Raw genomic sequence first — 62,035 nt, forward strand, 5'->3', positions numbered from 1 at the left:
CCATATTTTCTTTATCCAGTTGATGGACACCTAGATTGATTTTATAACTTAGTTATTGTGAAGTATGCTACCAAAAACATGAATATGCATAGTATTTTGATTAATTCTGTTGGATAAATATGGGGGATGATATAGCTCGGTCATATATTGATTTAATTTCTCATCTCTTGTCACATCAACCACCTATGTCAAACACTGCTGGGAAGTTCAACAAATTTTCTTTTATTTTGTAATAAAATTTGTAATTTAATATTATTTATGTATTTATTTGATTAGCATTGCTCTCCCTTAAGGTTAAATTTCACAAGGGCAAGGATTCTGACTGGCTTATAGGTAGAATTTGGCACAAGTCCTGAACACAGTAGCCAGACAGTCCTGCCAATCTACAGTGATACCGATGTTAGGCACACATTGGAATAGGCCAATAATGAGAGGAACTGTCTCTTTCACCTGACATGCTCCTCAACCTTCCCATCCATTAGCCCAGAAGAGTTGGTTATTTCCTCTTGTAGCCACCAAAGCTTAGATACCACCTGATTCCCCAAATTAGCAAGATCAAGTTTTACCCGACTGAGAAGAATGGGCACTTAACTAAGTTAGATAAATTATCTTGCTTGCATTTTTTCATAATTGTAATTATAAATTGTGGAATTTGAACCTTATACACAAATCATTCCAGAGCACTTCTGTGTCTCTCTACACCAAGAGAAATTTAGTCAGACAATTCCAGTCAAGACAGGCTTTCCATGGGAATAACAACTTGGGCTACCATTATGAAAGGATGGAAGTATCATAATGATTGGGACTCTTACATCACTAAGTTTGTGGATCACCTGTTCATTTACACTTATATCAGCCTGATGTTTTCCTGAATGTAATCTGAGATTGGACTTTTATCTGTTGCATATGAAAACAAGAAAGAAGATAAACCGTTCATATTGATAAGGACTGTATGTGTCTCATACTTGTATGATTAATTTTATGTGGCTGAACCATCCTTATTTATACTATGTCCTTATTTTTTGCTATCACTATCTGCAACCAGAATAATAACTGGGAATTAAACATCTGAATACTTAAATATATAGAACATATCTTTAAAGTATGTGGTGAGTGCTTCACTAAACATGTAGAGGAGATGCCAGAGTCATGAGGGCAGTCTTCTGGCACATAATGCTTTCCTGGACATGCACAGCAAAAATTTATTATGCAAATATCTTTGTGTTTGGTGATATTACCTTCTATGGAATTAAGTTCATGAGGAACATGCCTCTCTCTCTCTCTCTCTCTCTCTCTCTCTCTCTCTCTGTGTGTGTGTGTGTGTGTGTGTGTGTGTGTGTGTGTGTGATGACTTCTCCCTGTGTTATCTGACCTGGGCTCAAGTGATTCTCTAGCCTCATCCTCTTGAACAACCAGGACTACAGATGTTTGCCACCCTGCCTGACTAGAGCTTGGCTTCTTTGATTGCCCTTTGCAGAAAAAGAACTTTTGCATAGATTGGGGTCCAGCACTGGATGCGTTTTTCATCTCAAGGAATGTCTAACCCATCTTTGTTGGTACAAATCCCAACCAGTCCAACCAGGTTCAGAGCTATGAAAGACGGGGAAAATAATAATAGCCCTGGCTATTTCATTATAGTAGTCAAATACATGATTTGAAGGAAGATGAAATTATATTAGTTCTATAGAGGTTTTTTATACAGAAAGTATAAAAAAGATTTTGGGTTATAGTAAGATTGTTACTGACAACCTAACCCTGGGACCTGCCTTGATCCTGGCTGGCTGGATTTGGATGCCTATCCACATAATAAATAGACAAAATATGGTAAAATGAGTATTGAACTTGATGCAGTTCGATCAGCCCAGGAGGAAGTGGTTAGATTACTTCTCCTTACCTATCCCACAGACACAATTATAATTTACAGAAACAAAAGCCAGGTGATATACATGTGTATATTTGGTTGATCTGAAGAGGGAGCAATCTGGAAAAAAAAGGCAGGAAATACACAGATGCAGATTTAGTCTGTGTTGTCCCAGATGGAATGAAATCCCCATTTACATCCTCTTTGGTGCCTGTCAGGGTGGGAGGTGGAAGCCCCATGGCTCCCAGCTTCTACTCTCAACATAAGGAAGTCATTCCCAATTTCGGATGGGGTGCCTCTGAATTCAGTCTGTTTCAAGATTGTTAATTGTCAGTAGTTATCAAATGACACCGTAATCTCTCCTTGTTTGAATGCATGCCAGAGATGTAGGAAAGGTTGGTGAAGGGTGAGTACCAGTTGGCACAGAGTCAGAAGAAAGAGAGAAGGAAGCACACAAGCACAGCTTGAATGTCTTCTCATTCTGTTATGTTTTGAAAACTTGGAGGCTTTGTTACCTAAACCTCTCTTTCTCAGGCTAGTCAGACAAAGAATTTGACTCAGACTTGAGATAATGAACTGGTATAATTTCCAAACACTCAGAAATGGCATCACTCGCATCAGGAATCTGTTGAGAGTCTCACAAGTGACAATTGTTCTTACAAGACTCCTCTTAAACTAGCTCCCAGGGTCTGCTCTCCATCCACAACCACCCATTTACCAAAAAGCAGGGAGCCACCTGCTCAGATACTTCTTGGCCTAATGAAAAATCTGGGATCATCTTTTTGGAGTTCTGGTGCTGGATGTGCTCTCTGTGGTGACATCTGCCATGAGATGGGTGGGTAGAGATTTATGGTTCACCTGGCCATGCAGGATGCTGTTCTCTTCTTGTTCCTTTCACACCCATTGGTCATGGACATGCATTATTTTCAGAGACAGAGGTTATTCTTTGCTCTAAAATCTGTCTAACTTGCTGGCTACTGTAGGGATCTCTTAATGGTGGCACAGGAAGTAGCTTGGATTGACATTACTCAGAGCATCCATCAGTGTCATCTTGTTCATCCCGGTATTTTTAGGGGACTTCTGGCCACAGGGTACTGGCACACAGCCTGAATGTGCTGGGAAGGTGGCTGTGGCCCAAACAAGCCAAATCATCTTTCTGTATTAATAAACCAGAAAGATGAAGCGGTCAGCAAAGACACACAGGGAAAGAACCTGCAGAGGCCCAGCAATCTCACCTGACTCAATGACCAAACGTCCCAGATACCAGCTCTTTGTAAAGAACTCTGCTAGGGACTAGGGGCATAATAGTGGATAGTACAGAGATCCCGCTCCAGAGAATTTCACATTCTGGAAAGTTAAACAAAGGTGGAATCCAACAATGTTGTAGGACATAAAGAGAACAACAAAAAGAGAAATGTGTTCCAGGGAAAATAGATGTTGTCCAGGGGAGGAAGTGGCTCCGTGTGAAGAGGTGGTGTTGAAGGCTTTACCAGATGAAGTTTTTTCTGAGCTGCGTTTTGAAGGATGATTAAGAGTCTTCTGGGCTGGGGCTGTGACTCAGTGGTAGAGGGCTTGCCTAGGGTGTGTGAGGCCCTGGGTTTGATTCTCAGCACTGCATAGAAATAAATAAGGAAAGAAAGAAAGAAGGAAAAACGGTCCATCAACAACAACAAAAATATTTAAAAAAGTCTTCTCTGAGCAAGAGGGCATTGCAAGCAGAGGAAAGTGCACGAGTAGTTATTTAGATATAACTTTTTTTTGGTGGAATTCAAGGATTTTGTAATGAGAAAACCCAAGGAGACAAAAACTGATTAGAGGACATTTAATTCCAATGTTTCACTTGAGTTTCTGATAAGAAGCAATAACCTTTGGGAGTAATGATAACTCTGATCGAGTTTTTTATTAATAATTTTTACAAACCTGAGCTCAAAGATAAAAATGGACATGTCTCATGACTCACTGCCAATTGCCAAGGTGGAGGGGGCATCTGGCTTCTGCAATAGGGGGTGGGGCACAGGTGGTTTTTTTCTACTGGCTGTACATCCAGCTCCACCTCCTTTCCAAGCATACAAATATGCCAGACTGACTTCATTGACTCACAGCTGCTCACAGAAGGCAAGCTTGGCACCTTCGCCAGTGAAAAGATAGCTCACATAGCTGGAAGTCAAACTCAGAGGAGAAAATTTTGGAAGGAAAATAGTGATGGGTCTGATCCCAAACTTTTCCATGGAAACCTGGGCTCTCCTGGGAATCAGCCTGGTGCTCCTCTACCTGTGAGTAACTGTCCCAGTTCCTCTCCTCTTGAAACTTCCCATTTCTGTGACTAGGAGTTTTAGTGATATCATTTGATTTGGAGGATGAACTTCTGATTGAGTCTCAGTTTGTACCTAGATTAATCAGCCGGAGTTCTGTAGAGGCAGATTACAAACAACTTGCCACCTTCTGAAAAGTGATGCACCCTCTGCAAACTTTCAGAATTCTGGGAGTAAAGAGGAGTCTTCATAAGTTTCTGTGTCATTGTTTATCTTTTGTGTTCTATGTGCAGTACAAGAGATGTGTAGAAGGCTTGTATCCTGTGGAACAGGTGGTTCCTGCTTCTCCTCCCACGTCCCAGCACCATTTGTAAAATGCACCAAATGCACCCCAGGTGCTACCACAGGCTCAGACGAGTTCTTCCCTCTGTTCTCTTCCCTTTCACAGGAACAGCCCTCCCTCCAAAAACTCAATTCCTTAGCCCTGAAATATGCAACTACTGCTGAATGATGAAACTACTGAGCAAAGACTTGGGACAAATTTTGAACTTTTTTCTTTAGGTTATCATCAGTGTAGAGATTTGTTTCTTTCTTGATTTGAAATCTAATGGCAGCTTCAAGAGACAGAAGTTAACAAGCCAATTTTGTATTTTAAACATTTTCCCATGATATTCCAGTACAGGAGCATGAATAAAATAATGTAGTAGAAGAATTCCTTTAAATAGTGGGATTCCTGGGCTGGGGTTGTGGCTCAGTGGGAGAGAGCTCATCTGGCATGTGTGAGGCACTGGGTTTGATCTTCAGCACCACATAAAAATAAATAAATAAAATAAAGGTATTGTGTCTGCCAACAACTAAAAAAATATTAAAAAAATAGTGGGATTCCTGTTTTCATGGATCAGGTAAAAAGAGCAGTTATTTCCGCCTGAGGGTAGAAGACATTGCCCCAAGGAGACCTTTGACTTCTATCTTAAATCCACTTTTATGAGAGTTGGCATTAATAATGATGTGAAAATAGAAAATATAAACCTGGTTGTAACAATTGAAGTAAAGGGTGGTATTCAGGCTTTTGTTGCATCTATTTTCCCTCCAGTGGCATTTTAAAATTAATGGAAATGTTTTAATTTCATTCTGTTCAATAGTACAATTTTTTTTGAGGTAAGTTCCTCACGTTCCTTCTGAAGGTCAAAATAGGACTCTAGGATTTTGTATTTGTAAAAACCAATCTGTTTAAAAATGACCCATCTTTTTTGAACAATTGAAGGAATATTAATCTAATACATACATCCATGACGTAGATTGCACATGTCTTTAAATATACCTTCCCAGCTGGTTATTCTTATTCAACAGTTTCCCCATATGCCAGTGTTCTTAATCTCTTACAGCAGATGAGTAAAAGAGAATATGGATGAGGGATGCAATAAAAGGCATCCAGATGGGAGTTATGAAAAAGTGGGAGAATATTCCTCTCTGCTGAGGGAAGAAGGCCCAGAGTGGGGACAGCCCCCACTGGAGGCCACTAGAGAGGCCAACATGATGGTATCAAGTCATCTTCCTGAACTGACACCAGTGAGTGAAATTACCTAGAAGAAATTTAGGCTGAATTGCTCAGGAATTTTTAAGTTCATGTTTGGGGACTTATATCAGATATTCATGTAGCATTGGGAGCCTAATGATGGAATTAGCTGCTCTGAGCTAAGTATTGTGACTTTTGGAGTCTCTCAGGGAATGTGAGAGAGGAGATGATGAGCAGATGTGATTAGGGCCATTGGAGTTTTTGTTGTTATTTAGGGAGGGCCTACCTGTTACCTGCCTGGCTTCATGGCTCCCATTCTTGATCAGTGACTCATGAGCCACTATATACACACAGTCACAATCCCTTGATCTGGATTTCTCTTCCACTTTATAGATATGGGACATATTCACATGGATATTTTAAGAAGCTGGGAATTCCTGGGCCAACACCTCTGCCTTTTTTGGGAACTATTCTTTTTTTAAATTGGTTGTTCAAAACATTACAAAGCTCTTGACATATCATGTTTCATACATTAGATTCAAGTTGGTTATGAACTCCCATTTTTACCCCAAATACAGATTGCAGAATCACATCTGTTACACGTCCACATTTTTACACAATGCCCTATTAGTAACTGTTGTATTCTGCTTCCTTTCCTATCCTCTACTATCCCCCCTCCCCTCCCCTCCCATCTTCTCTCTCTACCCCATCTACTGTATTTCATTTCTCTCCTTGTTTATTTTCCCGTTCCCCTCACTACCTCTTATGTGTAATTTTGTATTACAATGAGGGTATCCCTCCATTACCATGCAATTTTCCTTTTCTCTCCCTTTCCCTCCCACCTAGTGTATCTGTTTAATGTTGATCTTTTCTTCCTGCTCTTCCTCCCTGCTCTGTTCTTAGTTGTTCTCATTATATCAAAGAAGACATTTGGCATTTGTTTTTTAGGGATTGGCTAGCTTCACTAAGCATAATCTGCTCTAGTGCCATCCATTTCCCTGCAAATTCCATGATTTTGTCATTTTTTAGTGCTGCATAATATTCCATGGTGTATAGATGCCACATTTTTTTTTATCCATTCATCTATTGAAGGGCATCTGGGTTGGTTCCACAGTCTAGCAATTGTGAATTGTGCTGCTATGAACATCGATGTGGCAGTATCCCTGTAGTAAGCTCTTTTAAGGTCTTCAGGGAATAGTCCTAGAAGGGCAATAGCTGGGTCAAATGGTGGTTCCATTCCCAGCTTTCCCAGGAATCTCCATACTGCTTTCCAAATTGGCCTCACCAGTTTGCAGTCCCACCAGCAATGTACAAGAGTACCCTTTTCCCCACATCCTCGCCAGCACTTGTTGTTGTTTGACTTCATAATGGCTGCCAATCTTACTGGAGTGAGATGGTATCTTAGGGTGGTTTTGATTTGCATTTCTCTGACTGCTAGAGATGGTGAGCATTTTTTCATGTACTTGTTGATTGATTGTATGTCCTCCTCTGAGAAGTGTCTGTTCAGGTCTTTGGCCCATTTGTAGATTGGGTTATTTGTTTTCTTATTGTTTAATTTTTTGAGTTCTTTGTATACTCTGGATATTAGGGCTCTATCTGAAGTGTGAGGAGTAAAAATTTGTTCCCATGATGTAGGCTCCCTATTTACCTCTCTTATTGTTTCTCTTGCTGAGAAAAAACTTTTCAGTTTAAGTAAGTCCCATTTGTTGATTCTTGTTATTAACTCTTGTGCTATGGGTGTCCTATTAAGGAATTTGGAACCTGACCCCACAATATGTAGATCGGAGCCAACTTTTTCTTCTATCAGACGCAGACTCTCTGATTTGATATCTATCTCCTTGATCCACTTTGAGTTAACTTTTGTGCATGGCGAGAGGAGGGGATTCAGTTTCATTTTGTTGCAAATGGATTTCCAGTTTTCCCAGCACCATTTGTTGAAGATGCTATCCTTCCTCCATTGCATGCTTTTAGCTCCTTTATCAAATATAAGATAGTTGTAGCTTTGTGGATTAGTCTCTGTGTCCTCTATTCTGTACCATTGGTCCACCCGCCTGTTTTGGTACCAGTACCATGCTGTCTTTGTTACTATTGCTCTGTAATATAGTTTGAAATCTGGTATCGCTGTACTGCCTGATTCACGCTTCCTGCTTAGAATTGCTTTTGCTATTCTGGGTCTTTTATTTTTCCATATGAATTTCATGATTGCTTTATCTATTTCTATAAGAAATGCTGTTGGGATTTTGATTGGGATTGCATTCAACCTATGGAGAACTTTTGGTAATATCGCCATTTTGATGATGTTAGTTCTGCCTATCCATTGAACAGTTTATATTTTTCCATCTTCTAAGATCTTCTTCTACTTCTCTTTTTAGGGTTTTGTAGTTTTCTTTGTATAAATCTTTCACATCTTTTGTTAGGTTGATTCCCAAGTATTTTATTTTTTTTTGAGGATATTGTGAATGGAGTGGTTTTCCTCATTTCCATTTCAGAAGTTTTGTTGCTGATATACAGAAATGCCTTTGATTTATGCGTGTTGATTTTATATCCTGCCACTTTGCTGAATTCATTTATTAGTTCTAGTAGTTTCTTTGTAGACCCTTTTGGGTCTTCTGGGTATAGAATCATGTCATATGCAAATAGTGATAATTTAAGTTCTTCTTTTCCTATTTTTATGCCTTTAATTTATTTTGTCTGTCTAATTGCTCTGGCCAGTGTTTCGAGAACTATATTGAACAGAAGTGGTGATAGAGGGCATCCCTGTCTTGTTCCAGGTTTTAGGGGGAATGCCTTCAATTTTTCTCCATTGAGAATGATGCTAGCCTGAGGCTTGGCATAAATAGCTTTTACAATGTCGAGGTAAGTTCCTGTTATCCCTAGTTTTTCTAGTGTTTTGAACATAAAGGGATGCTGTACTTTGTCGAATGCTTTTTCTGTGTCTATCGAGATGATCATATGGTTCTTATCTTTAAGTCTATTGATGTGGTGAATAACATTTATTGATTTCCATATATTGAACCATCCTTGCATCCCAGGGATGAATCCTACTTGGTCATGGTGTACAATTTTTTTGATGTGCCTTTGTATCCGATTCGCCAGAATTTTATTGAGGATTTTTGCATCTAGGTTCATCAGAATATTGGTCTGTAGTTTTCTTTCTTTGAGGTGTCTTTGTCTGGTTTCGGAATCAGGGTGATGTTGGCCTCATAGAATGAATTTGGCTGAGCTCTCTCTTTTTCTATTTCCTGAAATAACTTGAAAAGTATTGGTATTAATTCTTCTTTAAAGGTTTTGTAAAACTCCGCTGTATACCCATCCGGTCCTGGGCTTTTCTTGGTTGGAAGTCTTTTGATTGCTTCTTCTATTTCATCTATTGATATTGGTCTGTTTAAGTTGTGGGTATCCTCCTGACTCAGTCTGGGCAAATCATATGACTTAAGGAATTTATCGATGTCTTCACTATCCTCTATTTTATTGGAATATAGGTTTTCAAAATAATTTCTAATTGTCTTCTGTATTTCTGTAGTGTCTGTTGTAATATTGCCTTTTTCATCCCATATGTTAGTAATTTGAGTTCTCTCTCTTCTTCTCTTCGTTAGCATGGCTAGGGGTCTGTCGATCTTATTTATTTTTTAAAGAACCAACTTTTAGTTTTGTTAATTTTTTCAATAGTTTCTTTTGTTTCAATTTCTTTGATTTCCGCTCTGATTTTAATTATTTCTTGCCTTCTGCTACATTTGCTGTTATTTTGCTCTTCCTTTTCTAGGTCTTTGAGATGGAGTGTGAGCTCATTTATTTGTTGGTTTTTCCTTTTATTGAGGTATAACCTCCAAGCTATGAATTTCCCTCTTAAAACTGCTTTCATTTTGTCCCATAGATTCCGATATGTTGTGTCTGTATTTTCATTTATCTCTAGGAATTTTTTGATTTCCTCCTTTATGTCTTCTGTAACCCATTGATCATTCAGTAACATATTGTTCATTTTCCATGTGATGTAGGATTTTTCCTTCCTTCTTTTATCATTGATTTCCATTTTGATTGCATTATGATCAGATAAAATGCATGGTATTATCTCCACCCCTGTATATTTACTGAGGGATGCCCTATGGCATAATATATGGTCTATTTTTGAGAAGGATCCATGTGCTGTTGAAAAAAAAGTATAGCCACTTGATGTTGGATGATATATTCTATATATGTCAGTTAAGTCTAGGTTGTTGATTGTGATATTGAGTTCTATAGTTTCTTTATTCAACTTTTGTTTGGAAGATCTGTCCAATGGTGAGAGAGGTGTGTTGAAGTCACCCATAATTATTGTGTTGTGGTCTATTTGATTCTTGAACTTGAGGAGAATTTGTTTCATGAATGTCGCAGCACCATTATTTGGTGCATAAATATTGATAATTGTTATGTCTTGTTGGTGAATGGTTCCTTTTAACAGTATATAATGTCCTTCCTTATCCCTTCGATTTTATTCGATATGAGGATGGCCACTCCTGCCTGCTTACGAGGACCGTGTGCTTGGTATATTTTTTCCCAACCTTTTACCTTCAGCCTGTGTATGTCTTTTCCAATCAGATGTGTCTCCTGGAGGCAGCATATTGTTGGGTTTGTTTTCTTAATCCATATTTCCAGCCTATGTCACTTTATTGGAGAGTTTAAGCCATTAACGTTTAGAGTTACTATTGATGTATGGTTTGTACTTCCAGCCATGTTTGATTATTTATCTTCTTTTAGTTTGTTTCTCCAAGATTAGCTTTCCCCCCGCCCTCTGACTTTATAGAGGCACTTCCCACTGATGGTTTTGGTCATTGTTTTTCATTTCTTCCTCATGTAATGTTTTGCTCAAGATGCTTTGCAATGCTGGTTTTCTGGCTACGAATTCTTTTAGCTTTTGTTTATCCTGGAAGATTTTTATTTTGCTGTCATACCTGAAGCTTAATTTTGCTGGATACAAAATTCTTGGTTGGCATCCATTGTCTTTCAGTGTTTGAAATACATTGTTCCAGGATCTTCTCACTTTCAGCATCTGTGATAAAAAATCCGTTGTTAACCTTATTGGTTTACCCCTAAATGTAATCTGCCTCTTTTCTCTTGTAGCTTTTAATATTTTCTCTTTGTTCTGTATGTTGGATATCTTCATAACAATGTGTCTTGGGGTTGGTCTACTGTGATTTTGTGTGCTCGGTGTCCTGTATGCATCTACAATTTGTATATCTGTTTCCTTTTTTATTTCTGGAAAGTTTTCTGTAAGTATTTCATTCAGCAGGTTACTCATTCCCTTGGTATGAATCTCTGTGCCTTCTTCTATCCCGATGACTTGTAAGTTTGGGTTTTTTATGTTATCCCAAATCTCTTGGATGTTTTTCTCGTGATTTTTTACCAGCCTGAGTTGGCTAGACTCCTTTCAAGATGATATATTTTGTCTTCATTATCTGACGTTCTGGCTTCTACGTGCTCCACTCTGTTGGTGATACTCTCGATTGAGTTTTTAATTTGGTTTATCATTTCCTTCATTTCTAGAATTATTGTTTGATTTTTTAAAATAATCTCTATCTCCTGATAAAGATGCTTAACTTCTTCTTTTATCTGTTTATGTAATTCATTTTCAATGTGATCTTTAGGGTTCTTTTCCATCTGTCTAAGGTGTTCCTTGAGTTCTTTATATGGCCATTTTTCTGATGACTCTAGGTCCTCCTGAATATTTAGGCTGTCCTTCATTGTTTGTACTCCTTTTCTTCCTTGCTTTTTTATGCTCATGTTACTTCTTGTTCTGTTTGACTGTTGAGTTACTGTTTACTCTTATAGATTTATTTGATGCTTGGGAGGAGAGATATTAGAAGAGAAGGGAAGAAGTCACTAAAGAGAATGAGTGTAGGCAGGTAGAATTCAGGAAAGTGGAAGTAAGAAAATTGAAAAGAAATGAAAAGACAGAAGAAAAAAAGTGAAAAGAAAGACAGAGAAAACGAAAAAATAAAAATTTAAAACAAAAAACAACAACAACAAAAAATTATAGTGATAATAAAAAATGGAAGTTAAAGTTTAAAAAATAATAGTAACCATAATAGAATAAAAAGAATTAAAAAATTGAAACCATTAATAAGAAAGTTAAAGAACAACAACTACGTCAACAACACAAAGTAAAAATAAAATAAAAAAGTACTAATAATGATCATTAAAAAAATAATAATAAATGCAGTCATAGAGCTCGATTAACTTCTCTTCCAGTAGGTGGAGCTATGCCCACTGGGCCAGGCTTCTCTTCTTGATAGGTGGGAACCAATCACTGTGTCTCAGCTCTTCTTTCCAGACTGTGCAGGTCTCCAATCCTGAGTGCCTAGGGCCTTCTCTTGTGGTTCCTCAATCCAGGCCCCGCTCACCTGTGACGCTTACCACAATACTGGCTACATGCTGGGTCTGCTGCTCCTGGGAGCTCTGTTTTCATGGATGCCTGGCCACACCCTTTCTGTTTGTCTCCCTCAGACCATAAGTTTGTATGGCTTGGGGCTGAGGGCCCCCAGTGAACTTGTTTGCCCTCAGGTAGCAACTCCCCTGGTAGCTGGTGCAAGCAATAGCCAGGAGTTCTGTGCTGCAGGTCCCACATCCCTCCTGATTCCCTGGGTCCGGCTATGGTGCTCAGTTGGCTTTTACCTCTGTGAGTTCAGGTGGGCCGACTAGTTATTTCAGTGGGATTGTTAGTGCTGAGACATGAGAAGCATGCGAACCAGAGAGAATATTAAAAAAAAAAAGAGGGGGTGTACTGAGCTTTCTTTGTCTCAGGTACTTACAATCCGCTGCTGATTACGCATTCAGCTTCTCTGCTGGGAGCGAAGTGAAAGAGGCAGCAGATGGGAGCAAAGCACCCACGGCTCTGAGCAGAAAAGTGTCTTTCTTTCAATCTCTTTGTTTTTTCTGCTGCTTGGCAAGGTGGTCCGCTACAGATTAAAGGTGATAGGAGCTCTAACAAGCTGCGTGAAATCTCAATTAAAGCCGCTGCTCAGAGCCCCACACTCAGCACTTCAGCAACCCCCGTACGCAGCGGCCATCTTCTACCAGACTCAAGTTTTTTACCTAATCATTGTGCCTCTTGTGGCAGGAAGTTATCTCTAAGTGGTGTTGGAAAACAGAATGTGCCATTGGAGTTTTTGTTGTTATGTATCACCTACATGTTACCTCCCTCATTGCCTGGTCCAGTTTCTGAGTCAGAGACTGGTCAGGCCCTTATCTATAGAATGACAATCAGGGTGCCCTGGCTTTCTATTTCACTTTATAGATATGGAACCTATTCTCATGGGCTATTTAAGAAGCTGGGAATACCTGGGCCAACACCTCTGCCTTTATTTGGAACTCTTCTGCACTACCGCAAGGTGAGTGTGCTTGAGCTCCCTCTATTTTTTCTCCTGAGTACAAATGCCAGTTTAGTGCCATCAGTAAAAATGTCCATCTTCAGGAGAAATTTAGTAGTTTTTATCCTTTGAGAAACAATGTTCAGGCCCCTCCTGGAGCATGGCCAGGTTTTCCCTGGAGCTCTGATGTCAGCTCTTCAAGAGCCTCAGTGGAACAGCTCGTATCTCTGGTACATCTGCATTTGATCTTCACGATGTTGTTCAGACTTTGAATTCATCATAAAAAAGATGTTTAACTTGCTGGGTGCACATTTCCAGGACGATTAGTATTTGAGCAAAAAGTCTGTGAAAGAGGGCATGGTAAACACCTTCAAACACTCCTATTCTTTGCAAGATCTCATGAGTCCCTTTGTAAATAAAAAATCCTCATTAATGTCATTGAAACTACAGTTTCTGAAGTAACCCAAGCATTCATAAGTCAATAATTTGCACATACTTAATTTCTGAATGTGCAAATACCCTGTGGTTATTTCCATGGCTTCACCCAAGTTTTACTTCCTGTGACATATTTGGAGGATTTACCAGATGAAATGACAGCATTCTGCATTTCTTCTTATCATTCAAAGATAGCACCCTAGCAGTGAGTCTTAGCAATGAATAAGTATGAATGGGATGAGGTAGCCCTTGTCTATGGATTTCACATAATTAAACACAAGCTGTGTATTGTTTTTCAACAAAGGCAGTATCACATATAAAATGAGCAGTAATCACATGATTTACAAAAATTAAAATTTAAGTTAACTGAATGGAATGTAACATGTTCCACAAGAAATGTGAATTTTCATCAAGCCTTTGTCATTAACCCATTTAGATATCTGACTCAGGGCCTGACTACTGACAGAAATTCATGAGCTCAAAACCAGAGGCCAGAAAAATAGGCTACACTCTGCTCAGATTATCTCTTCCAAACACTGAGGCTTATTTATCACACTCTAATTCTATAATTCTGAGCAGAATTATAGACCCCCCTGAGAATTATAGACCCCCTGACCCCCTGAGAATTCCATTCTGCTATTCCTGCTGAAAAGGCATTATTTCCTATTCACGCTTTCCAGATCAACAGTATACTAGACAGGCTGTAAGATCCACATAATTGGGGGTCTCCCTGTGCATCATGAAAACATCATCCCTGAAACATAGCAATAGGAAGATTTCTTTTTAAGTGTTAGAAGAAAAAACTTAGAGCAAGTACTTAATTTGTTGACTCCCATGGGTAGGAGTGGCATCTCTCCATCTTTTCCACGTTGAGCTGGAAAAACGGAAGATGACTCCATTTTGACAATCCTTACTTATTCTTTCTCACTCCACAACATGCATGAGAATCACTGTTATGGTGGTGGTATCCCTCAGAAGCTCATGTGTGAGGCAATGTAAAAAAGTTCAGAAATAAAGTGATTGAATTATGAAAGCCTTAATCTACTCTACACTATTTCCTCAGTAAGGATTAACTGGGGGCAACTGTAAGCAGGTAGGGTGTTGGTGGAAGAGGTGGGTCACTGAGGGCCTGGCTTCAGGGCATACATTTTGTCCCTGGTTAGTGGAGTTTCTGTCTGCTTCCTGATGCCACGTCCTGAGCTGCTTTATTCCTTCACACTCTTCTGCCATGTTATTCTGCCTCACCACAGACCACAGCAACAGAGGAAGCGATGTATGAACTGAGACCTCTGAAAATGTGAGCCCAGTAAATCTTAGTTTTCTACATGGTTCTTGTCAGGGTCACAGTAGTGAAATATCCAGCTAAACTACTCACATCAATAAGGTCAACTTAGAGGTGACTGGTGCCTTGAACTTCCTCATTTCCCCAGTATTCTAGGGAGATTCATGAGAGAAATGAAAAAAGATCTGGGGAAAAATGAGTGAAGTGGCCTTGAGAATGTCCCTGGGAAACTCACTCACTTTCTCTCAGCTTTGATTTTTTTCACATTCAGGTGGAGGGAATGATTCAAAGTTGGCAGGATTTCAAAACAGTCCATGCACATGAGAAAATGATACAGAAAACTAGACTTGCTTCATATTCATACTCAAGGATAACTAGTGAAACTGTGGCACACAGCTGTAGTCCCAACCACTCTGGAGGCTGAGGCAGGAGAATCACAAATTCAAGGTCATTGTAGGAAACATGGCAATACCTTGTCTAAAAAAAAAAAAAAAAGAGGATAATTTCTTCAATATGTACAATGCTTCAAGAAAATTCAAGATGGACTCTAAATTCCCTTTTCTAATATGCCTCAGTCTGGCTGGGCACAAATTAACCGAGCCGCCACAAAGTCTTGTAGGTTCAAACAGCAACTCTTTATGCCCGAACTCTCACCCGCACTCTACACACACTTCCTGGAAACACACTCCCTCCACTGGCCTGAACTCCAAAGAAGTGAGTGCCTAAAGCAACAGGATCCGCCCTAATCCCAGCAGGATCCGCCCTAATCCTGGAGCCACCCTAATCCCAGAGCAGGGTCACCTTTCAACCATTCCCTCTAGCAAAATGCCAGGCCTCATTCCGACTAAACTGTGGCTCTCAACACTAATATCCCATTTATTTTCTCTTCTTTGCCTTTGGATGTCTTAGAATAAGAGCTTCCCTCTAACTGCCAGTGATGGACCATATTCCAGTCTGATTTCAAGGGATTGGAATCATTGGTTCCTGAATTAGAAGCAGGGTTCAATATTTTCAAAATAACAATATAAATTCTCTTGTTTCTCCACCCAGGGTTTTTGGCAGTATGATGTCCAATGTCATGAAAAGTATGGGAAAATGTGGGGGTGAGTATTTTGGAAACTTCCCTTTGGTCGACTTGTTGGATGAGGCACTCCAGGGCAAGAGGACAATGCCTGTCTAGAGCTATTACTGGGAATTAATTATCATAAAGCTTTTAGAGGCTCCTCCTCCTGCCAAGGGTCCCATATTTCACCAGGTGTCAAGGTTCAAAGCCAAGAATGTCATACTTCTGACTTTTCTCAGTCTCTGATGACCCAAAAACTCTTGGCCTCACCTTCTCTCCAGTGCCCAGCCTCTACCCCCTTTTCCATTTTTTTCTTCATTAGGAGCCTTTAATACTGCATAGGAGGCATTAAGTCAGACCTTCCTAAAATGTTCACCATGCATGGCTTAATCTCCTTTCAAGATTGCCACATTGAATAAAAGTGACCTTTATATAAATTTTGGGGTTATTATGTACTTTTGAAAGAAAAGCTGAGAGAGAGTTGAATAGATTGGGAAATGATTTGACCTCTGCTTTCTTTTATTTTAACTTTCTCTGCAAGTGTAAAGTCTTGGGGATTTCATTTGTTTTTCCCTGTCAATTAGGAGTTTTCAATAGAAGTGTACACAGGGATTTCTCTGCCTACCTCATTTTACTGACTTTGAAGAATGGATGGTCAGTACATTTTAAACCACTGTGTTTCCATGACCTTGTGTACTTCATAATCTGCTAGGGTAACATCAGCTAATTTCAACAGCCATTTTCTTAATAATGCTTGGTGAAAGCAGCTCCAGAGGTATTATTGTAGTTCTTGTGTTCTATAAGCAAGTGGGAGATGGCTTTGCCTCTTCCTCCCTCTTCATCTTCTCTCATCAAGTCCTAAAAACTGCAGAGCTGGCCCTATAATCCTGCCTAACTGGCATGGCTCATAAAAGCCATTTTTTGAGTGGAAAGAGCATACAGGACTGAGTCCCACTGATACAACCCCAGCTGTCTCTTGCATCTTAAGCACTTGTAAGAACTTAATAATTTACTTGTCTACTTTTCTCTAATTTAATATCCTTTCACATCAGAAGAAACAATTAAAGCATAAAAAGAGAACCTTCAGAAGTGGATAAAATCTTTGCCTCCTGCACTTAATTTATGGTGTTAATATTCACAATATACAAACAACCCAATAAGCTTAACACCAAAAAATCAAATAACCCAATCAATAAATGGGCAAAAGAACTGAGCAGACCCTTCTCAAAAGAAGAAATACAAACGATCAATTAATATATAAAAAACGTTCAACATATCTAGCAATTAGAGAAGTGCAGATTAAAACTGCACTGATTATGAAATATTTTTAAATACAAAAATTATTGGAGAATGAGATAGAAAACATGTACGCACCATTTAGACATCTCCGACCAGGCTCTTCTTATAAAGATTTTTTTTCATCTTTAAATATCTCTTCCCTGCTTCAGTTACATGACCTTTATTTTATATGGCCAGAATCTTGTTGTGTGTCATCACCTACCTTGAACTTGTATCTAGTGTCACTGTGCATTCTAGAGTCAGGCATATGGATTATGGAATATCAGTTTGGATTCCTGGGTGTTGCTCCAACTGAAAAATATGGCTTAGTAGGTTTAATGAGCTCTTCTTTCCCACCACAGATTGTATGATGGTCCACAGCCTGTGTTGGTTATTACGGATCCAGAGATGATCAAAACAGTTCTGGTGAAAGAACATTATTCTGTTTTTACAAATCATCCGGTAAGCATTCATTTTTTTAAATTTCTTTTTTCTTTTTTTATTGATTTTTTAAAAAATAAATGACAGCAGAATGCATTATTACACATATGTAACACAATTTTTCATATCTATGTTTGTATATGGTTGTATGTTGACACCAATTCATGTCTTCATACATGTACTTTGGATAATGATGTGTATCACATTACATCATTTTTGCTAACCCCGCCCCTTTCCTTTCCCTGCAACCCCTCTGCCCTATCTAGAGTTCATCCATTCCTCCCATGCTCCCCTTCCCCAACCCACTATGAATCAGCTTCCTTATATCAGAGAAAACATTCGAGCATTTGTTTTTTTTTTGGGATTGGTTAACTTCACTTAGCATTATCTTCTCCAGTGCTATCCATTTACCTTCAAATGCCATGATTTCATTCTCTTTTATTGTGGAGTAAAATTCCATTGTGTATATATTCCCACCCTTTTTTTTATCCTTTCATCCACTGAAGAGCATCTAGGTTGGTTCTACAGTTTAGCTATTGTGAATTGTGCTGCTATAAACACTGATGTGGCTGTGTCCTGTAGTATGCTGATTTTAAGTCCTTTGGGTATAGACCAAGGAGAGGGATAGCTGGGTCAAATGATGGTTCCATTTCAAGATTTCCAAGGAATCTCCATACTACTTTCCATATTGGCTGCACCAATTTGCAATCCCACCAACAATGTATGACTGTGCCTTTTTCTCCCAACATTCATTGTTGTTTATCTTCATAATAATTGCCATTCTGACTGGAGTGACATGATAGTGGTTTTGATTTGCATTTCTCTGATTACTAGAGATGATGAATAGTTTTTCATATATTTGTTGATTGAGTGTATGTCATTTTCTGTGAAGTGTATGCTCAGGTCATTTTAAAAAATACAAATATATATTGATTAAATTTGTGTCTTGGAGTAATCACAGCTTCACAGAAATTTGCTCCAAAACTGTTCAGGTAGGTTTCATATAACTTTTCTTCTGTTTTTTCCAATTGACATGCTTTGAATATCATATTACTTATCTCTGAATGTAGTCTATTCCTGTTACTAGAGTAACCAGAAATTGACATTGATACAATCCACAGAACTTATTTAGATTTCATCAGTTTTATGTGCCTGTGTATGTGTGTGCCTATGTACAATTGGGCAAAATTGCTGCTGTGGATAAATCCATATAATCATCAGCTTTCTTGGGATATAGTGATCCCCAAGGCTCCCTCTTGCTAGTCTTTTAAAGTCCTGATGGGTCACTTGTATTTTCCTCTTAACAGGGTCTCCATAAGAGCAAGTATTGTCTTTTATGGGGGAGGCTAATACATGAAAAGCTTTGCCTCTGACTTCTATGTTGTTCTTGTTTCTCTCCTAAAAGTTATAGACTTTACAATTTACATAAAAACCTATGATCTATGTCATGCTCATTGTAAAACACGGTGAGGGTTCATTTGTTGTTGTTGTCTTGTTTTGTTGGCCTGTGACAGTCCAGTTGTTTCAGTACCATCTTTAGAAAGACTGTCCTCCCTCTGATCATTCTGTTTTCACCATTGTCAAGCATCCATTTGGGCTGGTAGGGTGTGTCTATTTCTCACTCTGTTTTATTTTAGTTGTGCCTGTGCTCTTCTCTCCATTGTGTTTTTTCTTGCAATGAGTCTCATTACCATTTTAAGTACCTACCTTGGGGGATGGTGACTATGTTAATAAAGCAAAGGAAAAAATATGTTATCATCTTGGGGCCAGGGTTGTGTGGCTCAGTGGTAAAGTGCTTGCCTAACATGTGTAAAGTGCTGGGTTCAGTCCCCTGCACCACATAAAAAAAAAAAAACAAATAAAATAAAGATATTGTGTCCGTCTACAACTATATATATTTTAACCAAGAAGTTACCATCTTAACTTTTCTTTTTTTTCCATTTTTAAAATTTACTTTTTTAAATTTTTAAAAATTTTTTTATTGTTGGTTGTTCAAAACATTACATAGTTATTGACATATCATATTTCACACTTTGATTCAAGTGGGTTATGAACTCCCATTTTTACCCTGTATACAGATTGCAGAATCACATCAGTTACACTTCCATGCATGCATTTGCCCCTTAGTTCAAAACGATGTGACACCTCATCTGGGGGAGTCCCTAGTATTATTATCAGAACAGGGCAGACTAGTGGCCTCTCTCAGTGGGTTTTATTGTAATGACCTGGTCTTTGCCTCTGGCTTATTGGTTTTTCTGATGACTTCATAGCCTCAGAATGCTGAGCTGACTTCTCAAACTCCTGTCTCCTGGTGTGTTAAGTTAGCATTAGAGACTATCATACTGTTTAACTCCTAATTTTCTCTTATGTTTGTTAACCTGCTAAGACTGACTCAATTTGTCTGTTTCACTCCCACTTTATTTATTTATTTATTTATTTATTTATTTAGAGAGAGATTTTTTTTTAATATTCGGCAGACACAACATCTTTGTTTGTATGTGGTGCTGAGGATTGAACCTAGGCCGCACGCATGCAAGGCGAGCGCGCTATCGCTTGAGCCACATCCCCAGCCCTCCCACTTTATTTATGTTGGTCCTTTAATTTTTCATACAAGTTCAGAATAAGCTTGTCTGCAAAAACCCACTTGGTGAGATTTTGATAAGAATTCAATCAAATCTATAGAATAATTTGGAGAAAATCTGTATCATTTCTGGATTGAATCTTTCAATCCATGTTATGCTTCTCCATTTCTTGAGATTTTCTTTAATATCTTTGATCAACATTTTATAGTTTTCAGCATAGCAATCCTGTACTTTTTTTTTATATCTGTTCCTAATGTGTTTCATTTTCTTTGGAGTGACAGTGAATAGTATTGTATTTTTAATGTTTTTTTTCACATTTCCCTTGTTGTTATATAGAAATGTAGCTTGTTTTTGCATGTTAATACTGTATCTTACACCTTGGTGAACCTATTTATTACTTCTAGAAGTTTTAAAATATTCTTTGAGATTTTCCACATTGGTAATTTTGTCCCCTGAAGACAGGGTCACTTCAGGTTCTTTCATTTCCAATTTACATGCCTTTTAAAAAACATTGTCCCATTGCTCCAGTAAGGATTTACAGTATGGTAATATTGGATAAGAATGATAAAAGTAGAAAACATTAAATTGTTACTGATCTTAGGAGAATAGATTCACCATTTCACCAGTAAATGTTATGTTAGCTGAAGGTCTTTGTTGTTGGTGTTGGGTTTTTTAGTATATAGAGTCTCTTTCAGATTGAAGAAGTTTTTTTTTTCTTCCTAGTGTTTTGAGCTTTCATCATGAATGAGCACTGGATGTATACCTTTATAAATAAAACACAGTGTTGGAAGCTGAATGACAGCTTCGAGCAGGTTGGATTGACAGGCCAGTCTCAAGCTGGGAAACATAATTATCTTTCCTTTTCCTTCTGTCCCTCCATGTGTGTGTAGTGGGGGATGATTCAAAAAAAGTACTTCCATATAATTGCATTATTTTTTCAGAATTGAGAAGTTCCTAATCTTTTAAGTTATTAGCTACTATTTTTAAGTGGCTATATCCTGGCATCCCTTGCAAGATATTCATGCTGTACATATATGGAAAAGCATAACTGGTCTGGGCAACCTAGTTTTCCAAGGTTATCTGGATGACTGTCATCAATCAGTTTTTTCCTGTGCTGCCTGTATAGGATGCCCTAGGTCATAATGCTCTCTGTCCCCTGGGAGAACAGTTTACCTACCATGAGGGGCCTTTGTATTTACACAGCAGATGTAATATAAATACTGAACACGCATCTGGTGGCTGGGTACCCCCTCTACCCTCACAAGAGAAGAGGAATTTGGGATAAAAGTTTATGGAGCATCTAGCACAGGGCCTGCCCCCTAGTAGACACTCAGTAAATAACTGATTAAAAAAACTGATGCCTGTTTAACAAGTTCTCTACAATGTGGAGACTTCCAAAACACTACCTCATACAAAATGTCTTTTTCTTTGTGAACTTTAGGTAGTTTTGCCATTGGGATTTGTGCAAAAATCTCTCTTTGCAGCAAGGGATGAAGAGTGGAAGAGACTTCGAGTCTTGCTGTCACCAGTGTTCTCCAGTGGGAAACTCAAGGAGGTAATAAACTAAGAGGACTTTAGTTAGAAACTTAAATAAGGATTTGGGGATGGGACATACGTGAGAATATCATCGTTTTCCAAAGAATATTCCACTAAGTTTGAAATTCCTAATTAAAAAAAAACTAAAAGTAAATATCAGAAAGGTCAATAGAGTAGAAGGAAGGGAACAGAGGGAAGGAAGAGAGGAGAGAAAGGGGAAGTATTGGGAGTTAGAACAAATTATTTTTCCATGCTTTTATAATTATTTCAAAAGGAAACATTGTTATGTATAAATAAAAAGAACTAATTAAAAATTTCAAATCACCTTTTGTCTTTATGTCCTAGAAGAGATATTATTTGATTCATTATAAATATCTCATACTTTATAATCCTGGGAAAACCAGAGCCTCGGGGACTCGATTCTCCTCTAACTGTGGGTGGAGTTGTATTTTGTGCTTAGATGATCCCCATCATTAACCAAAATGGAGACGCATTGGTGAAGTACCTGAGCCAGGAAGTGAAGAAAGGCGAGCCTGTCACTGTGAAAGAGTAAGTAGCAGGCAGCTCTGGGGTTCTGAGCTGTTTTAAGACCTTCCAGCAACCTGCCAGGGAACTGAAATTACCACTGTTGAGCTACTCCCCTGACCAGACAAAAGTAAGTGTGTGCTGTCACAACCACAATGGGCCACCCAAGGAGGAGAGGCTCCTAGGATGAGGCAGGGTGCTGGGACATCTGTGTACAAAAACAGAATTAGTTTATCTGCTTGATCATCAATGTGGATATTATGTAAGTCAAAACACATGTTTTACAATGAAGAACATGATCACTCAGAAGTTGAGGGTAGAGCCTAGGGAATGTTGGATGGGGGGAAGTTTCTGGTACCTATTGAGCAGGGATAGAAAGATATAACACAGGGCTAGGGTTGTAGCTCAGTGGCAGAACACTTGCCTAGCATGTGTAAGGCACTGAGTTTGATCCTCAACACCACATAAAAATAAACTGATAAAATAAAGGCATGCTGTCCTCTACAACTAAAACAAATTATTTTAAAAAATTTTAAAAAGAAAGATACAATGCAGGCTATGGAACAACAAATCTCTTCATGGTTGCACTGAGAATATCAGCAAAATACAAAATATGAAATATTCTCACCACTTCTTTCTCCAGTCTCAACAGAGATAAGGTCCTGAAAGGATATGGATTACAACTACCATATCATTTGTTGTATAAAATGGGTTATTTTGACCCATGAACAACCACTGATACTGTCTTGGGAAATCTGAGAGAATATGTTCCCCAAGTTGTGAGCTCATCCAAGTACATTTTGAGGAAATTTTCAATGTTTTAAATGAGGATATTCTTACTCATTCCCTTTTGCGAGATTCTGCCCTTGGGGCCACTTTGGGTCCTGGAGTGCAGGACCTCTCAGGAGCTGTAGCAGTGGGTGAGAGAAGGGGGGACAATATTTCTGCCTCTCAGAACAGGGTGTTGCTGTTATGTGATGTGCTAGAGAGGAATCAGCTCTGGGTACAGACTGTGCTAGGCAGGACCTAGGTCAAGGTCACCTATCTTGGATCCCCTACCAGGAGTCAATTATAACGCCCTGGTCCTGCTGAAGCTCCATACTTAATCATCTTTTATCATCTACACTCCACTCACTGATGTAATTTATCTGATTATGGGTGTCTGTCTCTCTGTGACTGAACTCCTTGAGCTCACTACCCTAGTGTCCCTAACTCCCCTGGCACAGGGGCAGCTGCCTCATGGCATTTGATAGAAGCATGGACTAGTCATTTGATCAACAGATATTTCTGACAGTGTGTGAATGTGCTCATATCACTTCTTCCAGCATGTGTAGTAGGAGAGTACAGCAGTTCAGATTAAAATTTTACATTTCTTTCTCTACTCAGAATTTTGGGGAGCTACAACATGGACGTGATCATTAGCACATCTTTTGGAGTTAATGTCAATTCCCTCAACAATCCACAAGATCCATTTGTGAATAAAGCCAAGAAGGTCCTTGGTTCAGATGTCTTCCATCCAATTTTTCTTATAATTAGTATGTGGATCACTGTTTCTTTTTTTCTTTTAAAATAACAACTTCATTAAGATATTATTTACATACTATATGATTCCTTAAAATGTAAAACTCCATAATTTTTAGCATGATAAATGATATGTGCAGCCCTCACCATTGTTAAAACTCAGAAAACTCATTATCTTTTAACCGTCAGCTTTCAAAGTCATTTACCCTAAACAAACACTACTGTATTTTCTATTTCTTTAGCTTTGCATATGATGTATACATTATAAAAATGGTGACATGGAATATGTGGTCTTTTGTGATGCAAAGTGATATCATTTAGCATTTTGTTTCCAAGTGAAATATATATCAGTACTGCATGTTTATGGCCAAGTAATATTCCATTGTATAGATACACTACAATTTAGTTATCCTTTCATCAGTTGATAGACATTTATGTTATTTCGACCTTTTGGCTATTATGAATGGTGCCGTTATGAACATTAGTGTGAAACTTGTTTGTGAACTCTAGTTTTCAATTTCATCTGAGTGTATACTCAGGAGTGAAATTGCTGCATTACAAAGTACTTCTGTCAGCGTTTTCCATAATAGCTGTACCATTTAATATTCTTACCCAAAGTGTATGAGGGTTCCAATTACTTCACTTATTTTCTAACACTTCCTGTTTCCATCTCTTCTTTTAGACATTGTAGTGCATGTGAGATGGCAAGTTATGTGGTTTTGATTTGCATTTTCCTGTTGGTTACTGATAACAAGCAATGTTAATCACTTTTTATTTGTTCTTTTTAGATATGCATGACATATTTATAAAAACATAAAGTATACCTTATTCTAATTAGGATGCCAGGCTTGTGGAGGTACATGATGTGGAAATTCACTATGAGGTGTTCATCTATGTACATAGGAAAGATAATTCAGATTCATTATTTTAAAGAATGTCTATCCATATCTTTTGCCCACAATTACCTGAAGTATTTGTCTTTTTGTTTTGAGGCTTAAGAATTTTACTGGTGTGAGTCTGTACCATGTACAACCAGAGGAAGGAAATCTTGTGCTCCATTTGTGTACAATGTGTCAAAATGTATTCTACTGTCATGTATAACTAATTGGAACAAATTAAAAATAAAAGAAAAGAATTTTAAATAATTTAATTGAAAAAATATGTCTTCATATATTCCTTACACAGTTTCTTATCAGATTATGATTTGCAACATGTTTTTCCTATTCTATAGATATCTTTTTACTTTCTTGATAGTGTCCTTTGAAGCACCAAGTTTTTAGTTTTTTGCAGTTTATTCCTATCATGGGAGGTTTTACATATCCCAACCATTAAAATGAATGAGCTGGATTTCAAATTCTTCAAATGTATTAATCTCAAAGCTGTAGTGTTCACAAAAGAAAAGCAATTGACAGTATATGCATGCAATTTGATGCCATTTATATAAATGTTAGAAACTCAACAGGTCTTGGAAACTTAACATTTAAATGATATATGATTTATGTCATTTCCTTTTATTGTTTGTGCTTCAATTATCAAATATAAGAATTGATTGAAACCGTATGGACTTACATACTTTTTTGTTTACTACTAAAAATTGTAGTTTAGCTCTGATATTAAGGTTGCCCAACCATTTTAATTTAAGTTTTACATTCAGGGCCAGGTGAGGACAACATGTTATTCTTTTGCATGTGCCTATGTAGTTGTTCCAGCACCATTTTTTGAAGAGTGTCTGCCCCGTTCAATGGCCAGGGCACCTTTCTCAAAATTCCATGGGCCATAGACATGTGGGTTAATTTCTGGACTCTAAATCCTATTCCATTTATCTATATGTTTACCCATCTTGTAGGACCACATTTTATTTTTGCTTTGGAGTAGGTTTTGAAATCAAGAAATGTGAGTCCTACAACTTTAATCTCATTTTTCAACATCATTTTAGCTATTCTGTGTCCCTTTGAATTCTATGTGAATTTTAAATCAACTTGCCAATTCCTCGGAAGAAGCCAGCTAAGATTCTGTTACAAAGTTCGTTAGGATCTGCAAATCAATTTCAATACTATTGCCATTTGGACAATATTAAGTTTTCTGATCCACAAACCTGAGATGTTTTTCCTAGTCATGTAGATCTTCTTTCTTTTATTTCAACACTATTTTGTAGTTATTATTGTGCTTGTCTTGCACCTTTGTTAAATTGATTCCTATGTATTTTATTCTTTTTAATGTCATTGAATATAGAATTATTTTTTAATTTCTTAGTTTTTCTTTTGGTTGCTTATCACAGTGTAGAGAAATGCAGTTTATTTTTGTGTACTGATCTTATATCATGAAATGCTGGTGAACATGTTATTACTTACAGTACTCCAAGAGAAGTGGTGAGAGAGGGATGCTTGTCATGTTCTTGATTTGGGGTGAAACTATTAAATTATTAAGCTACAAGTTTTCATAGATATCCTTTATCAGGTTTACAAAATTTCATCCTAGTCCTAATTTGCTGAGGGTTTTATCACAAAAGAGTGATTTTGAGGATTATTTTTCCAGGGGGAAGGTTGGTTTTGATTTTTATCAAATGTTTTTTTCTGCATCAATTGAAACAATCCTCTGTGTTGACTTTTTATTTCATGGATTTGGTGTATTACACAACCATTTCCTGTGTTGTCTTTGCTTGGTGTTAGTATTAGGGTAATTTTGGCCTTTTAGAGTATATTCAGAAATGCTCTTTTAATTTTGGAAGTGTTTGTGAATAATTGGTATTAGTTCTTTATTTTCTAGAATCTACTATTAAAACAATCCAGATCTAGGCTTGCATTTGTGAATAATTTTCTATTACTAATGCAATCATGTTACATTTTACAAGTTTATTCAGGTTGTATATTTACTTCTCAATCAATTTCTGAAGTTTGTGTCTTTTAGGATTTTCTGCACAAATATATGTGAATAATCAGATTGTTAGAATTCTTTCATAATCCCTCTCCAATGTTAGTAATAAATTCTCCTTTCATTTCTCTTGCTATTCATTTCTGTTTAATATTTATTTTATTTTTAATTAACATGTATGAGTTATGCAAATAAATGGGGTTCCGTGTGATGTCTCAACATATATACACAGCATACACAAATGAAATAGAGCCTTTCTTTATCCACCTTCTGCCATAGCCCTTTCCAACCTTTAATAATCACTATTATACATTCAGGTCAAATAATTTTACCTTCCACATATGAGAAAGAACATGTGGTACTTGTACTGATGTGTCTAGTTTAGTTCATAAGCTGAATGTCCTCTAATTCCATCCACTTTTAGCTACAAAATACAGGATTTCATTCTTCTTTATGGATGAATGTTCCATTGGGCATATATGTATGTGTGGGTATATATATTTTTTATTTTAATATATATTATAAATACATAAATTTTATTTTATAATATATAATAAATATATATATCACTTTCTTTATCCATGCATTGATGGATACCTAGATTTAATGCACATCTCAGGTATTCAGAATAATATAGAAATAAATCTGGATGTACAGATGTTCCAATCATTTAGATAAAAATAGATTAATATAAAATATGTTTTTTATATCTATAGAGTATTACATTTATAAATGATATATATTTCCATAATATAACAAATTTTATAAAACATAATGACCAAACACCCAAGTAATCCAGTTTAAAAATAGGAAAATGCTCCAAATAGTTATTTCTCAAAAAAAAAAAAAATACAAATGACTTAAAAATACATGAAAAAACGATTCAATATCACTTGGTGTCAGGGAAATGCAAATCAAAACTACAATAAGACATCATCTCACCCTGGTTAGAATGACCATTATCAAAAAAGAAAGAATGAATGAAAAAATAACAAATGCTGGTTAGATGTGGAGAAAAAGTTCTCTTACATATTGTAGGTAGAAATGTACACCACTCTGGAAAAGAGTGTGAAGGACCCCCAAATAAATAAAAGTAGATATACCTTCTGATCCAGATGCCCACTTCTAGTACATATTGAGAGGAAATATCATCATATGAAACTGTTATCCCTTTGTATTTCTTGGTCAATCTGGCTAATGGTTTGGCGATTTTTATGATATTTTCAAAGGGGTAAGGTGACTTATAGACACCTTTTGTTTTTGTCAATTTTATTTCTTTTCTATTTCATTTGTTTCAACTTGGGTTTTTATGATTTTCTTTCTTATGCTTGCCTTTTGTTTAATTTCCTCTTTTCACCATTTTATGATTTAACTTAGACTATTGACTTGAGAACTCTCTTTTATAAAACCTATACATCTGTAGCTGTATGTTTATGAGCGCTGCTTTTGCTACTTATCCTAAGTGTGATATAACATGTCTTCACCTTAATTCACCTAAAAACAACTTCTAGTTGCCTTTGGATACCATCTTTCATGCTTGACAGTTGTATCTGGAAGTTTTATGGTTAATTTGCTTTTTTGTCTGAGTTTCCTGATTTTCCATCTGTTATTGATTTCTGGTTTCATTTCTTGACAGCTGAGGAACATAGGCCAAATTGTACCTATCCTGCCTACTTTTCCTTGAATGCATAATTAATTATAGCACAGACTATGAACTGGTTTACCCAGAGACCCTATTCCAATACACAAAAGGGTAAGGGGCCAGGGAATTTAATCCTCTTCCTTTGCTCAGTCCAGTGGCATTGATGGGGCCACTGATCTCCTGCTATGGTGACTGAAACCCCATGTATGAAGTGCCCTTGCTCAGCCATGAACCAGACACCAGGTACTGGCCACAGAGGGAATGGCTTCTGGTTGAGAAAACTGATGATTTTTCTCTTCTGTATTTTTTAGAAAATAATCAATGCTCCTGGGATGTTACCTTTTCATCAAGGTTTCTCTTTATTTTTTCTTTCACTTTCTTTCTAGTGATATTTCCATTCCTTAGACCAGTGTTTCAAGCATTAAATGTCTACAGGTTTTCAAAAAGTGCTCTGGATTTTTTTAAAAATGCTGTAATGAGGATGAAACAAAAACGCCTAGAAAATAAAGAAAAGGTAAAACCTGGTGGTGGTGACATGACAATGTTCGCTTTCTGATCATTTATTTGCTGTGTACATCTGACTTGTGCATATACAAATGTACATGTAATTTTGTAAGTGGTGCTGGGGATTGAATCCAAGGTCTCATATATGCTAGGCAAATACTGAATCACTGAGCTTCATTCCCCAGAACCTCTCTGTACATTTTTTAAAGTTGATGGAATACATTACGATTTGCACTGGAGAATTTTTACATTTTGGTTAGAATGAAGATCAAATTTAAAAAAGGCAAACTGATAATGAGTAAGATTGACAATGTTTGATACAATAATAGACATGATGTTATGTCTTGAAAGAAATATCATTCAAATAAAAACCTTATCATTTCCCTCCCATTCAGTAAACTGTCAAAATAAAAATCCTATTTCAAAATGATTTTACTGTTAAAAAGTATTCCCCAAATCTTAGACTGGTGAACAATCATTACAATTCCAAGCCCTTTACATCTTAGTTGGCACATTCTTCAAAGGAAGGTCCTATTGGGCACCTGGTGAAGTATGTGTATGTTAAATCTGAGTCTTTTCCTGTCCACAATCAGGCCGTGCTCTTCAGTGACCATCAAGGTGATATGCTAACCCAGCTTTGCCTTCTGCTTTGCCTGGAGGTCAGCACAAGAATGTCTCCAGGTCAGGGAGGCAGGACAGCCATTCCCAAGTGTGACTGAAGATTGAATCATGTACCTAATGGGTGGAGAATTTGATGATATACAAACAAAAGCTAGTAATCATCTTTGAAACTACCAAGTGTATTCAGTGTGGCCATTGAATAAGAATTAAGGCAAAATAAAAGAATTTAAGTCCAGGACCACTTTCTGGGGAAGCAGGTGTGACAGAAGAAGGAGACAAACCCAGCATTAGGGAGAGAAAAGACCAACGGATATTGGACACCATAGCTGGATTTCTCTCAGGAAAATATCCTGTTTTCCATGGTTTATACATGCATGTTTTGTTCACTTGTGGGTTGTGCAACCCTACCCAGACTTCTGGACTTAAAGGAGCCATATTCTAAGAAGGGAGGTGAAATGCTACATTCCAGATTTACTTCTGACTTTATGACTGATTTAGTCATTTCCATTTCCATTTCTGCTTCCAGAACCGCATTGATTTTCTCCAGTTAATGATTGATTCCCAGAATTCCCAAGACAAGGAGCCCTACCAAGGTAACCAAGAATGTTTCATGGTCCATTGACAGGGAAATTCAAATAAGCAAATTATCCTGAAAATATACACGTTTTCTAGAGAAAATAGATTTCCACCAAATTGCAGGAAGATACACATTTGGATATTGCAAATGGTGCCCACATGTACTGTCTAGAATCATACAGGTGTAACAAGGCTCAAAAATTGAAGGGAAACTAGGAGATAGCATTTCAGTCATGAAGTTAGTCTGTTATCTTTTTACCATTGACATCAGAACAAATGCTGATTCGCAGCCTCATTCAGATGCACTGAATCAGAACCTCTACCTGGATATTTGCATTTGTACATCCAATCAGGAGGTTCACTGTCCCAGTAGTGGTGAGGGTCAATGGTAGTACTGGGTGAAAATGTGTTCACTAGCTTCATCTGATATTAAGATTAACTTTTCCCATGTAATTCATAAGAATGTTGTGGGGGAAACCTCCTATACTGTGTAAACATCCTATTCCTCAGCATACTTTCACCAACTAGTTTTATCATACATGGATGATTTTTGATAGAAAGCATTTGAATTATGATGTTTACAAACTGCTGTCTTTATCATTCTATCATCTACCATACATTTATGAGTTGGTATTAGATTGTAAGAGAGTTCCATTCTTATTTATGTCAGTATGATGTTATATACTATGTATTTATTCTCTTGCTATCATTTTTTATTTTGATGGTCAAATTCTCTTGGGCTTAAGTCTTTTAACAACTTCTCCCTTCTCCTTCTGTTCCTCCTCCCTCTCCTCTTCCTCATCTTATATTTTGATTGTTAAAATTGAATATATTTTATAGCAGTTTTAGTTTCATAACAAAACTGAGAAGAAGGCATAGAGATTGCCCATATCCATTTTTTTCTCTAAATTCATATGTTTCCCCCATTACAAACGTCCCTCACCAAAATGATATATTTGCCATAATCAATGAACCATCACAGATAAGTCACCTTACCCCTAAGTTCATAGGTGAACATAAGGGTTCTTGAGTTTGTACATTCTATCAGTTTTGATACCTATATAATGATATATATCCACATTGTAGAAACATACACAGTATTGCATGTTTTCTCAGATTGTTTTGGGAGAACATTCTTGCTTTCTGGTGCAAGAAACTCTAGGTTCCTTGTCTATTTCCTCTGATCAGGCCTGGAATCACCCATTTTTTCTAGAAGCCCTGGCTCCTTTAAGTGAGAGACGGTATTAGAAACCAAAATCTGCAAGTGTAATGTGACCATTACTACTGTAGTTTCTTCTAGAACTTTTCTCTGAACAGAGATATGAAAATAAAATATATTAGTGCAGACTGAGCAATATAAATATTTCTATGTGAGTCCATATACATAGTTGAAACAGTAATACTCTCCCTGATTCCACTACAACTTTCCGTGGTGAATGAAGTACTAAATATACGTATTGTTCATACAGTAAGCACTGGACACGTGGCCACGGAGCTTTTGGCATGTAGGTAATGTTACTGAAGAAGTGTACTTTCTATTGTCATTTAGATTTAATTCATTAAAATTTAAATTTAGATAGACGCATATGGTTAATGGCTACCAGATTGTACTGAACAGTTGTAACTTAAGTTTATAATCCCATTTCATTTCAGTATCATTGGGTTTATGCCAGTAGTGGGGAAAACTCGATTTGATTTTTCCCACAATAGCATCATAGAAAGCTTCTGTAAGCTAGAATTCCATGTAGATGTTTCTCACACTCATTTTGCATTATTTTTTGTTATGAATTACATGGTTGGAATGTATACCATGTTTCTTTCAGGTATTCGAGTATCAACAAATCCTAATCATTTCTCCAATCAATGAGATGAATACTTGAATGTGACTTTTCAGGAGAAAAGTCAAGAGAAACAACACTTTCTATCACAAAGGCTGTTTGATGATTATGAAGTTCAGCAAATAGAGGGGATGTGTACTAGGAAAGATGACATTCAGCCCAAGATTGATAAGCAATGTTAATTCCACTCACTGAACCCCATCTTCCTATGGCTTCTGCCTAATGCCCTGTATCAACACATTCTTTCATGTGTGATTTTAATACCACTCATTAGACTCTGGTTAATCACTACTCTTCTGGGGTTATTTTCTCTGTATACTTTCTACACACCCTGAGATCATCCATTTTGAAGACTGGTGCCCCAGATCTTCTATTACCTGATGATTCTTAGGCTAGTTTGTGAATAGAGTTGACCACATCTCGTGAAAGTTCAGATTTCAATTTGGTAGCTCTAGAGCGAAGCTTGAAACTCTGTGTTTCTAATAAGCTCCTTGAAGCTGTTGATGCTGCTGGTCCATGGACCACAGTTTGTGTAGAAAAATTTCTCTGTGGCTTAGTATTGTGTGTCAATCATGGCCTTTATTTTCCCTGCAAAGATGCCAGTATTGCAAATGCTTTCAAGGTTCTTCAACCTACATTTTAGATATAGTAAGTTTATTTTTTTCCCAGGGGAAGAGTGCTACCCACTATTTATAGCTAAACAACTTTCATGATATGCAAGGCACATTTGAAAAATACTGTTTGTTTGACATCCATACTGTCCCTTGAAATCACCCAGTTGTGTTCATGGTGAGGGGGTGGCAGAATGAGGAACATTATGAATTGCTCTTCCAGTTTTTCCTCATGGGATTTTGGATCATCATTCTGATTTATCTTCATGTAAACTGTAAAGTTTGCATGAACCTGCTTAGACTAAATTGTCTTTCCTCTCCTTTTAGGTCTATCTGATCTGGAGATTGCAGCCCAGTCTATTATCTTTATCTTGGCTGGCTATGGAACCACTAGCAGCACTCTTTCATTTATTATGTATGTACTGGCCACCCACCCTGATGTCCAGAAGAAGCTTCAGCAGGAGATTGATGAGACTTTGCCCAATAAGGTGAGTGAATGGCACCTGGAGGGGAGAGGAGAGGTAAAATCTCTGGGCATCTCAGTGTGCCATTGGGCAGTTCTAAAATTATGATGGTTATTAAATGCTTTGTAAATGCTATGGTATTTTACCAATATGAGTTATTTGAGGAGCTCTGAAAACATCAGTGTACTGTGTCAACAGAGTTTTAAGTCATTTCCAAATCTTAATTTACAAAAATTTCTTTCTTGCCAGGCACCTGTTACATACGATGTACTATTTGAGATGAAGTATCTGGACATGGTGGTGAATGAAACTCTCAGATTATATCCAATTATTGAGAGAATTGTGAGAGTCTGTAAAAAAGATGTTGAACTCAATGGGGTGCTCATTCCCAAAGGAACAAACGTGGCTATACCAATATATTGTCTTCATCAAAACTCCACGTACTGGCCAGAACCTGAAAAGTTCTACCCTGAAAGGTACAGGGCTCCTGAGAAAGGAAATCCACCCTTAAGAGGCTGTTTCACACATATTCTGAGGTCTTTTAGTGCAGATGGCATACATGTGATTTTAAAATTTTCTTGTTTTAAGAAAATTTTAAGAAGTCTTTTACAAAGTGGTAATTGTTTTAGAAAACAAACATTAGAAAAAATAAATGACTATAGCCATTTAAGGCCCTAGAATATCAAGATAAGACCTATCTATTATTAATGTGATAAATGTCAGTATGGACATTTTTATATAAATGTGTAGTTTTTAAGGACTGAAATGTTATCACATTTCATTTGATGTTGAACTGTTTTTTATTTTATTTAACAGTAATCTGTGAACCTTTCTGCCACTTGAGCACTCTCTTATTTTAGGTGCTTATCTTTTTTAATCGTTTTAGGGTTTCTGTCCTGTTCACTTTAGCTCCTTGAATTTTCTACCAGCTTTAGGAAGCACTTCTATCTTCCACTTGATTAAACATTGCTTCCTGGTTCCTCCAGCACAATTGTTAAATACAAGTTAAGGCCTGAGAACCCCCCACACCCACACACCCAGATGGTTTAAGCAGCCTCACTGAGGATGGAGAGAGCTCAGATCCTCTGAGTCTTGTCTCTGGAGTGTTCTGGGCCAGCTTCTCATACTCTCCACAGTTGATGACTCTTTCAAAGCCAAGTAACCTGCCCCCAAGACACCTGAGATATTCATCCTTAAATATGTCTTGACCTTGGTCTTCTGAAAATTTGGATCCAACCTCACAGTTTGCACTCTGGAAAGAGTTACTGTTTTCCTGTTGTTGTGCTGAAGACCAAAATAGAGAAAGTTTTCAGGGTAGTGTCTGGGGGGTCAGGTGGCATGGGAACAAGACTTCTCTTGGCCCCTAACTTTACACTTCTTGATTAGAGTGACCTTGTCTTGTTGGTAATGAGTTCCTCAATGCCAGTTTCCTCCAATTTCAGCACTTCCAACTTTTGAACTTCACAGATACAAAATCAGAGATCACACGTCTCTTTGATTCACTGAGGCATGATAAGATACTAAGTGCTTAAGGTGCATCAGGGACTAGACCAGGATGAGGAAAATTACAAAGATGTATGGTATGGAGGACTCCTGACATACACACAAGCATAATCTACAGACAGTAGTTTGGAAAACGCTTTCAATGCTTCTGCATCTGCTCATCATCTGCCCAAACAACTATCAACCAACCTCATCAGACCCTCCACACACCACACACCCTCCAATAGATTCCATGTTACTTTGAATCACAATCACCTATAAATTTGCCAAAATGTTCTCAAATATATAAGAATTCATTTAAAAACCATCACAATGTCATTATCACTTTCTCCAAATCAACACTTTCTCCTTAAAGTAATCAAATAACTAGGGCTCAATTTGAATAAAACCTGGGTTTAACATTCCAGGAATTATTTGTAACCTGATGAGACAGACTCAGAAGACAATGATAATATTCTATGGGGAGAGAGGCAGAGACAGAAGGAGAAGGAGAAAAAAAGATGAATGAGAAGGAGGTAGAGGAAGAGAGGAATTGGGGAAAAGAAGGGAGAGAGGAAGGAAGGGAGACAAGAAGATCCAGAAAAAAAGGAGTATAGAGAAGAGAGGTAATTATAGTGGGAGCATTTTCTCCTCCTTCATCAATAAAAATATGAAATGCAGGAGTGGGAGTTAAGGCAGGAACACACTTTTCTTCATTTATATGCTCATTTTCTAATTTTTTCAGAGTGTGTATGGATCACAATCCTGAATATAATTTCAGTACTTAAAGACATATTTTCTTTTAAATAGCATTCATCACATCTTAACAAGACAGAGAGCTCCTCTAGTGTAAGGAGAATGAAAAAGTTCTGTAGGTTTCAATTCTTATAAGCATAGTCACAGCAGGATTTCAGTGATCATTCCACAAAAGAATCCTGTGTTTTGCTGCTTGTGAATGTTTGGGAGACAACCCCAATTATGTAGGTTTCATAGATTTATGTCTCAATAACTTGTTTTCATCTACTATTGTGGAATCAGGTTCAGTAAGAAGAACAAGGACAGCATCAATCCTTACGTATACATGCCCTTTGGAAATGGACCCAGAAACTGCATTGGCATGAGGTTTGCTCTCATGAGCATGAAACTTGCTCTCATCAGATTACTGCAGAACTTCTCCTTCCATCCTTGCAAGGAAACACAGGTCAGGACACTTTATGAAAAAGTAAGGTCTTGTGGGTAGTTACATTTAGTTGAGGAACCTATTTAAAGAAAAGTATCTGCTCATCCAAAGACTCTCTTTTGAGACACTTGTGCGATGTTAGGCTTCTTCAGTTTTGGAGCTCTATATCTGTGGCTTTATAAAAACAAGAGATTAAAGATCAGGTAGGTAAGGAATCCAAGACACAAGAGGCTGAAAGTAGTTTTTACATGTTTGTATAGCTTTATTGTCTGAAATGTACCTTTTCCAATTCTTTCTGTTGTTCGGGTTTCATTTACTACATCTAAATATACTTGCTTAATGTTTGCAGATTCCTCTGAAATTAAGCAAGACACCATTTCTTCAACCAGAAAAACCCATTGTTCTAAAGGTTGTGTCAAGAGATGAGCCTGGAAAGTAGAGTCTAAATCTCCCTGAAAATCTCTGCTCTGTTCTTCAAAGAAGATGTACATCAGAACAAAAGACATATTGATTTTCTCTGTGAATAAAAATTGATATTGAAGTTGGATTTATGGGTGGATGATGCTCTTGAGTTACTAAGGAGGCTGGACCTTTGCTGGGCTTGTTCAGTGTCTGTGCACAGTATTATGTGTTGTGTGATGGAAAGGAGGTGACCATCTGTGTGCCAGATATGAAGACTCAGCCTCTCTGGTTTTTTGGGGATTCTATCCACCCACCTCTGCACCCTCACCTCTTCATATCTGCCCTTATAAATTCTTAAACACTGATTCAGTAACTCAAAAGATCTGACTACAAATATTTTATCATCAACTTTTTCTTTCAAAACACGCTTTATTTCACAGGTTTCTAACATTAATCAACAAATTCTAATTTTATACTCCCTAAATAGTCTTTGCTGTCATGATTTACATATGTATTATCAATAAAAATAATGATAGAAAAGGTCTTTATATATTTATCTTAATATTTTTAGAGTATCACTGAATTTCATATGTCTACTTTAAATGGGATTTGTAAAGGTTTTTCCATAATGCTCTGAAGGATTATAGACACATACACAATGCTACTTGAATTCCTGCATCTCAGTTAAAATAGTGAAGGTATACGTAAACCACTTTATTCTTGGGATAGTCAAAGTACATCATGGATCTGGATTCTTGAAAATTCTTAGAGGTTTACCCATAATAACACTCTATACTTGGGCCAACTACAGGTGTAGTCATTGGGTGATAATACCTCTCCTCAACACTCTCCTCAGAGCCTTAGCTACATCCTTATTCCAGAGAGTATAAATCAGAGGATTCAGTGTGGGAGTAATGATGCTATAGAACACAGAACCAACTTTGTCTTGCAGTGGAGTGCGCTGGGACCTGGGCCTCATGTATGAGAAGATGCAGGCACCAAACCAGAGAGAGACCACAATGAAGTGGGAGCTACAAGTGGCAAAAGCATTTCTTTTACTCCCAGCTGAACACATCTCTATGACACTGTGCAGGATGAAGCCATAGGATGTAGAAACCAGGATGATGGGGAGGAGGAGAAGCACGATGCTACAGATATACACTGTGGTCTCATAGACGGTGACATCACCACATACCAACTTCACAACAGCTGGATACTCACAGTAGAAGTGGTACATTTTCCGAGATCCACAGAAGGGAAAGTGCATCAAGATGACTGTGTGAATTAGGGAGTTCAGAGATGCCCCCAACCATGAGGTGAGGGCCATCATCAGTGCCACCTTCCTGCTCATGAGCACAGTGTAATGCAGAGGATGACAGATGGCAACATACCTGTCACAGGACATGAGAGCTAGCAGAAGACACTCAGCACCACCCAGAGACAAATAGAGGAAGTGCTGGGTGGCACAGCCCAGGAAGGAGATGGACTTGCTGCCAGACAGGTAGTTGGTAGCCATCTTGGAGATGGTTGTGCAGATGTGCATCAGGTCCATGAGGGAGAGCTGGCTGAGCAGGAAGTACATGGGGGTGTGAAGCTCACGATCCACACAGATGAGGAGGATGGTGAGGGTGTTGCCACTCAGTGCAACAAGGTAGACCACCATGGTCAGGCAGAAAAGGAAAAGGTGGGTTGGGGAGTCATTGAAGAGCCCTTCAAGGATGAAGTCTGCCAGAGACGTCTGATTCCTCAGCCACATGGTCCCTTCAAAGTCCCTGGGGAAACAGGGAGTGGAGACAAAGTGTGATGCCAGAAATATGGGATCCTGTGTACAGGGTGATAAGCTCTCTTGATCCCAGAAAACATTAGTGAAGAGTTTTTTCTCTATTTGTAAGTATCCAGAAACTGAAATTATTGAAATTAATTTTTTTTTCAAAACAAGACAAACCTAAAATTTGTCATCATGATTATGGTCATTTGAAATTCCAAGATTCTATTAAGGGCCAGAATTTATGACTATTCTTACTAAATATAGGCCTATGTGTGTGTAATCATGTGTATGATTTGTGTTAGTGTGTGTCTGTGTTTGTATGGTTGTTGGATGATGTTTCCTATTTTACCAGGCAGGTTCTAACAAGAGCAGCTGAACCACTAAGATGTTTCTAGTTATGCATGTAATTGTTATTGGTTGTGTTCCAGAACTTTGGCCTTATTTCTTTGTGGAAGCTGGTTAAGGAGTTGGTATACTGCTGTCATGTTTAAGTCTGATGTGGAAACTTAAAGTCTACAGGACAAACAGTAGAAAGGGAAGACAGTACAAAGCAGGGCAGACAAGAGACAGACGAAATCCCAAAGCATGAGCTGTGACCTCACAAGAGAAAACAAAAAGAGTCAGTCTGTTTGCCTATAGAATTAGGCACTAAGGTTCTTCTTTTTGTATTGGCTTTTTTGAATTCTACAAAATATTAGGGTTTCTTTTGACATAATTAAAAAGCATAAAATAGGCCTTAATTCAGTCCCCATACTTCCCCTTTCCCTCTCCTCCCTTCCTCTGATCCCTTCCCTCTGCTCTTCTGATCTGCTATTTATTTATGTTTTTTTTATTAGTTACTTGGTTATACATAAAGATGAGATCCATATGGTATGTTCATACAGGCACATTGGAAATTTAGGTCAGATTTCTAATGAAGCTGAATGCACACCCCTAGCCCAGAATTCCAAGAGCCTAAAGGAGAATCCTGGGGAAGATAGAGCAACTGCAGGCCCAGCCACTGCTCCCTACCAGTGAGGTGTGAGCCAGCAGACCAGCAAAAATGTATTAGTACTACAGGATGGCTGCTTCCCTTCTGCCCTCTAATCTCCCAGGAAGCTCCTCTTGAGACCCACCTTAAACAGAAACGATGGATTAGAGGGAATTTGGTGAGATGTAGTTCATCCTAGAAAACGTCACACATCGCAAAGTCACTGCAGTCCATCTTCTGCCCTTTTGGTACACATGCACACCTCCATCAGTCAGGTTAACCTCCAAATACAAAAATGATACCTGTGTAACTAAATAGAATACATCCAGCATGAAGGCAAACACAATAACCCTTTCTCCAGAAGAAAATCCAATGTTCTTTATTTTGCCTAGGGGAGACATTCATTCCTCTGATACATGCGTTCCCTTTAATATCCTGGAACTTCAAAATTTTCTGGATAATATATATGAAAAATATTCTTATGGAAACCACCCATGGGATAGAGATTCTTATTCAAAAAAGGGTTAACCAGTAGTTTGGATATCAGCCCCTGTTTCCTCACTCAGTCCTGGCATCTGCCCAATATATCCATGAACAAACTGGACATGGCATCAGGGGTAAAGTTTATCCCTGGATTCATCATGATAAACTTACACTCACCGAGGCCAATCTGTCTGAAGCCACTGCTGAATACCCATGGCTAACAGCAAAGACCATCGTGAGTTCCCAACATCGCACCATTCCCTGAGGTGATCAGCCAGCCACTGCATAGCACATTGATGACATTGGACCACATTCAACATGAAAGGGACATTCCTTTTTTTTCTGGACTGGACACTCACCCTTGGTATGGATTTTCCTTCTCTCCTGAAATGCTTCTGCCAGAACTACCATCTCTGGACTCACAGAATGCTTTATTCACCATAAGGGTATTCCATGCAGCATTGCTTCTGAACAAGGAGCTCGATTCACAGCAAACAAGTGTGTAATGTGGCCTGTGTTCATGGGATTTGTTATACTTAACATAGGTCCTCCATCTTCCCGAAACACAGAACCTGATAGAATGGTAAAATACCCTTGGAAGACTGCCTCAAGCAACACCTAGGTGGCAACACCTCTCATTGCTGGAGCAATGTCCTCCAGGATGTGATACATGCTCGACGTCTGCATCTAATTTATGGTACTGCTTCTCCCACAGCAAGAATTCATAGGATCAGACCCCCAAGAATTCAATGGATAGAAATGAGAGTGTGTTCTCTCCCTATAAGATTGATGCCTATGAACCACTAACATTTCTGTTGTGCTGCTTTAGAAAACTCTTAGCCACAAAGGGAGAGATTCTTCCACCCAGACACAAAGTGATTCCATTTTCTTATGGAAACAAGAAAGAAAAACTCATTACTACCACCCACTGAATAGAGATTCTTATGCAAAAAAGGGTTAACCTGAACTTTGGATATCAGCCCCTGTTTCCTCACTCAGTCCTGGCATCTGCCCAATAGATCCGTGAACAAACGGGACATGGCATCAAGGGTAAAATTTATCCCTGAGAGTTGAGGGAGCTACTTAAGGATGCTCATTATAGCTGAATCAACAGGTGAAGAAGAAGGTCACTCTGTGGCATGGAGTGATTGATTCTGACTAGGAAGGGAAACTGAGTTGCTACTACATAATACAGAGAGGAAGAGCAAGTGTGACACAGGACATTTTCTCGGTGCCTCTTCAAACTCCCAGGTCCTGTGATGGAGGGCAATAGGAAACTAAAGCCCAAGTCAGGTCACACTGATAAGGGCTCAGATACTTCAGAGATGAAGGTTTGTGTCACCCAACTGACCAGGAACAATGACCAGCTGTGAACCAAGGCAGTATGGACTGTGGAGTGAAATAGGATAGTTATAAACACCAGTAATGACCATGTGGACAACTCTCAGGAACACACACTGCCATTTTTTTGCATTTCTTCTTAATGCTGATAAGAATTTGTATATTTATATTACACAAATTAACTGTTTATTTCATTGTCGTCCTCCTATCAAACATGAGGTGTGGATAATACCTAAAATCATATCTCAGTATTTAAATAACTGGATATAAATGAAGGAGTATGACTCAGTAGAAACAGAATATATTTCACACAAAATGCAAAATAAAGGATTTTTCTCCCTTAATGAGGAAAGGGTTGCTTATTTTATATAATCTACTTTGGAAAAGATGATGATCTCTTAGGTTATACATAGAATAGTCATATCAGATTAGGTAGAAGGATATTTTATGTTTTCTTTATTTGAATAATGAGCAAAATTTTTAAAAAATGCCTGAGTGCTGTGTTGACACACAAAAAAGCAACCATACCTATATCCTGCGTAGATTTGTGAGTCAAAAGATGACAAAAAAATGCTGACAAAACTAGGTTTTTCACATTGATTCAGCCACACTTGCCAATCTGCCCTCTCTCCAGTTCTCCCACAAACACTAATCAGAATGAGAAGTTGATCTCCATGGGGAAATTAGACTCAAAAAAGTCATAAACTAAGTAGAGCCTTCTATGACTTCTTGTGTCTTACCTCCTAAATATCTTCCTATACTTCACATATTCTTAATCACTGATGTACATTAACAGGAAAGAACCACCACCATTGAAGGAAGGTGATCATGACAATTATAGGAGTGAATACCAGTAATTACAAATAATTATGTGAGTATAAAAAATAAACTCCAAAAATAAAAGCAAAAAACACAGAACTTAATGCATTCTGATCAAATTTCAACTCCTCCAGTAAAAATGAGCTCACATTTATGTTTCTTCTGTCCTAGGGTGGCTCTAGGATTATAATGACAGTCATGTCACACTGTTACTTCCTGATCAGCTTCTGTGGACTAAGAGAACAATTTCAACCCTGATGCCCCTGATTACTCCAACCCAGTCAACATGATCTGCATACTTCTTTTCTACCTAATTATAGATACACATCTCTTTCTCTTTCTTCATTAGTTTCTGAATATCTCTATGAACCTCCTTGGTATAAGTTTTCCATGATCTGGCTCTATTCTCTCTTCCTTCCTTAGGCAACCCATTCTTACTTATACCCCTTAAATTATGTTTTTCTCTATCTTCTCAGGAAGCATCCTCCTGTGCTGATGAAATGTCACCATTGATTAAAGGATAATCTCACAATGCCCTAGTTTCTGATAAAGGCTTCTGAACACCTCAAGCCCCAACACTATCTTACCTGCAATTTTCTCTGCAGAGATTTGTGCACAGAAGTGAAATGGATTGAGAAGAACAGTCCTCCCAGCCACACATTGGCTATTGGTCTTCCACAAAAGTACTTGCTGAAGTACTCCTCAGACTCCTCCTCTAACCCTGGAAGCTGCATCTTCTAGCAGAATATCAAGAGAATATTTGTCCAGCTCACTCATCATGGTTTGCACTAATTACCCTAGGATGGAGCATCACACAAACAATAGGACATGGTGTTCTGGGAGCCTCTCAAAATCTGTGTTCATTATTTTGAGCCCTGTCAGACAGATTAAGTAAAACTGAACACATTTAGCCCCTACTAGTTGGGACTTGGTGTGGTGCATATGTTTCCTCTTGACTCTGAACTTATATTTGAACTTCCTTCCATTACCAGATCGAGAGCCTGGGAAATAGAAATGGCCATTCATGTTACCTGAGTAAGGTACTAAACATAATATCAGGTTAATCCTCAATGCTCCCAGAGTCCAACAAAAAACCTCTTTACAGTCTCTGTGGTTTTGATCACTATAGCACCCTCGTCATAGATTTACCCTCATTCCCTAGTAGTAACATACAAGTATGTGTATGTTATGCAGTTACTAAGCTCCTTCCATACCACAGAGATGTTTCCTCAACAGTAATCAAAAGGGGTCAGAAGAGGCCAGATTGGCCTGACCTGAGCCAGTCATGAGGAAAGAGGAGCATACTCCATGAGGGATGAAACATCCCCCTGGTCCTCAGGACCTCTGATGTCAGCAGAGGTGAATAGAAATCTGAAGACCTGATGGCATCAGGGATTCCCACTCAGAAGACACACCAGATGTCTTCTGGGCACCATTACCCAAGATACCAATTAGTCTGTGCAGTGTGCACTGAAGTGAGTATCCCATGGTGCTGTACTTGAAGTTTGTTTGCAGGGGTGAGGGAACTGGGTAATTGGGGAATCTGGTTCTGAAGATAACATGGGAATACTCTCTCTAGGGGCTAGTTAATAAGACAGAGTAACTGTTCCTACAGTCCCTGATTTGTTCTGTTTATTACAGAACCCAGGTCTCTGTAGCCCCTTTCCATGCTACTCTTTTGAGAAGACAGTATGAGTGTCTTCTTGCCCAGTGGCCACCTTTCTGTTTTTCTCACATGTGTCATATTATAGAAATGGCAGCAGGTAATTTCCACATTCAGTCTTGTTGGTGCTTCAATTCTAAGGACCACACAAAATAGCTTGTCAGGAGAGATAGAAAGAACAGTGCATTTCCCTACATTTCATTTACTCCCATGTTTTATTAACTCACTGCCCTCCTCTCATCATGAGCATATTTGAGCTATTCTTGTTTCTCTTTTCTCAACTCAGATATTAAAATGCCTTGCTTCACTGAGTTTATCTTAACTCTATATCATGGCTTGTTGTTTAAGTAGAGGAAATGTATTATCACTTGCTTCAAAACCTACAGGCTATTACTTGTATCTTGTACTTTCCTTATGACAGAATATAGTTTTAATTTAGGCAGTCTTGGCATTTATATGATTTATTCATTGTTTGAGAAATATTTTATGAGTGCCTGGTGGGTTCCAAGAACTGTACTGATTATATAGTGATTAACAAGCATGAGGGGTCTTTTTCCTCCTTAGAATTACAGACACAACTATGTCAACTTGGGTTAAGGATTTGTAATACAAGTGACATATGACAGAAGGTGTTGAATCTTTTTTTTCTTTTTAGTTATGTCTAACATTAGGATTCATTTTGACATAATTACAAAGCATGGATATAATTTGTCCCAATTCAGTCCGTAGTATTTCCCTTTCCCTTCCTTCCTCCCTCTCCCTTTTATTTCTTCTACTCTACTGATCTTTCTGCTATTTACTTTCAGGGTTTTTAAATAGAAACATGTGGATATACATTATGGTGAGATTCCTTGTGGAATATCCATGTATGTGGTATTTTACATATATTCCTATATGTGAAACTTAGTTCAGATTCACTCTGCTGTTCTTCCCTTATCATGTACAATCTCCCCCTTCTCATTCCACCTTATCTAGTCCACTTATCTTACTTCTATTTTGATAGAATCCCCCAGTTTCCTTTAATCTTTTTCTCTCTCTTCTTTTTTTTTATGTTGGACTAAAGACAAAGAAAGAAAGAAAGAGAAAGAGAATGAGAGGGAGAATGAAAGAGAGCAAAAGTGAGATAAGAAAGAGAGAACAAGAGAGGGGTACCTGGCAAGAGAGACATTTTGTAGCCAAATCTAATGGGCTCTCTGGGTCTACAAGCTGCCTTGTTGGCATACAGTGATTGTATCACTGTAGTTGCTAAGGGTGTCATCTTCTGCCTTCAGGCAGATCAGGCAGGGGCCAGATGTGGGTTTCCATTATAACAGATGGGTGAAAGTCGAGTGTTCAACCTTGAGTGGGGTTGAGTGTTCAGACTTGAGGCAAACAAGTGAAGCTAACATTTGTTCAGCCTTCTCCGCAACTAACAATAACTGATGCCTGTTACTGTTTTACAGAGGTAATACTTCATGAACACACAACCTAAGTTAATTTGAGATATTAAGCCATCATCTGTAGACAGATAATAATTAAAAGGGATTAAACTAACGGTAAAGGGGCTAAAGTTATGGCTCAGCAGTAGAGTGCTAGCCTTGCATGTGTGAGTCACTGGGTTCAATCCTCAACATTAAATAAGTTTATAAGTGAAATAAAAATATTGTATTATGTAAAAATAACTTTAAGTTATAAACATTAAAGTTAAAACAGAGTATTCTCAGTTTAAGACTGATATAACTGACGTGCTAGATGCTTAGGGTCAAACTTAAAAATTAAGGTTAAAATAAAGGGGACAAGAAAACCAATATTTGGCTCTTGCCCTCTGAGTCAGCCTGAACCCAGGATAGGAGGAAGAGCTTTGCAACTCTGGGCCACATAACCTCCTGATAAGGGAGATTAATGAGTACTGGAGAACAGAAAGCCAATGAGTATACATGCTGCAAAAGAGGAGGGTCATTAAAAAGGGGAGACATGCCTGATGCTTCCAAGGGAAGCCACATGGTCAGCAAGACCTTGACCCATCCTAATGCAGATGGCACTAACAGAGCTGAAATGTGGCTCACAATTTCCCCAAGAGTGTCCTCCAAGAAAACTCAGCTGACTCTTACCAAGAGGTAGGAAAAAGTTCTGTTTGACCAGCTTGGTCTTAAACACCTAGCAAAAACAGTTAAAAACCAAAGCACAGCCATTCCTGGGCATTTAAAATAAACAACAGTTATTTTAATGTAACTTAAAATGTACACTTGTGTATTCACCCCCCAAAAAAAATAAGTAAGACTGGAGGCAACAAAAGAAAAAAATTTAGGTAAGAATGCCTGATAATAAAAATTGCCAGAGCCAGAAGTTTTTAGTCAGATTAAGGCCTACATATTTCCCTAACCTCATACACAAGTAGACATAATCAGTGTTCGATAGTATAATTATCTACCCCTAAGTAACAAAGAAATCTCTACTGAATGTAGAGGTCATGCCAATAAAGATATTTTACAAAAATCAGATGACATTAACTAACTTAACTAAATGTTGTGTCTACATTCCTGATAATTCTGACAATGTTAAAGATTTATGTCCAGAAAAAGGGCCTTATTAGGCTTTGTTAGGCCTTGTTATGGGGACAATTTCTCAGGTCTTCTACCTCCTAGTAAACAATAATTAATTTCTGTCATTTTCATAATATTCATGAAAAGATTTCAGATGCTACACCTGCTATTTTGCATTAATCTTATTTCAGTACTCATGTCTTTTTGTTTCTCTCCGAGAAGTACCCACCCCAGGTGAATTTACAATCTGTTCTTCCTGAACCAGATTTTTACCATGGACTCCTTGACCCTCTCAGTTTCCACAAAGGGACTCCAAACTGCTTGGTCACTCTGCATTGCCCCCTCTCAGCTCGAAGCAGCAAGAATGGTCATCGCCCTTTTCCCTTACAGCAGTAGTAAGTCCCCAATATTAGAGAAAAAATTATGGTCAGTATAGATGTTCGCCAATATGTCTAGTTCAGGAAGATGTACCTGGGGAACTACCCCCAAGATCACCCTGGGTGATCTCCCAGAAAGAGACACTTGCTTCCACAACCCAAATTATATGTGGGACAACTCCCTGTTCACCAAAAATTGTGCTTCCCGGCTTCCACTTCAAACTCCTTGTCTAAATCTCAAAACTGTCAATACTCTGAAGTATGTAACCTACTATTTTCAGGGAGAAAAAGGAAAAGAAACTGGGCTTATTAAAAGGCCAGGGCCCACTGATTTATCAACATAGACAGGCTGCCCCCATTTTAGTTCCCCTCCTGGCTTGTATGGAAATAGCTGGATCAGTATACTGCTTTGGGAACTGCAGCTCTTTTCACAGGCTCTAAAAATTTTAAGTCCCTCAGCCATCAAATAGATAGAGATTTAGGAGAACTAAAAATGTCAATCTCCAAACGAGAGTTTTCACTAGACTCTCTGACAGAAATAGTATTACAAACAGATGGGGTCTAGATCCTCTCTTTCTAAAACACGTAGGACTTTGTATGGCCCTAGGAAAAAAGTGTTGTTTTTATGCAACCATTCTGGGGAAATAAAAAACAGTTTGGTTCTAGTGAGAAAGAAAAAAAAAATACATAAGAAGCTTCAGGCAATTAGTTCCAAAACCTATTATCATGGTCTCCTTGGCTGACTACCATCATCTCAGACATAGTTGGGCCCCTAGTCCTTCTCCTGATTGGGACTACTATTGGGCCCTGCCTCTTAAACTAGTGTGTAGCTGAGGTCCGAATTTTGGTCTTGTGAGCCTAGTATGGTCCCTTAGACACAGAAGGATGAAAAAGAAACTGAGTTCTAATGATGTGCAAGATTGATATCAAATCTACTAAAACCAGTGGGGAATGTGATAGCAAAAACAAATGTGACTCCATTTTGTTTTGTGACTCCATTCTGTAAAACAACCATGCCAAGTAGAAGGGTCATGACTGGGTCAAGATGTTCTTTTCCTTTTGCTATTGAAACCTTTAAGAATATGGAAGTACCTAATGGGGCATTGTTTCTGTAACTAGGGTAACGGGGCTCTGATTCTGTAACTGGGGTGACTGGGATCACTGTGATCGGTTAGGCTTCCCTACACTTGACTGCACTCTCCTGCTTCTGTAACCTGGCTTGCTTGCATTTGCTAGACTCCTGAATATCCCTTTTGAGATTTTCAGGCTTATAAGGAGTACCCTTGCAATTGTTCAGGGCTGATCGGGGGAACAGCTTTATGTTCTCATCTGTGGCCACTAGTGTGCTTCAATAAAGGGTTGATGCAATTATATGCAAGTGGTATGGAAGTCAATTTATGAAGCCCTGGGACGAAGCTTTAACTATAACAATATAATAAAATTAAATTACATCACTTCTAGATGGTATAGATTCATTCTTTCATGCTGGAGTGTAGAGGGAAATAAAAAAGAAAAGCCCAATTGGGTTAGGGGTATTTGTCACCCCAAATATAGATTTCATATTGGGGGTAAATAAGTCTCTTTACTGATGCTAATCTCCCAGAGGGAGGAAAGATCATACAAATGAAAAGAATCAAACCTTCTTAAAATTTCTGTCAGGTATTTTCTGTTCTAGACACTCACCATTTAGACATTTCTGTGAATTTCAGGGTGGGAGAATGGAATTTTAGGAGGGAAGGATGTGCTAGGAGAGGTTCGCAGAAAAGAGGGAATTGTTCAGTCAGCCTCTCAGGGAGTCTGAGGGGCTATGGTGCATTGTACAAATGGTTCTACAGCCAGGAGGTCATAGGAATGAATCACTATATGAACGGGTACAGTTCTCCAGAATGTCTTTTTGCAGAAAACCCAGAAGATGGAGAGATAAAACCCAAGGAACCTGGTTTGCCCCAGAATTCCCAAAGCTTGAAAGGGTGAGATTCCCACTACATGTGATAAGAACTTATGCATGAGCTATATATGGTGAATTCTGGTTCATCGTTCTACGTGCAAACTCTGATCCAATCAGATTACCCCTGGGGACACACCTCCTCATGAATCCCCAAGCCCATAGTAAAATAGATTTCAGGACAGGGAGAAGCTCAAGCAGTCTGCCTAAAATCAATAGAAAATTCTTAAGTGTTTATAGCAATTTCAATTCCATCATCTATTTTGATCTTCCAAATAGTTAAGGAAAACAGGAACCTGATTAGGCCACCAACTCCAGGCTCCTGGAGGAGAAAATGCTGGACAGTGACTCACAGATAGAAAAGCATAAGGCTGATATCCAGGAGGACCCGGGTCTCTATGGAAGAATTTGGGGTCAGATTCTTCACCACTTTACTTCATCAGTTTTGAATTCTGTATCTTTCAGCAATATGGGCTGCCCTTTGCAGAACTGTGCCTGCAGAGTGCCCCTTCAAAAGCTACGATTCAGTGAGGCCAGTTTGTGCTGGGGAAGGAGGTGAGGCCAGAAATGAATTCAGTGGAAAGGCCACCTTTGCATCTCCTGGAATTGGAGGGGTCAAGTGTCCTCTTTGCAGTTGGAAAAGAATCATGCACTCTCCTACTTTGACCTTTGTTTGAAAACAGGGACTTACAGATACTGCCTTGGGTAAAGACAATGACTCTGGGGCCTGCAGCTGTACAATGAGTAACTAAAAGCAGGATAAAGGTTGGCATTCTGCCTTCATTTAATATCCTTTACTAACTTAATATTTGTGACTTCTCAGCTCTGCACATAGACATGTTAATAATTTAAGGAGTGCTCATATAAAAACTAGCAATAGATTACAAATTTATCTAACCTATCTTATCCCCCTTGAAGATTGAGGCAAGATTGAAGGGACATTCAACTATCAGCTTTTATAAAAATTTTCTTTTTAGTTGTACATGAACAAAACACCTTTGTTTAATTCATTTTTTTATGCAGTGCTGAGAGTCAGACCCAGTGCCTCACACATGCCAGTCAAGTGATCAACCATTGAGCCAGAACCCCAGCTCCTCTAGTGTCAGCTTTTACAGTATCTTGTTTCAGAACTCCAGGGTGGTTCTAAGTAGTCTTCAGTCATTGTTCATTTACTTCCAGTTAAGTTAGACTCTTGTAGACAGATAAACCCAGGAGTTTATTCCTTCAACATGAGCAATCATCCATTGGGACCTACACTGCTCCTTTTAGGATTCCAGGTCTGGTAGATAAACATCCCGAACAATAAATAAAATTTATTCCTTTCAAGTGATAAGGACTTCTCAGGAGCCACCTAACAGTGCTAGAAGTGAGATAGTGATCCTTCAGACCTCAGTTTGGACAAGACTGCTTCACAATGCATACCTCTTCCCCACTGTCCCAATTCTGCTTCTATTTATACCTTCAGGTCATTCCAGCACCCAGAAGATATGACTTAAAACATGGATTCCCTTGTCTTTCTGGTGTGGCCACACTGACTAAAGTTCTTTTCTTGATTTTTGCAATTACTCTTTGGATTTTCTGAGGAGTGTGTGATGTGTGGACAGACCTGTATTTTGTACCTGGCATGGAACTCCTGTAATTCTTTCAATTCTTATTTTGTGGAAAATCAAGAAATCACTGCATAATCAATAATGCCAAAGGTTATGTTATATTATGAGAAACTCACATGAAGCCACTGGCATTAAATATCCTTATATGTTCCTGGATCCTAGCTGCTTGTCTTTTTGTTGTTGTTGTTGTTATAAGTGGACACAATATCATTATTTAACTTTTCTGTGATGCTGAGGATCAATCCCAGTGTCTCATGCATGGTAGTTAAGCGTTCTACCTCTGAGCACAACCCCAGTCATGAGACCTTTGTCAACACAAGCTCCATCCATATATCTTTGCCCACACAGGTTCCTCTGCCTAGAATATTTTTGTGCCTCATAAAAGACCCCTGCTGAGCCTCCAAAAGCCAGCTCTTATAGCACCTATTTTGGTAGAGTCTTTCCTTACTAATCTCAAAGAGTAGGACAACTTATTCCTTGTCTCTTTTCCTCAGGACTCTATAGATTTATGCAGGAAAATCATGAGTTCAAAATCAGCTTCAGAAATGCAGTGATCCTCTAAGCATCATATATATATATATATATATATATATATATATATATATATATATATGAATGGTAGTAGAAAGAACTGGTCATTACCCTATGTGCATATATGGTTACATGACTGGTGTATGTCTCCATCATATACAACCAGAATAATAAGAAGTTATACTCCATTTTTGTATAATGTCTCAAAATGCATTCTACTGTCATGTACAAATAATTAGAACAAATAGTGAAGTGTTGGTTATATGGCTCAGTGATTAAGCACCCCTGGATTCAATCCCCAGTACCAAAATAAATAAACAAATAAATAAAAAATAAATGAATAAAGGCTGCACCTCAGTGGAGAGACTCCTCTGGGTTCAATTCCCAATTCAAAACAAAACAAAAACAATCCTCACAAACCAAGAAATGAACAAACCACCACCATCACCACCATCAACAGCATTTATTCCTCAGAAGCAACTTCTGTGATCTGCACTCACTTCCATTGTTGTCCTCTCTACTCTTCTAGCACATTGCTTGTTTCCACCAGTGTTTTTCTGAACCAGATGTTAAGTTTCTCAAGGACCAAGACTGGGTATTATCCACCATTGTAGCCAGATCTCTAGCAGAAGGTTTTACCACTGGCATCAAGAAAAGTTGGCTGAGTTGAATTGGGTGAGATTGTTGTGGTTGTGCATGATCCTTTCTCGGGAATCTTTGGTGACCACTCCATCTTCCTGCTTTGTTAATATACCAAGAAGAGTTGGCTCTGTGTCAGTCACCTTCACTATACTTTCAGGCCATTCTGTATTAATTCTGTTGGGAACATAGCCTCTCAAGGAGAGATGGGACACAGACAAGATGGAGCTGATGGTCCCACCAGTGTGTATTCATGTTGCTGTGCAGTCCCTGAGGGAATATTGCAGTATACAGCAAGTTACCCAAATTTTTGACAAAAAAAGAGATTCATGCTTTCTGGAAAGTCTGCATGTCCCAAACCAATGGATGTTAAAGAGGGGAAAAAAAAACAGCGGCCTGCATGGACACATAGACTTCCAAACCCCTTGGTGCAATGCCAGAGCAGATACAAGGTCTAGGAACACCAAAATATGATTTGAGCTTTTCCTTTGTGATAAGTCAGAATATATGGCCTCATGATTTTTGTGAATAGATGATTAATTAAATGGGTAGACGTTGAGTCTGGACAGCTAAGAGAGGAACAGCTCTGTAACAGGTGTCATTACTGCCTGTGAGCCCCCATCACTTTAGTGATGAAAGACATCCCCTGTTAGCTTGGAAATAACACGAGTTCATTATCTAATGTCACCATATGATGGACTATCTATCTAATTGGAACATTATTTAATATTCTGTGTCTACTTGGTCTAAGGAATAAAGAATTAGGTGATAAATCTTCAAAATGATTTCTTAAAAATCAACAGAAAGATTAGAAATTTAAGCAGCACAAGCAGGTCATTCTTCTTTTATCTGTTCTTAGTGTTAACCTTCTGTATAAACTTATAACCACCCCAGACAACTCTTCCCATCCCTCTGGTCTGTAAATCCCCAGGGATTCCTGACACTGGCCTGAAAATGTGGGCTTCTCACTGGCAAAATATGATAAGATTTGAATGCATGTAAAACAACATTCATTCAACAAGGAAAGTTTGGCGTATTATTTCATGACTATAAACAATTTAATTAGTCCACTCAAACCCCAAAACTTTTTATTTTCTTTTGGAAACACATTTCTATGGAAACTATATGTTTCAATGTTATAAAAGCATGTGCTTTTCTGAGATGATGTTATGATTAAATCCAAGATGACTTTCCACCTGCTCAGCTTACATGAGGAACAGCTCACACATGTTAAAATGGACATAATGGAGTTTTACTCAGCCATAAAGAATAATGAAATTATGTCATCTGATAGGAAATGCATGGAACCACAGAACATCAGGATAAGGGAAATAAACCAGATTCAGACAGACAAGTGTTGAATGTTTTCTGTCATATGCAGAAGCTATACCAAACTAAGAAATAAAAAGGGGAGTGGAATCCCATGAAAGTGAAAGGGAGAACAGTGGGGCAGAGAAAGGGGATTGAGGGGAAGGGAGGAGCAATGGGAAAAAGGGAGAAAAAATAAAATAAAATTGGCCAAATTATGCTATGTCCATAAATGCATGTACTACATACATTGAATTTCACCTTTATGTACATCTACAAACACTAATTTAAAAAGCTGTAAATAAATAGAACACCAATAGATTAAATGAAGTGGAACAAGAGAAAGGGGAGAGTAGGGATAGTTGATGCACTGGGGACAAAAGTGAAGCAAATTATATTTTATTTTTGTATGTTTACATCAAAACAAACTCCACTATTATATATAAAACACACAAATAGAATAATTAAAAACTGACTTCAATATCAATAGGCTAATCTGTGCTTAGGACTAAAATATATTATGTTCCAGGTCTTAACCAATGCATTGGCTCATTCATTGATTGGATTATTTGTTTTTTGTTTTTAAGGTTTTTTGTGTTCTTTATATATCCTAGATATTAATGCTCTATCAATGTGTATGTGGTTATAAATTTGCTCCCATTCTATAGGCTCTCCATTCACCTCATTGATAAGAAGCTTTTCAGTTTGAATCCATCCCATTTATTCATTCTTGATTTTATTTCTTGGACTATAGGAGTCTTATTAAGGAATCCAGGGCCTAATCCAACACGATGAAGATTTGAACCTACTTTTGTCTATTAGGTGCAGTGTCTCTAGTTTAATTCCTAGGTCCTTGATCCACTTTGATTTGAGTTTTGTGCATTGTGAGAGACAGGGGTTTAATTTCATTTTGTTCCATGTTGATTTCCAGTTACCCTTGCCCCATTTTTTAAAAAGGCTATCTTTTTTCCAATATAATTTTTGGCTCCTTCGTCTAGTATGAGATAACTACATCTATATGGGTTTGTCTCTGTGTCCTCTTTTCTGTACCATTGGTGCCAATAGCATGCTGTTTTGGTTACTATTGCTCTATAGTTTAGTTTACGTTCTGGTATAATGATGCCACCTGCCTCACTCTTCTTGGTATAGTTTGCTTTATGTATTCTTGGTCTCTTATTTTTCCAGATGAGTTTCATGATTGCTTTTTCATTTTTATGAGGAATGTCATTGGAATTTTGATTGGGATTGCATGAAGTATGTATAGTGCTTTTGGCAGTATAATCATTTTGAAAATATTAATTCTGCCTGTCCAGGAGCATGGGAGCATCTTCCATCTTCTGAGGTTTTCTTTAATTTCTTTAGTGTTCTGTAGTTTTATTTTAGAGGTCTTTCACCTCTTTCATTAAGTCGATTCCCAAGTATTTTATTTATTTATTTATTTTGAGGATATTGTAAAAGGGGTGATTTTCCTTGTTTCTTTTTTAGATGATTTGTCACTGATATAAAGAAATGTCTTTGATTTATGGGTATTGATTTTACATCCTGATACTTTGCTGAATTCATTCATTAGTTCTAGAATTTTTCTGGTGGAATTTTTTGGATCTTCTAGGCATACAATCATGTTGTTGGAAAACAGTGATAGTTTGAGTTTTTCTGTTCTTATCCATATCCATTTAATTTCTTTCATCTATCTAATTTCTTTGGCTAGATTTTCAAAAACTATGTTAAATAGAAGTGGCAAAAGAAGGCATCCCTGTCTTCTTACAGCTTTTAGAGGGAATGCATTCAATTTTTCTCCATTTAGAATGATGTTAGCCTGTGGCTTAGCATAGATAACTTTTACAGTATTGAAAATATTCCTGTTATCCCTAGTTTTTCTTTTTTTTTTTATTGGTCGTTCATAACATTACATAGTTCTTAATACATCATATTACACGGTTGATTCACGTGGATTATGAACTCCCGCTTTTACCCCGTATACAAATTGCTGTATCACATCAGTTTCCCTTCCATTGATTGACATATTGCCTTTCTAGTGTCTGATGTATTCTGCTGTCTGTCCTATTCTCTACTATCCCCCCTCCCCTCCCCTCCCCTCCCCTCCCCTTTTCTCTCTCTACCCCTTCTACTGTAAATCATTTCTTCCATTTGTATTATCTTGTCTTGCCCCTCCTTTCCTCTTATATGACATTTTGTATAACCCTGAGGATCGCCTTCCATTTCCATGCAATTTCCCTTCTCACTCCCTTTCCCTCCCACCTCTCATCCCTATTTAATGTAAATCTTCTTCTCAAGCTCTTCCTCCCTACCCTGTCCTTGTTTACTCCCCTTATATCAAAGGAGTCATTTGGTATTTGTTTTTTAAAGATTGACTAGCTTCACTTAGCATAATCTGCTCTAATGCCATCCATTTCCCTCCAAATTCTATGATTTTGTCATTTTTTAATGCAGAGTAATACTCCATAGTATATAAATGCCACATTTTTTTATCCATTCATCTATTGAAGGGCATCTAGGCTGGTTCCACAGTCTTGCTATTGTGAATTGAGCTGCTATGAACATCGATGTAGCAGTGTCCCTGTAGCATGCTCTTGTTAGGGCTTTAGGGAATAGACCGAGAAGGGGAATAGCTGGGTCAAATGGTGGTTCCATTCCCAGCTTTCCAAGAAATCTCCATACTGCTTTCCAAATTGGCTGCACCAATTTGCAGTCCCACCAGCAATGAACAAGAGTGCCCTTTTCCCCGCATCCTCTCCAGCACTTATTGTTGTTTGACTTCCTAATGGCTGCCAGTCTTACTGGAGTGAGATGGTATCTTAGGGTAGTTTTGATTTGCATTTCTCTGACTGCTAGCGATGGTGAGCATTTTTTCATGTACTTATTGATTGATTGTATGTCCTCCTCTGAGAAGTGTCTGTTTAGGTCCTTTGCCCATTTATTGATTGGGTTATTTGTTATCTTATTGTCTAATTTTTTGAGTTCTTTGTATATTCTGGTTATTAGGGCTCTATCTGAAGTGTGTGGAGTAAAGATTTGTTCCCAGGATGTAGGCTCCCTGTTTATCTCTCTTATTGTTTCTTTTGCTGAGAAAAAACTTTTTAGTTTGAGTAAGTCCCATTTCTTGATTCTATTTGTTAACTCTAGCGCTATGGGTGTCCTATTGAGGAATTTGGAGCCCGATCCCACAGCGTGTAGATCATAACCAACTTTTTCTTCTATCAGATGCCATGTCTCTGATTTAATATCAAGCTCCTTGATCCATTTTGGGTTAACTTTTGTGCACGGCGAGAGATAGGGATTCAGATTCATTTTGGTGCAAATGGATTTCCAGTTTTCCCAGCACCATTTGTTGAAGATGCTATCCTTCCTCCATTGCATGCTTTTAGCCCCTTTATCAAATATAAGATAGTTGTAGTTTTGTGGATTGGTTACTGTGTCCTCTATTCTGTACCATTGGTCTACCCGCCTGTTTTGGTACCAGTACCATGCTGTTTTTGTAACTATTGCTCTGTAGTATAGTTTGAAGTCTGGTATCGCTATACCGCCTGATTCACACTTCCTGCTTAGTATTGTTTTTGCTATTCTGGGTCTTTTATTATTCCATATGAATTTCATGATTCTTTTATCGATTTCTACAAGATATGCTGTTGGGATTTTGATTGGCATTGCATTGAACTTATATAGGACTTTTGGTAACATCGCCATTTTGATGATGTTAGTTCTGCCTATCCATGAGCAGGGTATATTTTTCCATCTTCTAAGGTCTTCTTCTATGTCTTTCTTTAAGGTTCTGTAATTTTCATTGTATAAATCTTTCACCTCTTTTGTTAGGTTGATTCCCAAGTATTTTATTTTTTGGGGGGGTATTGTGAATGGAGTAGTTGTCCTCATTTCCGTTTCAGAGGATTTGTCGCTGATATACAGGAATGCCTTTGATTTATTCGTGTTGATCTTATATCCTGCCACTTTGCTGAATTCATTTATTAGCTCTAATAGCTTCTTTGTAGACCCTTTTGGGTCTGCTAGGTATAGAATCATATCATCTGCAAATAGTGATAATTTAAGTTCTTCTTTTCCTATTTTTATGCCTTTAATTTCTTTCGTCTGCCTAATTGCTCTGGCAAGTGTTTCGAGGACTATGTTGAACAGAAGTGGTGAGAGAGGGCATCCCTGTCTTGTACCAGATCTTAGAGGGAATGCCTTCAGTTTTTCTCCATTCAGAATGATGCTGGCCTGTGGCTTATCATAGATTGCTTTTACAATGTTGAGGTATGATCCAGTTATCCCTAATTTTTCTAGAGTTTTGAACATAAAGGGATGCTGTACTTTGTCGAAAGTTTTTTCTGCATCTATCAAGATGATCATATGGTTCTTATTTTTAAGTCTATTGATGTGGTGGATAACATTTATTGATTTCCGTATATTGAACCAACCTTGCATACCAGGGATGAATCCTACTTGATCATGGTGTATAATTTTTTTGATATGTATTTGAATCCGATTTGCCAGAATTTTATTGAAGATTTTTGCATCAAGGTTCATTAGAGATATTGGTCTGTAGTTTTCTTTCTTTGAAGTGTCTTTGTCTGGTTTCGGAATCAGGGTGATGTTGGCCTCGTAGAACGAATTTGGAAGTTCTCCCTCTTTTTCTATTTCCTGAAATAGCTTGAAAAGTATTGGTGTTAGTTCCTCTTTAAAGGTTTTGTAAAACTCTGCTGTATACCCATCCGGTCCTGGGCTTTTCTTAGTTGGTAGTCTTTTGATGGTTTCTTCTATTTCCTCTATTGTTATTGGTCTGTTTAGGTTGTCTATATCCTCCTGACTCAATCTGGGCAGATCATAAGACTTAAGGAATTTATCTATGCCTTCACTATCTTCTATTTTATTGGAGTATAAGGATTCAAAATAATTTCTGATTATCATCTGTATTTCTGAAGTGTCTGTTGTGATATTGCCTTTTTCATCCCGTATGCTAGTAATTTGGGTTCTCTCTCTTCTTCTCTTCGTTAGCATGGCTAAGGGTCTGTCAATTTTATTTATTTTTTCAAAAAACCAACTTTTAGTTTTGTCGATTTTTTCAATTGTTTCTTTTGTTTCAATTTCATTAATTTCAGCTCTGATTTTAATTATTTCTTGCCTTCTACTTCTTTTGCTATTGTTTTGCTCTTCTTTTTCCAGGATTTTGAGATGAAGTATGAGATCATTTATTTGTTGGTTTTTTCTTTTTTTGAGGAATGAACTCCAAGCAATGAATTTTCCTCTTAGAACTGCTTTCAATGTGTCCCATAGATTCCGATATGTTGTGTCTGTGTTTTCATTTGACTCTAGGAATTTTTTAATTTCCTCCTTAATGTCTTCTAGAACCCATTGATCATTAAGCAACCTATTGTTCATTCTCCAGGTGATGCTTGATTTTTCCTTCCTTCTTTTATCATTGATTTTCAGTTTCATTCCATTATGATCAGATAAGATGCATGGTATTATCTCTACCCCTTTATATTGTCTAAGAGTTGCCCTGTGACATAATATATGGTCTATTTTTGAGAAGGTTCCATGTGCTGCTGAGAAAAAAGTGTAACTACTTGATGTTGGGTGGTATAGTCTATATATGTCAATTAAGTCTAGGTTATTAATTATGTTATTGAGTTCTATAGTTTCCTTATTTAACTTTTGTTTGGAAGATCTGTCCAGTGGTGAGAGAGGTGTATTAAAGTCTCCCATGATTATTGTATGGTGGTCTATTAGACTCTAGAACTTGAGAAGCGTTTGCTTGATGAACATAGCAGCACCGTTGTTTGGGGCATATATATTTATGATTGTTATGTCTTGTTGGTGTATGGTTCCCTTGAGCAGTATGAAGTGTCCTTCTTTATCCCTTTTGATTAACTTTGGCTTGAAATCTATTTTATTAGATATGAGTATGGACACTCCTGCTTGTTTCCGCAGTCCATATGAGTGGTATGATTTTTCCCACCCTTTCACCTTCAGTCTATGAATATCTTTTCCTATCAGATGCGTCTCCTGTAGGCAGCATATTGTTGGGTCTTGTTTTGTGATCCATTCTACTAGCCTGTGTCTCTTAATTGGTGAGTTTAAGCCATTAACATTTAAGGTTCTTATTGAGATATGATTTGTTCTTCCAGCCATATTTGTTTATTGATGTTACTAAACCTGATTTGTTATCCTCTTTGACTACTTTCCCCCTTTACTGTCCTACCTCCCATTGTTGGTTTTCAATGTTATTTTCCATTTCTTCTTCCTGTAATGTTTTGCCAAGGATTTTTTGAAGAGATGGTTTTCTAGCTGCGAATTCTTTTAACTTTTGTTTATCATGGAAGGTTTTAAATTCATCTTCTATCCTGAAGCTTAATTTCGCCGGATACACGATTCTTGGTTGGAACCCATTTTCTTTCAGTGTTTGAAATATGTTATTCCAGGATCTTCTAGCTTTCAGAGTCTGTGTTGAGAGATCAGCTGTTATCCTGATTGGTTTACCCCTAAATGTAATCTGCTTTCTTTCTCTTGCAGCTTTTAAAATTCTCTCCTTATTCTGTATGTTGGACATCTTCATTATAATGTGTCTAGGTGTGGATCTCTTATGATTTTGCACCATCGGCGTCCTGTAGGCTTCTAGGATTTGGGATTCTGTCACATTCTTCATGTCTGGGAAGTTTTCTTGTATTATTTCACTGAATAGATTGCTTAATCCTTTGGTTTGGAGCTCTGTGCCTTCCTGTATCCCAATGACTCTTAAGTTTGGTCTTTTGATATTATCCCATAGCTCTTGAATGTTCTGCTCATGGTTTCTTAGTAGACTTGCTGAGCTATCTATGTTCTTTTCAAGTTGAAATACTCTGTCTTCATTGTCTGATGTTCTATCTTCTAAGTGATCCACTCTGCTGGTAGTATTCTCAATTGAGTTTTTAAGTTGGTTTATTGTTTCCTGCATTTCCAGTATTTCTATTTGTTTGTTTTTTATTACCTCTATCTCCCTGTGAAATTGATCTTTTACTTCCTGGATTTGTTTGTCAATGTGATCTTTCATTGTCTGATTTTGCTGTCTCATGTCTTCCTTGAGACTCCAGATCATCTGAAGCATATATATCCTGAACTCTTTATCTGATATTCCATCTGTTGCAGCTATTACCTCTTCTAAAGTTGAGTTGACCTGCATTGCTTGTGATCCTTTCTTTCCTTGTCTTTTCATACTGCACGCGCTTCTTTCTGCTTGGTGCAACTGTTGTGTTTTTGAAATTTACTAGCCTGAAATCACCTCTTCCGTAACTGAATGAGCTGTGATCAGTAGAACATGGGGATGATTTCATCATCTCTTTGAAATGGCGGCTGCTGTCCTCCTCTGTTGTCCGACCAGTGTCTGGAACCAAACTGGACCGCTTCTCTCCTCTGTCTCAAAGCTGAAACTCAGCCCTAAGCGCTGCCAAAGTCCTAGTGCCAAACAGCTAGAGGCCGTTCACAGACTCAGGCCTGCGGGGCCCAGTCCAGCCGCCGCCGTGACCAGCGGGATTGTGTCCCTGATCCGCGTTGCTCCGAACCGGCTGGAGGGGGATGGGGTGGTAGGAGTGTGGATCCTAGCGCTGAACCGCCTGAGGCCGATCCCAGACTCAGCCCTGCAGGGCCCAGATCAGCCGCCGCCGTGACCGGCGGGATTGTGTCCCTGGGCCCAGATCAGCCGCCGCCGTGACCGGTGGGATTGTGTCCCTGATCTGAGTTGCTCCGAACCGGCCGGAGGGGGGTGGGGTGGTAGGAGTGTGGATCCTAGCGCTGAATCACCTGAGGCCGATCCCAAACTCAGCCCTGCAGGGCCCAGATCAGCCACCGCCATGACCGGCGGGATTGTGTCCCTGGGCCCAGATCAGCCGCCGCCGTAACCGGCGGGATTGTGTCCCTGATCCGCGTCACTCTGAACCGGCCGGAGGGGGGTGGGGTGGTAGGAGTGTGGATCCTAGCGCTGAACCACCTGAGGCCGATCCCAGACTCAGCCCTGCAGGGCCCAGATCAGCCGCCGCCGGGACCGGCGGGATTGTGTCCCTGATCTGCGTTGCCAAGATTCAGTCGCCTGGGACAAACTGACCCCTCACACAGACTTACTAGTTATCGGCAGGTCTCCTTCCCGTGGAATATTGTTAGAAGATCTTCAGCAGGTCCATGCAAGTGTATTTATGTGTCTCTCTGATCCTGTTACTGCGGAGGTATAGAAAATGCTGCTTGCTCGCCGGCCGCCATGTTGGATCCCCCTATCCCTAGTTTTTCTAGTGTTTTGAACATAAAGGCGTGATGTATTTTGTATTTTCTGCATCTATTGAGATGATCATATGATATTGATGTAATAAATTACATTTTATAATGAATAAAGTCTATTGATGTGATTAGTATGACCTTCATAGTGTCCCAGAGATTTCGATATGTTGCGTCACTCTACTCATTTACCTCTAAGAATTTAAAAAATTATTTTAGATTTTTTGAGTAGTTGTACATGGACATCATGTCTATTTTACTTATTTTCATAAGCAGTTCTAAGAATCAAACCCAGAGCCTTACATATGCTAGGTAAGCACTCTGCCACTGAGCCACAACCTCTAATAATTTTTAATCTCCTCTTTGATGTCTTTCACAACCCATTGTTCATTCAATAGCATAATATTTACTCTCCAGGTTTTGGAGTATCTTTTATTTTTTATTTTATCATTGATTTCTAATTTTATTCCATTATAATCTGATAGAATGCAGGGTAGTATCTCTACTTCTTTGTATTTGCTAAGAGTTGCTTTGTGGCATAATACATGGTCTATTTCAGAGAGGAATCTATGTGCTGGTGAGAAGAAAGTGTATTCACTCATTGGTGGATGAAATATTCTCTATATGTCTGTTAAGTCTAAGTTATTGATAGTATTATTGAGTTCTATAATTTCTTTGTTTAGCTTTTGTTTGGAAGATCTATCCAGTGGTGAAATAGGCATGTTAAAGTCATCCAGAAATATATACTTTACTGTGGTCTATTTGACTCTTGAAGTTGAGAAGAGTGTGATTGATGAGCATAGATGCTCTATTGCTTGGGGCATACATATTTATAATTTTATGTCTTATTGATGTATGGTTTCCTTAAGTAGTATGAAAAGCTCTTCTTTTTCCCTTTTGATTAACTTTGGCTTGAAGTCTATTTGATATGAGGGTGGAAACCCTTACTTGTTTCCATAGTCCATGTGCGTGTGTTTTTTCCCAACCTTTCACCTTTGGTCTGTGGATGCTTTTTTCCTATGAGATGAGCCTCTTGAATGCAGCATATTGTTGGTTTTTTAAAAAATTAAACCTGCCAGTCTATGTCTTTTATTTGGTGAGTTCAGGACATTAATATTGAGGGTTACTATTCAGACATGATTTGTATTCCCAGTCATTTTTGTTTATTTTTGATATTTATATTGACTTGGTTTCTCTTTTGGCTGATTTTTCCTTTAGTGTAATCACTCCCTTAGCTGATTTTCATTGTTGTTTTTCATTTTCTTCTCATTGTCTATTTTCCCAAGATGTTCCGTACTGCAGTCCTTCTAGTTGTAAATTCTTTTATCTTAAGTTTGTCATGGAAGGTTTTTTATTTCATCATCAAATCTAAAGCTTTTTTTTCTGAATATGATTTTTGGTTGGCATACATTTTCTTTCATAGCTTGGTACATATTTTTTCAGGATATTCTAGCTTTGAGGTTCTGGATTGAAAAATCTGCAGAGATCCTAATTTTTTTCATATATGTGATCTCATTCCTTTCTCTGTGGCTTTTAAATTTTTATCCTTACTCTGTATGCTAGACCTTTTCATTATAATGTAACTTGGTGTAGATTTGTTTTAATTTTATACATTTGGTTTCCTATAGGCCTCTTGTATTTGATTTTGCAATTTATTCTTCATGCGTGGGAAATTTTGTTATATTATTTCATTGAAGAGATTGTGCATTCCTTTGGTTTGAATCTTTGTGCCTTCCTCTAACCCAATAAATCTTATATTTGGTCTTTTGATGTTATCCCATAATTATTTGGTGTTCTGTTTATGCTTTCTTAACATCTTCACTGTGTGCTGAAGTTAATTTCAAGATTGTATATTTTGTCTTTATTTTCTGACATTTTTCTTCCAAGTGATCTAATCTGCGCTTTATGCTTTCTGTTGGGTTTTTGTTTGTTTGTTTTCTTGTTGATTGTTTCCTTGATTTCTGATTTTATTTTCAG

At 38.1% G+C, this 62,035-nt stretch overlaps 2 protein-coding genes across 2 annotated transcripts; one reads left to right on the forward strand and one right to left on the reverse strand.

Annotated features, from left to right (window-relative positions):
- Window positions 1–4,063: 4,063 nt before the first annotated feature.
- Window positions 4,064–49,307, forward strand: LOC144256959 (cytochrome P450 3A9-like). Its single transcript, XM_077802896.1, has 14 exons — window positions 4,064–4,134; window positions 12,900–12,993; window positions 15,740–15,792; window positions 17,393–17,492; window positions 21,495–21,608; window positions 22,050–22,138; window positions 23,501–23,649; window positions 28,535–28,662; window positions 29,800–29,866; window positions 32,626–32,786; window positions 33,012–33,238; window positions 35,283–35,445; window positions 35,774–35,850; window positions 49,256–49,307. Exons 1-14 carry the CDS (start codon window positions 4,064–4,066, stop codon window positions 49,305–49,307), a joined length of 1,545 nt encoding a protein of 514 aa, XP_077659022.1.
- Window positions 36,644–37,582, reverse strand: LOC144256869 (olfactory receptor 2AE1-like). Its single transcript, XM_077802583.1, has one exon. It carries the CDS (start codon window positions 37,580–37,582, stop codon window positions 36,644–36,646), a length of 939 nt encoding a protein of 312 aa, XP_077658709.1.
- Window positions 49,308–62,035: the final 12,728 nt, after the last annotated feature.

This window comes from Urocitellus parryii, chromosome 9 (genome assembly GCF_045843805.1).
Source record: "Urocitellus parryii isolate mUroPar1 chromosome 9, mUroPar1.hap1, whole genome shotgun sequence".
In the NCBI taxonomy this organism is placed as follows: Eukaryota; Metazoa; Chordata; class Mammalia; order Rodentia; family Sciuridae; genus Urocitellus; species Urocitellus parryii.

Coding starts and splice junctions, on each gene's coding strand:
- LOC144256869 (XM_077802583.1), bottom strand. CDS start 37,582: ATGTGGCTGAGGAATCAGACGTCTCTGGCAGACTTCATCCTTGAAGGG.
- LOC144256959 (XM_077802896.1), top strand. CDS start 4,064: ATGGGTCTGATCCCAAACTTTTCCATGGAAACCTGGGCTCTCCTGGGA. Junction 17,493..21,494: donor CTGTTTTTACAAATCATCCG/GTAAGCATTCAT, acceptor TGTGAACTTTAG/GTAGTTTTGCCATTGGGATT. Junction 22,139..23,500: donor GAGCCTGTCACTGTGAAAGA/GTAAGTAGCAGG, acceptor TTCTCTACTCAG/AATTTTGGGGAGCTACAACA.